At 39.4% G+C, this 72089-nt stretch overlaps 1 protein-coding gene across 1 annotated transcript; it reads left to right on the top strand.

Moving 5' to 3' along the window:
* The first annotated feature begins 22158 nt into the window (after nt 1–22158).
* On the top strand, nt 22159–57663 carry hs3st2 (heparan sulfate (glucosamine) 3-O-sulfotransferase 2). Its single transcript, XM_029246925.1, has 2 exons — nt 22159–22745; nt 57045–57663. Exons 1-2 carry the CDS (start codon nt 22159–22161, stop codon nt 57661–57663), a joined length of 1206 nt encoding a protein of 401 aa, XP_029102758.1.
* Nucleotides 57664–72089: the final 14426 nt, after the last annotated feature.

Below are 72089 nucleotides of genomic sequence, written 5' to 3'. Positions count from 1 at the left end.
CCAGAGTTAAGTATTATACCAACAGGATGAAAGGTTAGCCAAACCCCACAAGAAAAATTCTGTGAGATCCACATTTTGGTGTGTTTCTTAGGTGCCTGTCTCATATCATATATCATTTACTTTATTGTGTCACCTGAAAGACAATGAAAAAAGAATTATTATACATCAAAAAATATTGGCATTATTATTATAAATAAATTCTTTATTGATCCCCAGAGGGAAATTCGGTTATCTTACTGAATTTCAGATTTTTTTTTTTTTTACTGTATTTTATTGAATTAGGCCCATTCATTGTGTTAAAAAATGTTAGATGACATGAAAAATAACATATTACAGTTGTATTATAGCAATACCTTCTGTATGCAGTGTTTTATCTTGTTATTGAGAGATACTGAGATAAAATCTTGTTTCACTGATAATTTTATCTGAGAACTATCTTATTTTATCTTTCATTTCTACTGTGTTGTTTGCATCGATGGAAATTCCATATATTGAATATTTACTCATACTGACTACTGCAAGGGATTATTTGATGATTTTTGCAAAATGACTGAATATTTATTAACTTCAAGTGACTATACTAATGTTATAAATACCTGTAAATTGACTTAAAAGTCTTTTTCTATCTAGAATCCCCAGGAGTTGTGGATTCCCACAGGCATTTGGGCCCCGGGGGGTTTAATTCCCTCTTGCATTTCAGTTGGGAGTTTTTGTTTTCCTTTCCTCCATGGCTAATTGGCTTAGTTTAATTAAATAATTTAATGTATAGCTAACCTTATATTTGTTTGTTATGGCTCTTGATCCTTTCTTCAGAGCTCGGTGTCACTGTGAGAAGAGCACTTTATGTAAAGTGAATTGAATTAAACTTAATTTTATATTTCATTAAATAAAAATTTTGATTAATCCAAATTACTCTTTTGCTTCAATTTGAAGAATATTTGAGCAATTTATAGGTTAAGAATTGATGTAATTTTTTAGATTCTTTGAGACATCAAAGAAATAGATATCCCAATTTTCATTTCATCACTACAGCTAAAGCTCAAAACAAATTAGAAGTCCCCAGCTAAAAATATGAAAATGATTAGCTTCAAGTGTGGTCATTTTTTATTTTAAACATCTCATTTAAGGCTAATTGATTAGACGTTCATTTCATCATACACCAGGGGTCACTAGAACTGTCAACTGCAGACTTAGAATTTGAGATAAAGGAGTACATGAGTTGTGGAGAGAAACCAAAGACAAATTAACATAGTCTCTTGGCAATCTGCAATTAGTGTGGGAGATGTCACTTTTTTGTTTTATGTAACTTCCTGAATCTGATTTTATATTACACATACCCACCTGAATGCTAGGTGCTCTTTTGGGATTTCTGCTAGTTTTACTGACCTACGGAAGTCTGTGCCTCCCGTACATAAGTAATGAGTTTCTGTATAAGGCAGTTTGTGCTAATTATCAGCTGCATAATAAAGGTTTCTGACAAAAATGCAAAAAATAACACATTTGTGGTCATCATTTTCAGCCTTAGAGATGCTCTTGCCTTCACTGTCTCTTTGGGGACAGCCAGTAGCATAGTGATTAGAGCAACTGTTGTTAGACCCAAAGGTAGCAGGTGTGAGTCTCACTTCTAGCTGTAGTACCCTTGCGTAAGGTACTTACCCTAAGTTGCCCCAGCAAAGTTACACAGCTGTATAAATGGGCTAATAATAGTAACCTTAATGCTATAAGTTGCTTTGGAGAAAAGTGTCAGATAAATGTCAATGTCTTTCTTCCCTGTTTTCCATGCCAAAAATTGAAAACCTGGCAGGCAAAACTCTATTGTTCTAGATGGAAATATTGCAGCAAATTGCAGTCTAAATATGTCAAAGAGAGAAGTGAAAAAGAGGAACACCCTCCTTAATTATTCCCCCCTTTATTATTATTATTTATTTAATATTGAATATTGAAATAGTTGAGAATGAAAATACAATACAATTATATAATACAATACAAAAATGCATGAATTGTATGTAACTGCATTGTTTTATTCTTTTCTCTTTTTAGCTTATTTGGTGACTGAACTCACTCTGAGAATATTACAAAAAATAGTTATTGAGGTATTTAACGATTTTTACTAATGCTTTAAAGTCTACGTACAAAGACAATGAAACAGTACTTTACATTAGCTGGATGATAGAGTCACATCACATCCCTATTTGAAAAATAAACACTTCAGTGAACTGCATTTGTACAGCTTCCTTCAGACGAATAAAACCAAGAGGTTACCATTCTGAGGGCATTAAATGGTCAAGCAATTTGAAAGAAGTCCTCAGGCAACTAATCATGTTCTTGGAACCAACGGATGAGGCCCAATTCACTTTGTTTTGTGTAGCCGAGGGCAGATGAACAAGTGTCATTATCAAAATTATTTACTGCTTCACTGCCTGAAGAGATGAAGTGATATATAGTCTTAATGATATCCAGTTTTCTTTTTGTTTAAATTCAATTAGAAGAGATGCATTGTTGACTATTTTCCAAGCCCCGAAACCGAATGTTTCTTTAAAAATGGCAAACAATAAATGAAGTGAAAACATCACTGCTGTTATTCCTCTCTTGGTTGTGCACTTATTTTCAGAATAACAAAATAATTTCATAGTATTAACAGCAGTTTTCAGGCCTAAATTACTTTTAAATGCATACTGTTTGGTGGCCACAGTTAGTGACCACAAACATTTTTTTTCTTGTCTTAAAGGGAATGAGCTTTTATTCGGCTGTAATAAGGGACTGAATATTTTAAATCACTTATTCCTGTCATAAATAAATGCAGGTACTCAGGTACTCTTCAAATAATCCACACTCTGCAGCTGGAGCTGATTTTATTTTATTTTATTTTATTTTAGTGTTGCTGGGTAGGCTCCAGTTCCCCGCAACCCCCTATGGGACAAGCGGTTCTGAAAATGTGTGTGTGTGTGTGTGTGTGTGTGTATTTTATTTTATTGGTCATCTAACCAAGTGTGGTCTCAGGCAGGTGTACTCAGGCTGGCAAGTAACAAAATGAAATCTTTAGCTTTTCAACAATATTTATATCAACAGAGCTGGCTATTTCTCAGATTTTATGGGTCATAAATTGCATAACCAGTTAGTTGTGTTAGTATTTCCATATCTAAGGCATCTACTCTGGTGCACAACAAAGTTATGATTCATAAAAAATCCAGCAACTTCAAATCCAGGTAAAAAATATAGAGCTTTTATCCTAAATTCTTTAAGGCATTAACATCAAAAATAAATTTTTGAACCTTTGAAGTGTTCAATGTGAAAATATATTATTTATTAACACCTCTGAGCACTTTGATGCAATTTGTGTTTATAATTTCAAAGTTCTTAAGCAAATCATCTACGTAATTACATGGGAATTAAGAGCATGAAAGAAATAATCAATTCTTCAGACATATTTAGTATTATAGTGAACACAAAGAAGGATGTATTCCTTTCATACATATTTGATTTCCGAAATTAAAATATTTCACGGGGTGTTAACAGAAATTTTTTACATCGTTTGATTAACTCAGCTGCCTCCGAAACACTCTTGAGTGACTATATAACTTTGGTATTTCTGTCCACAATAAATGTTTTGTTCTTGTTATTATTTTTTTTCTATTATTATTATTATTGTTGTTGTTGTTGTTCGTGTTCTTGTTCTGCTTGTTGTTCTTGTTTATTTTATATTTTCAGTACTTAAGCCTGTCTATGGCTTAAGGATTTAAATATCTATGATGGTGGACAAGTTATATTTCTGTGAGATGAGAACTGTGGTGGATGCTGTAGATTTTGTCTCGGGCAGCTTTTATTTGTCACACGGCAATCACAAAGAAAGTTTGTCCAGCTTCTTCAGGTGTCAAAGTGAAAGAAACCACTGCAGCTTCACAGCCTCTTCGTCCAGAATTTTTCCTTTATCTCCTCTATTTTGTGAGCATAACGACAATCCGAAGCTCCTCTGCCGACAATAAAGAGATATTAACTACAGCAGATTACAGCAGATAGTTCGGACTGCTGGAAGAATCATCGGCGCACCCCCCTCCACCCCCTCTCCAAGAACTGTATTCGTCCAGAGTGAGTAAAAGGGCTAGCAAAATCATTCTAGACCCCTCGCATCCAGGCTACTTCCTCTTCGAACTTTTGCCGTCTGGCCGGCGCTACAGGGCACCGAGCACCAGGACAGCCAGGCACAAGAAAAGTTTCTTTCCTCAGGCCAGTTACCTCATGAACAGCTAAATCCCCCCTAGAGAGTAAACCAGTGCAATACACAACGCTATTTATATTTATAACTATATCTATTTATCACATCATATGTCTTACTCACATTCCCTTGCATTTGCATAGAACATACCTGTACATACATATAATGTCTAGTGACTATTTTTGTATGTTGTGTACTTTATATTTTTTATTTTTTATCCTTTATTCACATATTCTATCCTCTCATCTGTCTTGTCACTGTCATTCTGTCTGTGGAAGTTTCTGTCACCAAGACCAATTCCTTGTATGTGTGAACATACTTGGCAATAAAGCTCGTTCTGATTCTGATTAATTCTTGTTAAGTCTTACCCTGAACTTTTTTCCCTAGTGCATCAGAATTAAGAATTTCTGTATAGCATCAAGATTCATTTTTCTGTTTTCCAACTTTCTTCATTATATAAAAAAAAATACATACCCAACCACTTTTGAATGTAAAAAATCCAAAGAATCCCATTTAACTTAAGACATCTTTGGACGTAAAATATTTATTTTCCTCTAGTTTCCTCAACATTTTTTTTGGATAACTCCAATTCACACACTGAGACACCGAAAATGTCAACCACACACACACACACACACACACACACACACACACACACACACACACACACACACACAGACACACACAAAATAAATAACTGGGTCCACTTACTGATGCTATACCTCCAGCAATACAAATTTAGTTATAGGCAATAAATCACAGAGATGAAGGAGAAGTGGGATTCCGGATCCTTCTTTATGATTACATCCATTCCATATAAATAAATATGTGCTTGACCATGTATTGATTCCACGGTTCAGTTTTAAAGGGTGTACAATCACTCAGGCCTGACATTTAGGCGCAGAAAAAGCTTGCATAAAAGGGCACTAGGTCCACCTCCAACCTTTTATCCTCATCTGAAACCTGGTTGTGAGGGATGCCTCAGGCCTTGGAAGAGGTGAAATGCACAAATGTAGCAATTTCAATTTGGCCACTCAGGGTTTTTTTGCTCTCATTACTCTATGTCTTCAGTTCCAAACATCCAGATTTTCAACTGACGATATGGCCCGGAATTTTTGCACATGGGCGTGCCATAATACCTACACATTTTCACGTAAATGGTGTCCTGCATGTAATATGGATTGAAAAAAATAGCAATTTCTAACAAAAAGATATACAGTGGGCCTTTTTTTTCTAAAAAAAAAAACAAATAATATAAAATGTAATTAATGTGGATTGTAATTTAGTACATTTTTCCCATTCAGACATTTAACATCAGTCAGTACCCAAAATCGTCATCTTAGGAAAACAACAGCAACAGGAAGTCGATTTGTTCACTTTAAGCACTAAGTCACATAACAGACATGGCACAATACAGTTGGCCTTTGAGTTGTTCATGGATTAACTTTTTACAAACCTCACATAACACTAAAGTGCATAACAATACTTTGCAGCACAATAAAAAATAAATCTACAAAAAATGTTCATACCTTAGGGGGGTGCAGTGGTGCAGCAGGGTTTGGCCTGTGCCTGATCTCTGGTGGGTCTGGGGTTTGAGTCCCACTTGGGGTGCCTTTTGATGGACTGGCGTCCAGTCCTGGGTGCGTCCCCTCCCCCTCCAGCCCTACACCCTGTGTTGCCGGGCTAGTCTCCGGCTCGCCGTGTCCCTGCTTGAGACACACAATTTGCGTGTGTGTGTGTGTGTGTGTGTGTGTTCATACCTTCAAAAAATGTTTAACTAAGGCATCATTTCAGGAACCAATATAATTATAAAAAGTGGAATTTAGAAAGACATCAATTAATGTCACCAATTCACAAGAAATACATTTGTTAACTGTGGGAGGAAACCAGAGTACCTGGACAGGACACACATGGAAACTCCACACAGACTGAGCTGAACTCATAGAGCAGAAGCTGTGAGGCACAAGCTGTGCCACTGTGCCACCCAGCAACAACAAAATAAAAGGATAAAATAATAGTAAGGTAACAGAGTGAGGTGGAAAGATGATAAAAAAAAATGGAACTAAGAAATATCTTGAGTACAAGCAATTTTTATGTATTTCGTACATTTTGGAAATCACTCTAATATAGCAGGGTGTAAGAATCAGGGACCCCCGGTATAAATAAAAAAACTGCCATTAAGTGCATTCAGAAACTGAGGAGATTTAACAGCAGCTTTTCTATGATTTCTTAACTCTGTTGATTAATATATGTAGGATATAACATGGCCACTACAAAAAGAAGCATCAGGGATACAACGTAACAATTCATCTTTAAATATAAATATGTTATGAATATGTTTTGTAATTCCTCTAAGAACTGCAGAATGTGGTCAAAATACCTCCTAGTCAAAACCTGTCTCTGCGAGGGATCGATTTGCTCTTTCCATCACCAGAAGGCCTTGACGTTTGGACTGTGATTTACCCTGGTAATGAATTGTCAGTTCTTATCACCATTCCTCAAAATACACTGGAAATACTGATGCCTGCAGGTTTGAAACTAAAGCAAATTAGGATCTTCTCCTGCTGCTTGCAGTTTTGTGTTGCCTCTCTGAAGCCGGAAACCTACTGAGTTAACAAAACCAACAGAAAAACATTGCTGACTGTATTTTGCACATCGTCCTCTGTACCACATTAAAAGTAAAACAAAAAGTTTTGCCCTGTTCTGTATGTGAGACAACTTTTTTCATAGAGTTGCATTAGCCCTGCACTGTATATTGGTGTGTTTGTAAAATATTATAAATACTGCATTTGCTGATGCAGCATTGTCTGATAGGATAGGAATGATGGATTACAGTAATCCAGAGCATCCCTGGTAGTAGAAGAACTATGTTGGTTAAAAAGGAAAGTGTCTGTCAGCAACAGAACAATACAGGTCTGCATATCAAAATACAGGATCATGGGTAAGAATCTAAACTTGTATACATTAATGCAACTTAAGCACCTTCACCTTGTTTGGATCCTCCCCTTGCAGTCAGAGCCCTTTTGCAAAAAAAAAAAAAAAAAAGTCCTATGACTTACGCAGAGGATAATGGGAGCCAAACAGGGAGCCAAGTTGGAGCCAAAATAGTAGGCAGCCAAAGCATTTTTACATTTACATTTATTCATTTAGCAGGACCTTTTTTCCAAAGCGATGTACAAATCCGAGAAAAAAAAAATACGAGTGCATTACATCGACAGAAAGGGAGATTTGGGTGCAGACACCTCATTCTAGAGTACAGTCAATTTGTCACATTCCACCATAAGGAGCAGTGTTCATCATGCGAGGAGCTGCATTAAGGTTTATCCTTTATTCAACAAAAAAATATATATTAAACATAATTACTTACACGTTTATCATGCACTTGCGAGATCGGGGGAGAAGAGAGTGCGAAAAGGTAAATTTTGTTAATCATTGCACTAAAGAGGATTCATTTATGTCCTTCACTACTCCCATATAAACCTGCACGGTCATTTTGCATAGATAAATATTTGTAAATAAAAATGTTTCATTTTTTTTTTCCCTAGGAATTCTACCCTGTGCTTTTCATTATAATGCCTTTATGTGCCTTGTTGCATAATGTGTGCTGCTTTTCCTTACAACAGGTCCTTAGGCCTGTTACTGTACATACTATATTGGTATATATTGTCTGTAATATATATACTACAAGTACCAAGTGACACAGCAGCGGACAGTGAACCTGCTAACCCAATTCAAGACTGTTAGTATATATATTATATCAATATACGGTGTATTTAATATACATACAGTATATTCTGCAGGTACCGAGTGACAGAATACGGAACAGTGGACCTGCTGCCCCCAGTTGGGGCTATTAGTTTATAAACCCTCCTGTTTCCAGGATTTACTACTTGGTCCAACAGATTTTCTTAAATTCCTTGATACTGACAGCTCTGAATTCCCATCTTCTCTTCCTACAAAAAAGCTAAACTGTATAATAACAGTTATCCTATTCCTTAGACTTCTGAAGCAATGAGAGTGGAGGTCCATTTTGGATGATCACAATTTTCCCATCTACATCATCTTTCAAGGTCAATTGTTTGTATCTTATTTACTGTGACCTCAGCTGTTCATCTGTTGAAGCTTCATCCAATATTCCTGAAGTAGCATTGCACAGAAGAGTTGCAACCGCAGTGTTTATTATTATTTATTTTTATACAAGTCCCATCTCAGTCCTCACTTCCCTTAGTTATACCAGAGGCTGCTCCTTCGGACAGCTTCAGTTTCAAAGGCTTTTAACAAGGTCCTTGGCTGAAACCCTCATTACCTCCTGAAATCTCAACTCTCTAGCCCTCGGCTGCTTCTTTGACTTCATACTTTGCTATCTACCTTTTTGAAGGAATTGATCATTGCAAACTCTACATCTCATACTGAAAATACCACCACAGTCATGAAGCGGCTTTTCTGTTTTTCATCATAAACCTTAAGTCAACGTAATCAACCATCAGCATCATAAACCATTCCATTTCTGAGCTCCAAATATACATGTCTCCAAATACACTTGTATGAAAAGATTCTTTTCACTACTTTTTGCCAGAATTCAAGAGCTGGATTTCAAATGCAATCCTGCTACGAGTCCTTTCTAGAAACTCATCTTCCTGTGAATCACTTCTCATCACTGCTCCACTGTGCACAAACCCTATCCTCTCATCAGTCTGATTTCACACCTTACAATTGTACTGGACAGCCTGGAATAATTTTCACAATTTTCAACAGTTTCATGTATGTTTTTTCAGTTTTCTTATAGGCACCTTGTCACAATATATCACTTACCACCCATCATACCAGTATACCAGTATCCAATATCGAGACAGCAGTGGCTGTCAGTGTTCAGCATGTAAAAAATATTTGTTAGTATACAATATCATATGACTGGATATTCTTCTACAAAGTGCAAACAGAAAAACGTTACCCCACGTTCTCTAATTCACAACTCCTGCTATTGATCAAAGGTCATTTCTCTTATCCATCATACTTCAGAAAATCAATAATCATAGAAATTCTCATGTCTTGTCCTTCATATCACAAACTAACAAACACTCAGCATCAGTTATGAAAGACTGAAGAAATATCTTCACTTCAAAACTTCACACGCAACATCATGAGCCAAACCTCTGCTACCTGGATACAGTCCAGGAGATCATCAACCCTGGCCAGGGCACTTGGGTGAGATTGTCTCATGTTCAAAGACTCGAAAAACCCCCTGACACCCCTCACATTGATGATGTGTTTAGGTGCATCTCAGGATGGGCAAAATAAAAAAATGGGGATACACAACTATCAGTACCCAGTACCAGTGTCAAAAACACTTTAAATCACTTCAAAACCTGGATTTTCCCTTGAATTCTACAAGCAGTCCCTGACTTCCAATGGTACAACTCATGATTTTTCCACTTTACGATGGTGCTCTAGCAATACGCATTCAGTACAAACCATACTTTGAATTTTGAATTTAGATTTTTTTCCAGGCAAGCAATATGTGGTACGATACTCTCTCATGATGCTGGGCAGCGGCAGCGATCCGCATCTCCCAGCCTGTCACGTGGTTGCTAATGTGTACAACCGATACTCTACAGTGTTCTGTGTTGCCAGCGTTTCTTTTGATACCCCTCCGTCTCTACGTTGTGTTTTGGGCATCCATAATATCTACGAAACACCCAGCTGTGTGTCCTGCTACTTGCAAGAAGAAGAAGAGGAAGGCAATTACTCTTGAGGAGAAACTCAAGATAACTACCCAGCATGAAGGCGGCAAGCCTGTATAGCCATCGCACATGAACTTGGACTTTCGCAATCAACAACCTTGACCATCTTACAGGATAAGAAGCAATGATGTTCAGTAGGTTAGGCGTACTAAATGCATTTTCGACTTATGATATTTTCGACTTACGGTGAGTTTATCAGACCGTAACCCCATCATAAGTCGGAGACTGCCTGTGCTCAGGTTGCTGTTTTGAAATTATAGCCATTGCTACTGTGGGTACTCAGGTTACTCTCAATAGCAAAATAAAGCAGCTGAACAAGTAGAACTCCAACTCATACGGTTGTGTTCCAAATGTTTTTCCATTTGCAATATTCAAACTTTACTTACTTCTATTAACCCCTTTTCCTTGCGGGGTTGTAGAGCCCATCCTGGCATCACTTGCCAATAGGCAAGAAGCAGAACTCCCGGGACTGTTCATTGCAAAATACCTCACCATTAATACACCATGGAGAATTTAGAGCCACCAATTCATCTGTACTGCATGTCTTTGGAAAGTTAGAGGAAACCAGAGAACCTGGAGGAAACCCACACAGACACAGCAAAAACATGTAAACTACACACAGACTGAGCTGAATTCAAACCTACACCAAAGCGTAGGAGCTGCTGCCCCACCATGCCACCTACACTCAATTCAATGTCTACGTAACTGATTACTTCCATATTCACTGTATGGTAAAGCACAGCCTTGGGAGGGGCCTAGAAACTCCCACTCGATAGCAAGTGTGAGCTCTCCAAGCAAAAAAGGAAGAACATCCAGCCACAGCATTATTGTAATAATCCTAAAATTAAATCTATTCCGTATGAAGTCGGGTGATGTAATATTTGTGGCAGATTATAACCTTTGAAAAACCTCAATCCAATGCATTGCTCCTTTAAGAGTTTTCACTGCAGTTCAGTGGAACTATAAATAAAAAACAAGAACTTTCTGACAAATCAATACCTCTGAGGCCACCTGTGATTTAGATTAAAATCTGTGCTAAAAACCTGCTATAATTAAAGTAATGTATTTAATTTTTAAAATTATTTAGCATTTTAAACACAATTCTTTAAAGCGCAATGTTTCGATAAAAATAAATTAAAATAACGGCTCGCTGCAACATCATTTTAAGTAATCATTTCAGATGATTTGCACGAGCTGAGCAATGGAGTGAACATAAGTAATAGCAACAAGTATTATAAATTGAAGTGTTTTCACAATTCCTCAACGCGAATAGGTTAATTGACTTGCAAATGTACGGTTTAAAAGACTGGACGTTTCATGTTAGCAGTCATTTAAAATAACACCATAAAGGAAATTAACCATCAGTAGGGAAAGAAAAATGCAGTGCTTTCTTTAAATGGGCAGTTTTAGAACAATGACCTTAATGATTTTTTGTGTCCTTTGTGTCTTTAACTACAGCAAAGACATTTCCTATTCTAGAGCTAATACTTTCACAGTAATTTTGCATTAAGAACACATTAAACTACATATATACTATGTCTACCCAGCTACAATTTTAATAGAAGGGTTTTTTTTTTAAGATTCAAATCAATAATCACAGTCGGTATACCAACATGTCTAGAGTGTTCCTTTGTGTGGCTTTTGTTAAAATATTAAAATGTCAGGCATCTATGGAAATAACATGCAGTATAATGTTGAATTATATAAAAATGGTAGTACTGTAATGTGTACAGTAATACCTTCAGTACAATGTTGTTTCATTGTTTCCTCAGTTAAGGGTAAATCATGATGTCCCTTAAGCTGACATTGATCCAGTTGTGAACGGCTGGTGCTGTTCACTCAGGTTAATGTGCGTTGGCTGCACAAGAAATCCCGTGGAGAGTATTGTCGTAAAATATGGGAAAGCTGGAATAATTTTATGGCCAATAACCGTGTACTTTCTCAGGGGAACAATGTGGATGCATAACGTTTATGCGATTCTCAAAAGCCGAGAACGCTAATTCATGTGGTCTTGGAAAAGTTTGTAATAAACACCAGGCTGCAGAATCAAATGCGGTGACTGTAAAATAAGGTCTTACTACTAATTCCTTCATGCTGTGCTCCGGTGACATTGGCTTTAAATGACAGACAAAATGTTTTGCTGAGAATTTATTTGGTAACGGCACGGTATTTTCGGGGAAAGCTCATACCGGCCCTCCTCTACAAAAGCGTGCAGTTCAGGCACAATGGAGAAACTGTAAAGTACTTCCTGTGTATTGCACCACTGAGAGGTCGAAAACACCTAATTGAACGGTGACATTTCTGAGTCGTTTCCTTTTTTTGTGAACAACTGTAGAAATCAATGCAGGATAATACTTTTGAGCTAAACACATCAGCGTAAATGTCAGCAAAATTGGGTTGATTCAAGGGCTGCTACAGAGAAGAATGGATTGCTGCTGAAGGCACTTCCATTAGCACTTTGATTGCATAAAAGGGTTGTGTGAACAATGAAATGAACAGGAACGCTAAAGGTTTTAAAAATCATTACTGTTGCTGTGTCTGCTACAGCATTTGCCAGTGTTGTTATTGGATTTGTATGATCATAAGTCCACGCCCAATGATTAGAGCATATCTAGTCATTCAGCTATATCACCGCCAAATGTCGACCTACAGTCCCATCAGACATGTGGTGTGTGATAGTCAATCTTTGGTCAGTCTCTTCCGGGGCCTTCCTAGTCTGTCTGGTGTCACCAGGTGTTGATCAGGTGACTGTACAGCACACATCTTCATTTCTGTTCCTAGAACATATCACCTAAGGTCCAATGACACAACTGCAAAGTCAATCACAAACCTTTTATGTAAGCTATACTAATACCATGGACACTTGTACTCTTTACTCGAACACGGTGTTTGTTATTGCCGATCCATGACTCACATAGAAGTCCAGTATCAGCCCACTGCTTAGCTTCAGGTCACGCAAAGAGTTTTTCCTGTTACGGAAGCAGTTTTTTTAAGAGTCTTCTCTAAATTTGCAAATGGCCATTTAGTTGATGTGTGATATAAGAACGGAAAAGCTTTTGAGAAGGTCTGGAGATGCAACCCAAGAACTGCTGGATTTCACCTTTGCGGTTCAGAGTGATGTGCAGATCCAGCTGTTATTCCATCGTACTTTGATAGCATGACACAAGAACGAAGGATTGAGGTTCCTAGGGGTAGCATTAAAATTGGGGTTAGGATTAGGGTTAGGGTTAGAACTGGGGTTAGGGTTAGAAAAGACCCCAGTAAAAGTAAGAAATTTTCCACAGTGAGCACGGAGAAACGAGCAATGCTTATGTTTTAAGGTGTCGTAGCTACGGTACCTTCACGAAAACACTCAAACGTCATCAGAGTCCAGTCATGTGAACTGTGTGTGTGAGTGACAGAGAGAGTGTGTTTCACTGGTGTATGGAAGAGTGACCCAGTGTAAGTAGTGTATCTAGCAGTGTAAGTCACCTTGGTGAATAAGGTGTGTGGGTTGATAACACTACATAGAGTTCATTGGAAGGCGCTTTGGAAAAAAGTGTCTGCAAAACAAATAAATGGAAATATAAACGGGGGGGTTTGACCAGGTCCTGCTCTGTGGTGGGTCTGCGGTTCAAGTCCCCCTTGGGGTGTCTTGTGACAGACTGGTGTCAAATCCTGGTTGTGTCCCCTCCCTCTCCAGCCCTAAACTCTCTGTGTTGCCAGGTTAGGCTCCAGCTCACCACAACCCTGCTTGGGATAAGCAGTTTAAAACTGTGTGTAAGTAAATGTAAACCGAAAACAAGACACTGGCTTCCATTGTTGTCAAAGCATCAAGCCCAGAGCAAATAAATCTCCAGTTGCATTTTCCCACATTCTTTCTTCCATAATCATGAAAAGTGCAATTAATTACATAATAAACATTTGCAGAGATTAGCATGATGGTGAAAAACAACTGTTTTATCCCTTATTGCATAGCAATTTTAATAAAGGACATTAAATAACTGGAAGCATAAATTAATTTAACAGTATTTCTGGTTCTGCATTTATCTAATGTTTTTTTTTCCAAAGTGACTTACAGTGTTAATGTAACTAAAATTATTTACCTGTTTACAGAGCTGGGTAATTTTACTGGAGCAGTGTAGGGTAAGTACCGTGCTCAAGGATACTATAGCTATTGATGACATTCAAACCTGCAACCTTTTTGGGTCCAAAGGCAATCGTTCCAACCATTACATTACCAGCTGTCCATTTAGCTGGTAATAGCTGGTAATGTTGATGTTTCACATTTTGGTAGTTGTTAATTTTAACATTGTTTTTAAGAATATATTTGTGCCTTATCTTGTATTTTGAGTGATGCGGTACATTGTTACTCAAAAAATGTTGCTTAAATTTCCTTCCCAGATGGAAAAGGTATATCTGCTCTAGGCATTTAAACATGCATATTAATTCTTTACTTCCGTACCATGATTATTGTGCCCTGAATAAGAAATGGGAAATAGGAAAAAAAAAAAACCACACAAAATGCAATGTAATCTTAAATTTAACAGCTTCCATTATTTGGGTTCCTTATCACTATTGTTTCAGAAGAATCATGATGCTGTAGAGAAGGTGAATATCTTCTGTTTCCCTTGCCTACAGGTTGGGTCATTGTCCTACCAGACTCTAGGGCACACTTAAAAATGCAAATTATTGCTGGGAAGCTTATGTTGTGTAGTAGTTCAATAGCACTGCAGCAAAGGACAGCATTTTGAATGCCCACTAACACCACGATATTGACATTATCGTGACACTATAGACCTAACATGTAGGAAACTAAAAGGTTAATTAAGTCAGTGTTTATCCAGTCACTTTTTCCTCAGCTTCCTTACATGAGAATCATTTCGCTCTTGACTTAGTGACTAAATGATCTATGGTCTCTAATTCCCTTTTCACAGATAACATTTGCAAACTCAGAGTACAATCACAATGAAAGCAATTTGTAAGACTCAGTGGTGCCATTTAAATACAAAGTAAACGCATCAAAAGTCACTGCTCTCTGCAACTATTGTAATACATAATAAACTGATGCGACTAATTGAGCTATATTTTAATGTAATGCGTTGCATAATTCAAATGCAAAATCACAGTTTAAAAAAATCTGTAATAGCAGCATTTTATTTTCCTCTTTATGCATGGATAATCTCGGTTATAAAAGAAATTCGCCATTACAGCGTTCATTACTGAGTATACAAATTCAGTCAATTTACTGATGTAAAAATCCCTAGCGAGATTCACATTAATAATGAAAGAAAAATTTGGAGGTGAAAAAGAAAAGGCAATAAATAAATAAGTAAATAAATAAATAAATAAATAGGCAGTCTTGGTTAAATTTGCCAATTCACACATCAGCTTTAGACTTTTTAATTAGTAGCCAGAATTTCACAAAGCTAGTCATGTGTCACATATGCTTGTGTTTTAAGCATATAAATTTAATTCTGTAACAAGATAAGGTTGTAATGATACTGCAAATACATGGGAGTTTTATTTTCGGTGGATTTGATGTTCTTTATTGTTGACCGTTTCCCTGGAATGTTTTGTTTTATTGCGGTTGTTTCATTTAGATCGTTGTTGTAAACAAGATCAGAAAAGCACATCTTATTTATTTATTTCCGCACCCCCCCGAAGGTGCCCTCAAGAAGAATCACTGACATAGAATATTAACAAGACGGAAGGAAGGCAGACTCAGAATGGTTCAGTGGCATTCCAGACGCACGAGGTAATTGTGCCCTAAGAGCACGGTGTGAAGTGGAACACAGAGCGATAAGTCAAAGGAAGTGTACATGAGCATGCGGCATGTTAGCGAAAGAAAATTAAATTGCAGAACTTTTTTGCTGTTAGCATCCCCTTTCAGCGATGCAACTTGGATTTGTTTAGCGATTTCGAGTCCGTAAACCCATAAACTCTTTCAGGCACAGAAAAACAGTCGTCAAAATATCTGTGCTCATATTTGATGTGAATGATCTCGTTCCGAGGGCGGCCGGTGGCGTTGTGGCTGGAGCGGCTGCCTTTGGCTCCAAAGGTTGCTGATTCGATCCCCGCTTCTAGCTGCGGTGCCCTTGAGCAAGGTGCTGGTCCTGCAATTGCTCCAGTGCCTTTGCCCAGCTGTGTGCCTGGGAACCTCGTTGTGGCCGTGCGATGGACCGGCATCCGGTCCAACGTGTGCTATCCTTGCACCCAATGTCTCCAGGATAGGCTCCGGCCCACCGCGACCCCACTTGGCACAAGCGATTGTTGAAATTGGTTGGCTAATTTTGCTCTGCAGGCTTAGTTCCTGTTATGTATTACTTTTTATATTTCATTCCTGGGAGTATAATGCGAAACTCTGAGTATCGTTTTAAATTAAAAACCGATGTAAATATTGAAAACTTCACTCGTTTCAATTTTTTTTTGCATAGCAGTCACATTTAGCTGGTGTCCCCAAAACAACTTACAATGTGAAACTTGGTCATTTTTAGTGGTGTAATTCAGAGTAAGTACCTTTTCAAGGGTATCACAGCTGTCAGTGGGATTCGGACCGGCGACCTTCAGATCCATGCACCAGTATTAACATTAATAATACTAAGAACATGAATTGGATTAATTTTCGTGTAGTTATTATAATACAGTAAAATTCAAGACTTTTTCTTAAGAGGAGTCCAGATGTCATTTGTTGGCCAGCCTGCTTATTCCAGAACTATCCTTTATTCTGTCCCAGGCATCAAATTTTTCCACATGTAATAATACTAGACCAAAACTAACTTCTCTTGTTATTTCTTCCTAGGAGTACTAGACAGTGCTGGGCATACTGACAACTGACTGTCAGAGGATCGAGCAGCGAGCCTTGAAATTGTCCACAGAGCCCTCACACCCAGCCCACTCCTTTGTTATACCTCTTCCCTCTGGGAGAAGGTTCCAGATTATTTAATGTAGAATTGCTCAGCTCTGAAATAAACACCTATTCCAATTTTTTACACCAAAACACAGACGCTGGGAAATGTATGCACAGTTGCACATTATGTTATTATGAAGCAGCACACACGCCATTACTTGCCAAGTGCGGGGCAACAGAGCGCAGTGGAACTCGGGGGTTTATTATTTTGCACTCGTTCAGCTGACTTTTTTCCTAAAGTGACAACATGAGGATTCCCTACAAAGCTCCTTACAGTGATTTACTAATTTAGACAGACAGGTTAATAGTTCAGATACCATGCTGAAGGGTACTAAACAGGGATGGGATCTGAACGTGGGGATTTCAGCTGCAGCATGGTGCCTTTAACCACTGTGCCAATTAGTGTTAAGGTGGGGGGGTTGGGGTTAGGGTTACCCTGAATTGACCTAAAATCTTTTTTTTCCCATTTTGTGCTGCTGTTAAATATCTTGTGCATCTTTATGTGCAAATTGTGTTTGTTTGGATCTGAAACAATGCAAATTTGTATCTGCTCTTCCTGGCATGACGATAAAGTGTTGAGCTGAACTGAAGTGATATTCCTTTTTCATGATTTAAATCTCACTCTAAATTTTTCCATTTTATTTTTTGATCACTCTTCCACTGACAGTTACCGCATTTCACATTTTAATCCTAAAAGGCCATTGGAATTATGTCCCCAAAATGTTTCCATGCTAATGCCCTCTTTAAGTTGCGAGTAAAAAAAAAGCCCTCAGTTATTAGAGAAAAAATAAGAGTTACTGAGGGGATGGTGCAGTGGCGCAGTGGATTGGATGGGGTCCTCCTCTTTAGTGGGTCTGGGGTTCAAGTCCTGCTTGGGGTGCCTTGCTATGGGCTAGCATCCCGTCCTGGGTGTGTCCCCTCCCCCTCTGACCGTACGCCCTGCATTGCCGGGTAGGCTCCGGTTCCCTGCGACCCCGTATGGGACAAGCAGCTTGGAAAGTGTGTGTGTGTAATAGTTACTGAAAAGAGTCTAATCTTTGTTGAGGTATAAGTGCAAAGGCACATAGGGACAATTAATAATAACCACATATAAAATATTAATATAAGGAAAATTGTGCAATTCTGACATTTTTGCCATTTCTGCAGCTCATTATACTTTTAAAACACTGTAAAATTTCACAGTTTACTGCTAATTTACTCAGTGACCCCCTCTGCTGGAACAGTTTTATCTGCAATTTTTTTTCTTTTTTTTTTTTGGATCAGCTGTCGGGTTTAGCCACCTATGATAAAGATTTAGTAGGGATTTTCACAGCCGTGCATGTGGTAAGCCAAGCGACTTTCTTGCTATGCAACAAAAATGACAAGAGGGGCGATGTGGACCATGAGCTCATAGTGCACAAACCTTGACCTCAACCAAGGTGGATTTTCACAGCATCAGGTACTGGAACGGCGCAGCGCGGAGCGTGTTTACGCTGCTTAGGAACGCAGGAGAAAGGACCACACCTTGATCTGATCTCCTTGATGCTCTGTATGCATCCACCATGTGAGGTGGGGCCATGTGTGGGGGTGGTGGTCTTACAACCTGTTTGAAATATCACCACTGCTGTGTGGTCTAAGTACCGCTTACCATTTTCCTGATTATTCACATTTCACTCCTGTGTATGGGTTTTTCTGTACTATTTCATGATGAGTGTTTTGCATTAAAATTTCATATGAAGTTATGTGTTCAAAAAAAAAGTGCTTTGCTTAAAAAAATATCTTTAACAGTTTACAGTTAAAGAATATTATGGAATAATTAAGCAATGATCAATGCTTGAAACCCCTTCAAGTTCATCAAGAGAAAACTAGCATCACATCTTTGAAATGAAAACACCACAGTTACGACCTGTCGCGCTGTTTTTCGAGCATCGCAGTCTTGTTCTAGATTTTTTTCAGCGTTTAAGCTGAATGCACTACAGGCTTTGCTTGAACGGAGTCTCGTGTTTGAAAAAAGAAGAAAGTCTTACATCTCTGCCCATGTGGGCCAGGGATCAGACTTTGGGTATCACGGTGTGTGAACTCCGGGTAAGTGCGGTAAATCCACAGAACTGAAAGCGCAGTGATGCCAGCATTAGTAGCTTCCTCATCTTCATTGCAGTGGTGCTGTAAAGGAAGTGAAGAACAATGACCCCATTCCTTTGTCAAGGCTTGCAAGCGGGACCAGGGGGGTAACAACTCATCAGCTACTGGGAGACCAGAAAAAATAATGTTAGCAGTAGCACTCAAATGAATTAAACACAAATGTTGTTGGGCTATGGGGTGCAGTGGCGCAGTGGGTTGGACTGGATCCTGCTCTCCGGTGGGTTTGGGATGCCCTGTGGTGGACTGGCATCCTGTCCTGGGTGTTTCCCCTCCCCGCTCCAGCCTTACGCCCTGTGTTGCCAGGTTAGGCTCTGGCTCCCTGCGACCCCTGCATGGGACAAGCGGTTCAGGCAATGTATGTGTGTTATTGTGCCAGTCTGAATATGGGAGGAGGGGCAAGTTGCCTTCTTTACAGATGAACTTTCTTAATAAACTGTATAAAACTGTATACTCTATAGACTATAGTGCATGACCATAGTCTATATGTAAGGCTATTAGCCTTATTATAGGCTATGGACCATGGCAAGTCTACTACATCTATAAAGACGTTATGTTAGTTGTGATATAGATTTACATTTAAATACTGAGCAGATGCTTTTCTCTAAAGCAACTTCCAATGAACTCTATGTAGTGTTATCAGCCCACACATCTTATTCACAAAGGTGACTTACACTGCAAAATACATTACTTACACTGGGTCACTCATCCATACATCAGTGGAACACACTCTCTGTCATTCACACACTATGGGTGAACCTAAACAGCATGTCTTTGGAGTGTGGGAGGAAACCAGAGCACCCAAAGGAAACCCATGCAGACACAGAGAAGACATGCAAACTCCACAGAGACTGAGCAGGGACTGAACCCACATCCTCTCACACCACCACACTCACCACTGTGAGACAGCAGAGCAACTTGCTGTGCCACCATGCCACCCATATCTAAAGTGGTGTGTTGGCACAGGGGGCTTGACTGGGTCCTGCTTTCTGGGGTTCAAACCCAGCTTGGGGTGCCTTGTGACAGACTGGCATCCTGCCCTGGATGTGTCCCCTCACCTTCCAGCCCTACACCCTGTGTTGCTGAGTTAGGCTCTGGTTCACCATCACCCTACTTGGGATATGTGTGTGTGTGTGTGTGTGCATATATATATATATATATATACATACATACATACATTTTCAGAACCACTTGTCCCATACAGGGTCACAGGGAACCAGGGCCTAACCAAGCAACTCAGGGCGTAAGGCCGGAGGGGGAGGGGACACATCCAGGACGGGATGCCAGTCCATCTCAAGGCACCCCAAGCGGGACTCAAACCCCAGACCCACCAGAGAGCAGGACCATGGTCCAACCCACTGCGCCACTGCGCCACTGCACCCCCTACCTTCAGAATAGTTAGAATAAAATAAACATGTCTTGGTTGAAAATCTGCTGTTCTGAAAATTTGACACTGTATGATGTGTCATCTGTCAATGGCCACAGTCTTTTTCCATTTGAAAAAAAATACACATAATATCTGATGTAAATTACTTCTGAATCATTGGAAAAAACTCCTGGAACGGGCCCCTGCTCTCTTGAAAGGTTCATATTAATACAGCCCAAATAAGTCTATATGGAATATAAACCGAGCTGCATCTCGTCCCTCAGCTTTAATGAAGTTTATAATAGGTGGTATTTGCGAGGTACAAACACTGCGGTAATTTCCCAAATGTTAAATAACCTCGGTAACGAGCATTACACATAATACATCCGAATAGAATTTTAATGACTTGTTAAAATGTTCCGCCTTGCCCAGTTGATTTTGATGACTTTATGGTGCTTCTTTAGGCAGGCAACACTTTTTTTCTCTCTTTAAGGCTGTAAAAGGGGGAAAATTTTTGTAGTACAGTGAGAGAGACTTCGTGGGAAATAACCGCGCTTCTCCGCTTTCCTGCGCGGTCGCTAGAGGGCGCTGTAAGAAGCACGAGGAGACGCGCCTCCTTCACCTGCGTCTCCGCATCCTCTCGGGGCTCCTTTGGTGAAAATGCACCGCGACCCAGAGCCTCGGCGAGCTGGTGCTTCTCTAAAGAACGTAAAGTATGGAAATCGACCTGAAAATCCCTCGATGACGCTGTAAGACCACCCAGCGGCCACCCCTGAAGTCCGGTGCCCCCCACAGTCGTGTGCCGGTCTCCTATGTATTAACAAATTCATAAATCATCTGTGCGCTAACAGTGTGATATTTGAGGGCTATGTATCTAAGTATATCAGAAAATTTAATGAAAGGAAAAACTCTTAAAGCCATACATTGTCAAATAAGATTCTGTTTCATTACACTGTATGAATGCAAATAAATGTAAATGTGGACGTCCCCTAAATATATTATAATAAAAGTTGTTAACACTCCATGGGTGTTGGTATTTTTCATTAATTAATGCATGGGGGGGGTGGTGCAAACGGAAAATCAGCTGGACACTCTTTGAAAGTATGATGAAGGTCCGTTTTGTGTGTGATTTCGACATCCTCTTTTTTTTTTTATAAAAGATCCCATCCTAGAGGATGAGAACTGACGTCATCCGACGCCTTTAAATATGTATCCTCGGCTGCGGCGGCACACTTGGAAGTTTGAGAGAGAAGGAAGAAGAAGGAGATTAAGCTGCACCATTTGATAAGAGCACAGTCGTTGTTTCAAAAGTGCACCGGGAAGTTGTAACGGGACAGCGGGAACAAAGATGTGATGCTGGGATTACAGGGCGTTTTTTCTCACCGTTACTCATCCTCGTTACTCTCGTCACCAACGGACATGGGTTGCGTTCGCGTGTCGGAGGCGGCGCGCGCGCCCGGCTCTTTGACCCCCCGGAGCTGAGGAGGCGGACGGGGGAGGCAGGGGGGGGTCCGCCGGCGCTCGGAGAGCGACATGCCTTCTTGGCGGCATCGCGTCCGCGGCACATCATCATCGGGCACATCTGGGCTGCTGGGCGCACCGCGCGCCGGGGCACGCGCTCCGCTGCTCGAGAGCGCGATGACGCGGGACCGCTGAGGCTCCTGACTTCTCGGCTCGCCACCAACATCTGGATCTGCCGGGCGCGCGCAAGCCCGCGCGGATCCATCGCGATGCTGCGCTGCGCCGCAGATGTTCCGGCAGCACTCGGAAGACCGGGCACCGGCATCCACCACGAGGAGAAACATGCAACTATGCGCTAATCCATGGAGACATGGCATATAGGTTCCTTACCAGCAGAGTCGTGCCATCCTCGAACCGGCTGAGCAGGAGATCCCTCTTCATCGCGACACTTTGCCTCTCCTTCACCTACTTGTGCTACAGCCTCCTCTTCTGCTCGGACGCGATCATGCAGAGCGAGGGCGACGAGCCGCACCGCTGCCTCCTCCTGCACAGCGCCGCGGCCACCAAGAAGCTCCTGCAGAAGTCCAGCAGCTACTACTGCACGCCGCCCGGGGAGCCGCGGGGGGTCCGGGAGCTGAGCCCGAGCGCGGGCGCGGGCGCGCGACGCCCCGGCGGCGGCGGCGGCAGCGGCGGCGGCGGGAGCGCGGCGGCGCGCAACCAGAGCAGGAGCTCGGCGAGCAGCGGCGCTCCGGACCGCAGGTCCAACAGCAGCGCCGCCGGTGCCGGGGCAGCCAAGTTCGGCAACAAAAAGTTGCCCAACGCGATTATAGTTGGCGTCAAGAAGGGGGGCACGCGGGCCGTGCTGGAGTTCATTCGGATCCACCCGGACGTGCGCGCGGTGGGCACGGAGCCGCACTTCTTCGACAGGAACTACGACAGGGGATTCGACTGGTACAGGTAGGTAGGAGAGCCGCCCGTCGCTCGTAGCCTCATCCTTCCGAAGCACTGGTAAGCAGCGGTGGGAGATGCTCGTCTTCTTGTTTCCCCAGCTCGAGGTTGTGGGTTCGAGTCCCCTTCTGGCTCTGGTACCCATGATTGGGGTATTTCCCTTAACTTAATATACAGCGAGAATACCCTCCTCTAATGGGTAAATCACTGTTTACTTTGTTAGATGTTAATCACTCTTAATTATCTCACCGAAAGTAATCTTGTGCCAACTTGTGTTTATTTATTCTTTCGTTATGTTATATGTATGAATGATGGGTTTTGAACTGACAAAGCACTGGCGCAGGATGTGTTTTCAGAGCGTTTTCTGGTCTCCTCACTGTAAAATTTATATATTTTATAGTTTTGAGAGGTGGATTCTTTTCCATGTCCTCACGATGATGATGATGATGATATACTGTACAATTCAGCTGAAATGTTTAGTGATACCTTATGAATATGATATTTTTTTTTCCTCAAAAGTTTACCAAATTAATGTTCTTCATTTTGATGTCAGTTTGTGTTTTTACACGTCCCTATTTAGGGAGCTATTTTAATTACATTTTTGCTATAGCATCATTAAAACACCCTTCTCAGAGTTCTTTATGTGGCTGGGTAATCGATTAAGTAATGCTACTCCGCCGGCAAACACACACACTTACACACACATATTACAGGTAGAGGTATATTTCCCATTAATAATATTCATAAACTAAATAGATACAATTTCTAATGCTAAATAGATAGATACTAAATAGATACAATTTCTAAACTAAATAGGTGCAATTTCTAATGCTTTCAGAATTTACAGTGTTGGTGTTTTGCAGCTGTTCTGCTGTACTGTTGTTCTAGAACCTTCATGCTTAGATATTTATCTTCAGCATTTACCATTTTGCAGCAAATGGGTTTTGTATATATTTAAATTAAACAGTAAGAGTACTGCAGTACTTTGTGTTTATTACACACATCTTGAGATGTACCTGGATGTATCATCAGTGATGTAACTTAGGTTCCTGCGGTATTCTGGGGCTTTCTGTATCAGACATTCACCTTAACCCAGGTGACCCAACCAAAGTTGCTCAGACCCAAGCCTGTGTCCAGGTAGTGCACCCTTGAACCCAAGGCTCATCCGATCCACAGGCATCTCGATGCCTTTTTCACAGCCTCAATAACCACTTTCATAGCTTCCCCCCCCTTTGATTCCCAGTATACTGTAGGCCCTATACAGCAACCTTCTTTCTTAGCCCCTACAGCCTACTTCAGTGGGCACACACACTGCCCTCCAGACTTTTGAGCTGCACTTCCACTGGCTCCTCATATTTCATTTTCCTCTCATCAGCCTCCTCCCTGCATTCTTCCCGTGAGGCTATAAGCTCCAGCAAGGCAACCTGTTTAGAAGCTTCAGACAGCAGCACACTGTCTAGTTTTAGTAATGTATCTGAGATAGATAGGACATCGCAGTTGTGTTCCTATATCGACCATCATCAGGGATCATCGTGCCATCATGAAAAGCCCAGAATTGGTTGTGTAGTGGTCCTAGTCTTTCAGCATGAAGATCAGCTCCAATGTCCCTCTAGAGCATGATGGAGAGCCAGCTTCTCCTCAGATGAACAGATAGCTGGAGTTGGAAAAGCATGTGACAGACAGCCTGGATCAAGAGCTTGATACACTGAGGCTCTGTTCTCCCAAGATCTTTCCAACAGACCTTGCTCTCCAGGGCCCATCCACTCCTAGTCCATACTCCCTACTTTTGCATCGCTTCCATCCTAGTCATCCATCCTTCCTCAATCATTGAGCTCACCTCTTTCTGAATCAGCTGGTGTCTCTCGTTCCCCTTGGCTTTGTTGTAATGTCATGATGGAACAATGCCCAAAGCTGCTCTTCCAGAATGCACTGTGCCCATAACCATGTTCTGCTGAATTTGGGACTCCAGCTCCCCCACCCCAGCTAGATCGCTGTACATCCTATATGTTCCTACTGCAATTCCTGCTCCAGGGACCCGAGGGTCACTTGAATACCTGTATAGCACCACTTCTCTTGAGCACGCTACACTGAACTCCTACTCTAAGCTCCTGAAGGGTGACTTTAGCTGGGTGCTCTGCTCATACAAGGTGATTCTGCTCTAGATGTAGCCCAAGTCACCATCAGCTTATCCTTCTCTCCAGGGACTCTACTGTTGGCAAAGACACTATTATCAGCTGTCAAAACTGTTAAGGTACAAAGAACCACAGATTCAAAATGCTGCAGTGTAACACACACATCCCATACGGGGTCACGGAGCCTGCCCAGCAACACAGGGCGTAAGGCCAGAGGGGGGACACCCAGGACGGGCCGCCAGTCCGTCACAAGGCACCCCAAGCGGGACTCAAACCCTAGACCCACCGGAGAGCAGGAGCAGGTTCAACCCACTGCGCCACTGCGCCACCGCACCCCCTAGCACAAAAAACAATTAAAATAAAATTGTCATCTAGGTGGTAATGAAATATTAATAGTAATGTATGTAGTGTTCTGTTTTCTATTAGATCAAAGATGATAAGTTTAGTATGGCTTTTTATACTTGAAATTGGAGAGATAGGAAGGATGCCCCTGCCATCATTTGGTCAACCAATTAATTAATTAATTTATTTATTTATTTGGTAGTTGTTCTAAAAATTAAGTAGCATTTAATTTAATTTAGTTCAATTTAATAGCATTTAAAGGACTATTTTGGAGGTGCATAATTTTCTTTCATTTGTACAATGGGGACTATAGTTACTTCATTCCCAGTGTTTATTTGCTGAATTTTAGCAACAGTTGGGTTTTAATTCGGGTCAGTAGTCTACCGGAGCAAGAAGAGAGATTTAAAAAAAATGATGGCAGAAACGCTTCAAGAAGATTAATTTATCTTGGCATTGCATAAACAAGGATTATATTAATTTGTGCAACCACGTAATAACCTTTTTACTGAAAGTTTTGCAGCTCAAATTTATACTGTGAGCCAGGACTTTATGCTACTAAAGAATTGTAATAGTCTGTAAGATCTTTTATTGGTTCCAAGATATTAGGGTTGGAAACCACTTCCAAGTCCCCCCCTCCCCCACACACATACCCTTTCCTAAATTTCAGTGGGAGTCATCCAGCAAAGTAAAACAGATATATATATATATATATTTTTTATTTGTTGCCTGGTTAATGCTTTTATTTAAAATAACTGCCAGTATCTGACCTTTATGTACTGTTGTGTGTATTCCTGGAGCAATTCACAGTTAAGTACATTAGTCAAAGTTAATAAAGTGTAATGGGGACCTCCGCTAGTCATCTTCAACATACAAGTCCCAGTTGTTGCTGTAACTGCTGTTGCAGATGTAACATACGTACTTGAACCTGCAGCGTTGCAGTTTTGTTCCGACGGGAAGAAGCTGAGGATGCCTGGATTGCATATTGCTTATGATCTGGTTGCGATCTGTGATCCAAACCACACTTCAGCTTTTGAGCCCTTCTCACAGGGCAGAAACTTCTGCTGAACATACAGTAAAGCTAAAAGAGTACGTGACCTGCAGGGATGACAGGTGTTCACAGTGATCTCCTTGATCCAAATTCAGCTGGAAAAGAGTTGTAGACACATTACCAGTAATCATGCTTGCGACCTCTTCTGATCCATAATATTTCCCTCTGACCACTAAAATAATGTATAACAAAGCATAACCAGGCAAAGAAAATGTAAAAAATTTCATTCTTACCACTGAAATGAGCAAGGTGTGAAAGCAGCCTTAGAATAAGCATCTGTGTCTTTTATCACTGTACACACCAGAAGGTGTTGTATAACCACGTACCCTTACCAGAAACACAAGTGAAAGATAAATTATACTGTTATGGATAGTCTTCTCCACATTACAACACGATGTGTTTGCTCTCTTGTCCTGTCAAATCCATCACCTAGTCGTTGTCAAGAAACCAACTTCATTATCTCTTACATGGTTTTTTTTAAAAGACACTTACAGACGACATGTTCTGGCGATATTGAAGCATGGTCTTCAATAAGGAGAAGGGTGTCCAAGGCTGTAAAAAATCCACAGACTAGTGATGCTTAATTGTCTATAGTGTGTGAATAGCATCAAATCAATGTGTGTGTTGCCCCAAAAAAAGTGTGCTTGTGCGTGTGTGGTGTGTGTATTTTACATTTACATTTATTCATTTAGCAGACGCTTTTCTCCAAAGCGATGTACATCTCATAGAAAATACAATTTGTTCATTACATTAGGAGAAAGAAACATAGTTGAAGATGTGTGATTCTTAAGTAAACCTAGTCTGTTTCTCTCCGCTTTATGCACTGATGTTCATCGCAAGAGTAGGTGCACAAAACTTAGGATAGACGGATCCTGATCACTGCCCTACATTTTTTTTTCTAAGGTTACACAAACATTTACATACAGTATAGGAGTAGTGGCTGTGTAAAGGCTTATCTGGGGATGATCATGAAGTTACGGTGCATGAACATTTACACCATACATGAGCTTGAGAGGTCATGGGCAAAGTGAGTCCAGAAAAGGTGAGTTTTCAGACCCTTCTTGAATATAGACACAGTTTCAGCAGTTCTGAGTGAGAGGGGAAGGTCATTCCACCACAATGGAGCCAGAGCTGAGAACCTCTCTGCATTACCTTTCGTGCATGGGGCCACCAAGCAATCAGAAGTAGACAAGCAAAGCAGTCTGGTTGGGGTGTAGCGGTCGATCAAGTCTTGTAAATAGCTAGGAGCATTTGTAGGAAATAACCAGGGTCTTGAATTTGATCTGGGCAGGCAGAGGAAGGTGTGGTGTGGTGTGGTGCAGCAGGTTTGGCTAGGTCCTGCTCTCTGGTGGGTCTGGGGTTCAAGTCTTGCTTGGGGTGCTTTGCATCAAACTGGTGTGTCCCCTCCAGCCTTGTGTCTTGTGTTGATGGGTTAGGCTCCGGCTTGCCGCAACCTTGCTTGGTACAAGTGGTTTCAGACTGTGTGTGAGAGTCTGAGCTCTGCAACCTTGTTGGTACAGATGTAATATGCTGTGGTGAAACTCTTGACCATGGCCTTTTTCATCTTGTTGGTCCACAAGCCTGACATTGGAAGTGTCTGTGTTGTGCCATTTTTTGCTCTTTTTTTCCCATGTTGTCTTCACTGTGCTACAGGAAAGGCTTAAAGTCTTGCAACCTTCTCCAAACTTTTATCTCCTAAGAACTCAACATCTACATCAACAGTTGAGTTCTGTGGTCTTCATTACATAATTGTCTGTAAATACCGGAGGCATCAACGAATAAATGTAAACGTGTCTACTATAGACAGGATGTTCACAAAACACAGTAAGTGTACACAAACACTGTACACATCCATGCTCCAGTGTTTCTCTGCACATGTTAAATTAAACTTTAGTGTTGTGCTTTGCACGAAACAGCCGAAGAACATTAAAATTAAGTTTATCTGTGGGAAAATTAATGCGGTTAGTAAAATATTTCCATCCAACTTTATTAACCAACTTTATCAATTTTATTTGAAAGTCAGTGATAACAATGGCCAAACCTTTGCACTAACGAAGGCATGCAAAGTAAGACATGGCTACACACACCTGATATAACTGTTTGGTAGCTCTAGAGCAGATATTTAAATTGACATTTACATTTATTTATTTATCAGATGCTTTTGTCCAAAGCGACTTCCAATGAGCGCTATGTAGTGTTATGAGCCCACACACCTTATTCACCGTGGTGACTTACACTGCTAGATACACTACTTACACTGCTAGATACACTACTTACAATGGGTCACTCGTCCATACATCAGTGGAACACACTCTCTCTGTCATATATATATACTTATACACATATATATATATATACGTAAAAATATACTTTACAAACTGCAGAGCTGTTCCAATGATTTGTCTTCTGCCCGCCAAGTAATATGTCCATGAAATGGGAAAAGTATAGAAGTAAGCAAATGACTGCTGCAAAGTACTTTGCTGTTGAGAAGGTAATGGTTCATTTTCTCCATGGCCGTGTGAGGCTATCATCAAATTAGCTGTGTGAGATTGGCACCGTGGACAGGACACGGAATCGTGTTAACATCCAGCCACTCGCTGTTTGTTTCGCTTTCAGTGAGAAAACATAGTGATAATGGCCATTCCTCACTTTGGGGGGTGGGGGAGTGAAAACAGGTATTATTATGGAAACCGTCACATCTTGTTCTATTTTCACAGCTTCTGACAAAGGCAGAAAAGAAGGAAAAGTTCATCTCAGCGACGCTGGTTTTGCTCAAGTAGGAAGCATCGTAGATACATGTCTTAGTCTTCGAGCACTTACTGCAATAGAAGGTATCCTTGCAGTTTTCTCTAGCTGGCTCAAGGAAATCAGAGCTCATAAATAGTGTCTTCAGAACGGCTGACAAAGACATACTGGGTCAGTCTTTATTTAACTTTATTTACAGTATATTCTGAAGTGGTTACAGTTAAAAACTTGGACTTTTTACTGTATGAACAATGGATAGTCTTCACTTAAATTTTGTTGTTTAAAGCAACTATATACAAAAACTGTCAAAACTGAGCCTTTGTGAAATCCTGTTGGTTAAATACAGACTAGTGTTGCATTTTGACTTAGAGTCCCATTATTCCTATCCTTCCATCCATCCATCGTCAACAGCCGCTTGTCCCCAGCGGGGTCACGCCGAGCCGGAGCCTACCTGGCAGCGCAGGGCCGAGGAGGGAGGGGACACGCCGTGCCAGTCCATCACTCGGCATCCCAAGATGGGTTCGAACCCCAGACCCGCCATACAGCAGGCACTGGCCAAACCTCCCACATCACCATGCCCCCCCCGCCATTATTCATGTCAGCCAAACAAATGATTTACTGCATTTTTTGTATACATACATATCAGCAAGAGTAATTAGGAATTTGTCGTGATCTTTTTTACTGCAATAATCCATAATGCAAGAAAATCATCTGAGCACTTCACACCAAAACTGTACCTATATATTTCTGAATGTAACTGTAATACAAGTAATATAAGTTGCAAACTAAATCACCATAAACATTATGGAGAATAAACATTCAATCATAAATATTAATTGTGTTATGTTTAATACATATGTAGTAAACACCCATTATATCCCTATTGTTACATGAAAGAAAGTTCCAGGATCTTTTTGGAAGGTGACATCTGTCAGACAGGATGTGTTATATCATCCCAATAAGCAAAAACCCTTAAAGTGTATCATTCTCGACAAGAAGGTTTCATATTATTCAGACTGTTGCAGGTAATCTGGGAGTCAGTTGTATTTCAGTGCCTATCTTTCCTCATGCTTGAAGCCTTTCCAATCTGCTCTTAAGTATTATACAGAGCGTGAACTGAATAAAAAGTCCATGAGCCATATTGTTTGGACATATTGATGTCTGTTTTCTGGGGATATGTGTTATCAACCAACATATGCAATATTTTTACAACTTTTTTCACACACAGTAATTTGCCTTATTAATTCTAACCGGTGTACTGACCTTTTCATAAACTGATAGGTCACCAGTGCAGTAGATAAGCATGAGTGACAGTTGTCAGCTTGTACGTATTGTGGCTAACCTTTGCAAGCAAAACATGCTTCATTCTCCCCTCACTCCCCAGACAGAGCCAGTAGAACTGTGTGTCATTTTTTTTTTTCTTTTTCCAATATCTAGCCACGAGATGTCCAAGCTTCTGTTGGAAAGTTGTGTTATAGTCAAAGTCAAAAATCCATAAACCCTTTTTTTTCTCTAAAGGTCTTAATAAATAAATAGAATAGTATGTTTCCTTTGATGCTCTATATACTTCCGTAACGCGCTTTTGCAAAACCATCCACTTAACCATTCACGGCAGTGAAAGCCTAAAATCGTTTAAGTGCTCGGGCTTTCAGTACTCATTGATTGATAAGCAATGCGATCTCAGCTGGAACGGGAGAAAAGCAAGGCCAGCTCTCATTAAAGTTCGTTTCCTGGTAACAGTGAGCTGGGTGGCTTCTTTATACTAGAACAGTACGATTTTTACCATACGAATGCCGCAAAAATGTAGGCTTTGATTCATTATATTGTAACGACCCGCGTTATTGGTATTTCGGAGGGAAACCCATCCAATGTAAATAGTTGCATTGTGGGGAATAATGTGAGATGTGGGTGTGCAACCACTGGGGGAATTTCGGGGGGAAATGATGGGGTGACTGTGTCTACGGCTGTGTTGGGAGAGAGTCTGGGGGTGTTAAGCAGCCTGGGAATGTTGGCTTGAGGTGTAGGTCCTGAAGGAAATGGGGTCCTCAAATGGAAAGAATTATTTCTTTGGTGCTGGTGTTTTAATAAATTGTTTGTAACAAATGCTGTCTCCACATCTTTCTTTACCCCCTCCAAACCCATGGTGTTGCATGCCATATTATATATACAGAATGTATATTCATTCTATATAGTGGCTTTAGACAATACTGTATATGTGCAAGAGTCCTTGTCTCATCTGCTGCTCAAGAAACAGTTTAAATTAGAATGGGCAGTTCTGCATTTGTTTAAACTTTCTTGCCAGATGTGAGAAACATTCCTCCAACTGATCACTAAGAGCTAATTTTGGATTACAAAGACGGTAACTAAAAATGAAAATAAAAGAATGACGATTTGATGCTGAAACTCTTTTTCCTAGGTCCTAGTGCGTGGGTAGGAAGAACATTTGCTGTTTTGTGATCCATGCAATGTGAATACGGAATGTCTTGGATGGAATTAAAGTGGCTTTGCAATGAAAATTTCATTGGGAAAAGATGATTCTGTATAGGGTTTTGTTTTTTCTTCGCTAATATGTACCTGACATTCTGGCAACGTGTAATAACTCTCCTGCTTGTAAGAAATAACCAATTACTATGTGCAACAATGCAAAGCAGAACAACATTTGGCAGTTACTGTATTTCTTTAGGAAAATTAAAACAATTAAGGATAAATAAATGAATTCTTACAAAAAAATCATGTGTTGTCACATTTGAAAACTGAGTGTTACAACTTGGCACTCTGCTGTACCGGTAGGAATTTGAGCTGTGACACAGTGCCAAACATCACTAAGTGCCTTTTTCTATTTTCCCGGTCTAACTGCACACAAAATCCCAAAATTCACGGCATATGTCCCTTGACACCTCTATCGTGCTCCTTCTTTATGGGACGTACCTAAAGGTATCTATTTATTCAGTCATGTATTTAGTTACATTGTCTTTGTTGCCACAAACATTATATGTTTCCAAGAAAAATCATCAGTTTGATGCTTTATACATCTTTTGCTTTTATCATTAACGACAGTGTTTCGTTAATTCATTAATTACTTCTTCTGTCATGTCAAATGCATATTTTTAATTAACCATCTGTAAAATTTACATATAGTCGCCTTTTGCTTATGAAAATTCCTAGAGTATGGCGTTGTTTTGTTTTTGTGTTACAACAGGAGTCGTTCATATATTTTTATTCACTTTCGTAGCCCTCTGTTTAACAAGAGTACAAATTACCTTGTCACCACAGTGCAAACAGGGACCAGTGCCCCCATGTTAAAACAGTTGTGTTTTTATTACGGGAAATCCTTTTGCTTTTCTTTCACCTTGCTGCAGCCCCCTTAGGACTCACAGATGGACCCCCAGGGGGCTGTGGACCCTACTTTGAAAAGCACAGCATCACGGTACACCAGATGAGTGATGTGGGAATGAGACGTGGCTGAACCGTTTAATAAAGGGCACATCATACCTGCAGAACAATTGCAGTGGATCCCCTCACCTACAGCTGCAGCTGAAGTTTTGAAGCCCCAAAGTCTAATAACAGGGACCGAAAATTAAAAAATAAATATGTACTTAGATAACTGGCTGCATTGAGGGGAAAATCATTTTCACATTTTTATTTTTTAAACAGCATCTTAATGTAATATGCATTTCATGAGTTATTCTGATGAAAGTATGATTAAAAATTAATTTCTGTGCATTATGTTTTATGAATTTTTAGTTAGGCTCTTGACATTGTGATAATATTCAGCTGGACCTTTTTTATTTTTTTGCAATGAAAGAGACGTAAGATGCAATGGGCTCTGGCATGAAAACAGAAATGGGTGTCGAAGTTTCATCATTCTGTTAGCATAATGCCCTACAAGTACCCCCCTCCGGTGAATAAGTTTCATGAGATGCAACCGCTGCATGCAGGCATTGTGCTCCTGAAGTGGGCTGATTGTGGATATTCTGCTGTCAGAGCACACGTTTGCTGAGAAAATGTCACACACTGACAGAGGTGTCCCAGGGGTGTTCTTTAGACACCGAGTTTGACAGTGGTATAAGCGCACAAGAGCAACTGGTCTGACATTCACGCTCATTCATTCGAAATGCAATAAATTAATCAGCTCTATTTCTATGAAATATTTCCGCTGACTTCTTTGATGATTCCTTTTCAAAGAGCATTTTTAGTTGAATTGTATGGTATTTATTTATTCAGTTATTTATTTAGTTACGTTGCTTTGCACACAACCGGTTACATCATTCCAGGGCGTTATTGCCAGACCATTTCTAAGCACAGTTTTAAATTTGTCCCAGTAGTTCATCATTTCTGTGTAATTACTAGAAGAAATTTAAGCTGCTAATTTTTGAACACTTCTCTTTAAAATTGCATATACTACCATACTTTTAAAAAAAAATTCAGTGATAACTGTTGCAATAAAAAATAAACAAAACGTAGCCATCTTTACTGACCAGAACAGTCACACTTTACCAAACCCACAACTAATCAGTTTCTAAGCCATCTATTTTTGGTACTTAGTGCTAACCGCTTTGCTTATATTGTCTTGTCAAACTGTCATATTTCATGACAACAGACCAAAAATATTTTTGCTTGTGAGTAGCATGTTTTAAAATAAATGTATGCTCTTTGTAAGCTAGACCAAACTAAGACCTTTACCACAAATTCGTTATTAAATGAGAAGCAGTCTTTCTCATCCAACGTAATAAGTGTGTAATAATCAATTCCACATTTTGCTTTAGAGGGAATCATGTGTGTGGTACAAACACGGAAGTAGAGTAGAGGCAAAAATTAGTGAAGCCCAAGTTGCATTGCTTAAACCAAGTAGGTAAGTAAAATCAAGTGTATAAACCATAATAATTTATTCATTATAAGTTTATTTTAAGATTTAAATTCTTTTATGTTTATTCTATTATTTTATGCAAGAATAATGACCATCCCTATAAGGTTCACATACTTACAGGAGCACCGTACATTCCCTTTTTATCATTTCAATATTCTGTACGATGCCAAGTAATGGACTGGCATGAGAAATGCACTCAGCATAAGTATATTTTTACAAGAGAGCAGTGTAATGAACTCAGAAAATGTATATAATGCATGTGGTAAGGCTCGAATGTGCACTTCTGTCTCTAGACCCCAATCAAAATGTCACTAGTACAGCAAAACGGAGTTAACACGGCTTGGTTTCATACACGAGTGATTCTCTCTTCAGAAATAAAGAGTCTGCAGGTAGGAATGTTTTCTATAAACGCAGACGCTTAATGAGTCAAGGAAGTTGCTGAAAAGCAGGAACAAATGCTGCTTAAAATGCAAAGTGCTGTAACTTATAAATGGCTGTGTACTATTTTGATGTTTCTGTTAGAAAGGAAAACACCAGAATGGTGATTTGAAATGTAAACCACTCATACATTGCAAAGCTTTATAGTCTGTTAGGAAACTTTTATACCCTGTTTACAAAGCTTTAGAGTCTGTTAACCAAAGAAATGTCATACAACATACAAGTACAACAAAATACAGATAAAGAAGAGATCCATAAATGTAGGTTATATCCATATCCAACAATTCGCTGTGGGTAATAATGAGAGTTGGAAACTGACTTGGGTAGAAAATGAGTGTTTTGTGAGGTCAAGACCATTTTTAAAAAAAATGGAGGGAAAAAAACTGTGCTAGTTTCACAACAGTAAAATGCTTCAATACTACTTGAAATTGCAATCTTTAAGGTTAGCTATGAGGAATTTCAGCTTGCGGTTAAAGCAGGTGAATAATCCTCGATGGATATGTTTGTGATGAACTCAGCAAGTCTCAAAGGCCCTACCCTCTCTATATTTGCAGCGAATCATTGGCGTTATTGATATGCTCACAGGAGGAAGTTGTAAGGCGTGTTAGCTCTCCACTGCAGATGCTTGAAAAGGTCGAAATGACTGCAAGCGCATCAGCAGCACGTCTCGTCTGGAATAGGAATGAACCCAGAGGCAGCCTGGAATATGATAGACTCTGTCCACGGAACAGTTGTTCTAACACCTCTTCTGTCCTAGACCACCTACAATGTTCCCATGTTTGTCTTACAATCCCTCGAATATGTGACAATCTCCACCATCTTAAATATGTGACACTTTTTCACAATTGCTTTTTTATCACCTTGCAGAAAGAAAAAAAATATCATAATGTTCTCGTTTCATGATCATAAACCTTATGTGATATCGGCATGATATTTTGTGCATGTCGCAGTCAGATATTCTAGTTTCACGAGACAGTGAATTTGGCATTGCTGGCGGTAATTTCAAGTGAATTAGTTTTGAGTGTAGTGAGGGTAGAAAATTTCTTGTAGCTGTGTATGTGATTCGGCCAACAAGGATGGCCGGTATTGCATGAAATGAGCTGGATTTTTTTATGTGCACATTTTATTTTTTCAAATATAGATGTGCAGTCAACGTCTGCAACAAATCCTTTGATCAACTTCACCCATCGCGCACTTTGTAGCATTTCCATTTTCAGTACTCTGGTTAAATTATGTTAACAATATCCTTCCATATTCAATACTATGATCCAGAAACATTCATGTTACCACTCCCATTAAGAGACAGTTTCCATGGGGTTTAGCAGAATGTGAATATTCCTGTTGAAACGTGAACTATAGCAGTGGAACGTCAGCAATAGACCAACTTCACATACATCACATGTACACCGACGGCAGCACATTACAGTACATTTACTAACGCTTCACTCGCCCGTCTTCTGTCACCGTGAGGTGTAAACTTAGAAATCACACATTGCTTGGTGTGTGTAGGCTGTTTCCTCAAATTTTTCAGTTGTGAAACTAGAGACTATTGCCTTTTTTAATTTACGTTTACTTTATGTTTTAGCATAGGCTACAGACAAATTTTTTCCATCAAATATTTCTATTAGCGACAGCAAAATTAAAAAAATGTGTCGAAATTCTCACATCTAACTCAAATGTGCCGTTGGGGTTTCTTAGAAGCACCAGTAATTATGTTCTTTTATGTTTAAGGCTAGTTTTCAGTCAAAGATACACTTGTGCAGTGCTTTTGTGAAATTATTCAAGTGTGACTTGTTTATATCCAGGTCAATAATATGAACAGACTCGTTTTTATGGCACCATCAGTTTTCTCCACAAAATTATAAAAAAAAAGAAAAAATTTGGAGGATAAATTGGCAACCAAACATATACATTTTTAAACACGTCTTTCCAGATACAGCTTTTTAATTAAGTTATGTTGCTCTTGCCAGTGATTCTTCGTTTTCATTTGGCCATGCTAATGACCCAACTGACAAGCCCTCAAATGATGCGGCTGCTTAAATAATTCCTTGTTAAGTTTTCCTTTACATTTGTCACGACCACATTCAAAAGGCATGCTTGGTTAAAGTTTGGACACGATCCCAGAATATACAAGAGGGAAATATTAAGTTACTTTTTGTATTTTCCTATGGAAATGCTAAAGAAAGGCATTCTCACATTAGGGAGAAAAGGCTACATGTGGCTTCAGACAATTTCAATGTACTTGAAGTTGTTCAAGATATTAAATCATTAAAGCTATCTAATATTTTCTGGCCTCAGAGTGTGGCAACTCCTCCAGCAGCTGTAACTTCCATCGCATTAGTATTACTCGCACTACCAGGGATTATTTCAGGACATTCTGTAATGCTTTGTAAGCGGCTGGGGAATTGAGGAATGAAAGAATTCTCTAGATATCTGAGTGTGAGAAGACCTCACATTTTCGGGGATGTTAAAAACACACAAACACTGCTGCGCGCAGCCAGTGACAGTCGTGTGCTGATTCATTTCACACCCGGAAATGATCCAAAACACACCCCTTGTCTCGATGTTCATCTCTTCTGATCATTCAAGAACATAACTGCTTCCATTAAAACATATGAACACATTAAAATCAGGTAACCCTCTATGTAAAGTAGCTTTATATACACACCCTTTATTTCCAACACATACACTTCGCACCCACCCACATGCTTTTCCAAGCTTCACACACGTACCCTAAGTCTCTTACATCGACATGAACTTGCAGATTCACTCACGCATTCTGCCTGCATACATGCACGTGCACTGATGTATGCGCAATAATTGCTTTGTTTCCTCGATATGCTGTTGGCCTGCGCTAAGTGATAGATTGCATGTTAAAAAATGTTATTGCTGTGATCGTGTCAGGATTGGAACACTTCTACTAAGTGGAAAATAGTCAGGGGTTTAGGGTGCAGATGCTCATTTGGTTCAACAAGACTTGAATGTCAGAACAGTCAATGGTGCGTTTGTGTTTGAATCCTACTGGGTTCAGCATTTTCTCCTTATTAAGTGCTGTAAAGTCAGTGTTGACTCTTGGTGACCGTATTGCAGCACGCTGTACTCAGATGGGGTGAAGAAGGATGTACGGATAACGTTCATTATAAAGATTTACCGGAACACCGGCACACGAAGGAATAATGCTCTTGGTCCGAGGCCCCTTTTTTCCCAACGACCTGCATCTCAAGCCGGCCTTCCCAGCCTGCTTAGCACCCCTCAATCTTACTTCTTTCCTCCTGACCAACACAGTCACCCCTTATATTCCCTGTAAATCCGCACAACGGTTGAACATGTCATTCACATCTTACCCACAATCCAACTATTTACAATAAAACAATTTTCCCGCTCAAACTCCCAGTAATGCAGGTCATTACAATGTATATAGAATGCTTTCACAATACTCTGTCCTCCATCCTTCCCTTGTGCCCTTAGGACTGAAAGGGATGCACTTATTCTCATATAGACTGAGTCCATCTCTCTGGTTGCTGGTTATCTTCTTCTCTTTTCTTATCCCTTTTTAAGCATTACTGTTGGTTTAGTGGTTATACCCCTGATTGAATTAATAAAGAATAGTGACCTCATTGTGTTTATAATTTTGTTGCTCTCTCTTCAGCAGTTATGGTTTATTAACTGAGTTTATGAGTTTCTTAGTTTAATAATAGTAACAGTATTCAGTTTTTCAGAACAAAGTTGAATAACTGCAGTATATCTAATTTCAATTTCACTATCTCTTTAATACATTAGTGTAGTTTGGCTGTAGGATGTGTATGTGTAGACATGATTCAGTTTTTATGTGAGAATGTCATAAAAGACCTACATTTGCTTTGCACCACTTAATTTCAGTTAAAATTAGGCCTTACATAACAGCCTTATATCACTTCATAGACATTATATTAAAGATATGATATCACAGCGTAATTGCATTTATTTGCTCAGTATTGACTACCCACATATTAGCCATTGAAAATGTGTTTAACATAATATATTAAATATTTGTTATGTTAAACATAATGTGGCAAAGTATAATGTTGAAGTTTTGTGGTTTTGCTGCTGAAAATGTGCTTCCTTTCCTACTGCGGTGAATGGTTCAGCAACACCACAAAAAAACTATTTGCATAATCACACACACACACACACACACACTGGCTGAAACTGCTTATTCCGAGCAGGGTCGCAGCGAGCTGGAGCCTAACCCGGCAACACAGGGCATAAGGCTGGAGGGGGAGGGGACACCAGGCCATTGCAAGGCACCCCAAGTGGGACTCAAACCCCAGACTCACCAGAGAGCAGGACCCGGTCAAACCCATTGCGCCACCACACCCCCCTATTTGCATAATCTCAACTGGAATTGAAGTATTTTACATATTATGCAATAACTCACACACACACCATCTGAAACCACTTATCCCATGAGGGGTCACGGGGGAGTCGGAGCCGAATCCAGCAGCACAGGGGATAAGGCCAGAGGGGGAGGGGACACACCTAGAACGGGATGTCAGTCCATCACAAGGCACCCCAAGCAGAACTCAAACCCCAGACCCACCGGAGAGCAGGACCCAGTCAAACCCACTGTGCCACCACACCACCGCACACCCCTCTTATGCAATAACTGACATTGTTAATAGAGATGAGACTTGAAAATAAGTGTTGAAGACAAAGTAATAAGACAGCCATAAGTCCTTCCCCCGACAAAGTTGAACTACAGCTCAAGAAGGTAGTTTTCCTTTTTCACCTTCATGTTTTTTGTAGGGTATTTTTAACGGTTTGTTTTACCAGAACAAATTATATCGTTATGAATGGCTCCCATGTTGTAAAAAAAAACCAATACATTCATAACATATTTGTTTAGTCTTTCTTGCCATCCCATTCTCATCTATTGGGAAATGAGTTTGCAAATCTAAAGTTAAGCAGTGATTATCGTGAGAAGCTCATTGTTTATTGTGGCTCATATTTAATCACAAGATATTACTTCCATTCACAGTGGATTCTTTAAACATAAAATAATTTCCTGTTTAAGCCATATTTTCAATAACCCTTCAGTTTATCACTACTTTGTTGGAAGGACAAGACAATCAGAAAAACAAAAAACTATTTGCTCCCATTCCAACAATGCAAATTATGTTTTACTCAAAGGCGAAACTGGATATTTTGTCTTTCATGTGATATCCTGTTTATACACTTTTGAGAAATATACAGTATTGTCATCAGATGTAAGAAAAATCGAAACATGTAATTGAACATCAGCAATTGCCTTTACGCAAACCAAAACCTTCCCATATATATATTTGTGCTTGTGTATATATGTATATGTTTTTTACATAAATTTAGGATTTTTTTTATTTACTAACATAATTAATAAGTGAATGACAATAATATAGCTAATACTGAGTTAGTGATTGATTAGTTTCTGACTAAATAAGGTCTCAATTAACAGAATTGAAAGCAATTCACCTCCATAACAGAGTGCGTCGGGTATCACAGAACACCGATGGCACATGTCAAAGGAGCAATTGGAAGAAGGCTCAACCCACAACGAGCTACATGGGGAAACATTTACCTGAGGGCTTAAAAATGCAGTTCATCCTTCTGGGTTGTTGGAGCAGAACGCTGTTGTTACGATAACGGCTGGGCTGCAAACACAGGTTTCGAGCCAGGGGAGATAAAGCACGGCTCAGAGAGACCTGTAGCCCAGCACTTGGTGTATGTTAGACTTCAAAAGCAAGGACGTGTTCCTTTTTTACCACTGAAAGCCAGTCCTGGTTACGGGATGCCTGAAGGCTGATTAATAATTCACACCTTAGCGAGAGATGTGTAAGAAATTGTTAACCATTCCGAGGTCTTTCCGTCACATTCAGGTATTTTATTAAGAATGCATAAATTAAAGATCCAATTTCCTTGTTCCTTTCAATTACCACAGTCTTTTTGGGGAGATAAAAGTGTCTCTGAATTACATCTCACTCAAGAGGTCTTTAAATATGGTTGGAAATGTTTTCTAATTAGACAAACCAAAAGATTACCCGGAACTGTTGTCCTTTTAAAGTGACCTTTTGGGGATCTCTCATTTCAGCATTTTCAGTGGAGTTGTATGAAACAGTGAGGATATACCTCATTTACCCATTTGCGGGCAGCACGGTGGCACAGCAAGTGGCGATGCTGTCTTACAGCACCTGGGTGATGGAGTTTGCATGTTCTCTGCTTGGGTTTCCTCCCACAGTCCAAAGGCATGCTGTTCAGGTTCACCCGTAGTGTGATGTATGGATGAGTGACCCAGTGTAAGTAGTGTATCTAGCAGTGTAAGTCACCACGGTGAATAAGATGTGGGCTGATAACACTACACAGAGTTCATTGGAAGTCGCTTTGGAGAAAAGCGTCTGATAAATAAATAAATGTAACATTGTGCATTTCTGCTGTATTGCCAGTTGTTCTATGTATCAGTGGTTCAAAAGGACTTTCCAGCAATTATTGACTTCTGGTATAAACTGAGGTATAATTCCTGGAGTTAATAAGAGGCAACTCAGAAGGAAAAACTTGACCTATAGTCCATATAAAATCTGGTATCTAAAATCCTTCGACTCAGAGGACCCAGTTTCAGCATTTGCTCCCACTGATGAACCCTCAAGAAAGGTACTTTGCTTAAATTGCTCCAGTAAATACCCACCCAAGCTGAATGATGGTAACAGTATTGAATTTTGTAACTAGCCTGAAGTTCAGATCTAACATTTTGTATAATGGAACATTATTGTATAATATCATATTTTGGTATAATGGTTAGTATGCCATCTTGGACTCAAGGGACTCAGGTTCAGATCCCTATTTCTGCTGTAGTACCCTTAATCAAGGTGCCACCAAAAAACTGCTCCAGTTATAAATTATGCAACAGTATAAACAAGAGTAATAGCTGTCTCTTACAGAAAAAAAGTGACAGCTAAATAAACGTAAAAGTACTACATACTGTTTCTGAGAAATGTTCATAAATCAAAACAGAGACTGGGGCATTAACATTACGTAAAAAGGAGAAGTTCTGGTATTGTTTTGGGGACATGGGTCAATAATCCAGGAGATTTGTAAGACAGCCAAATGATAAAAAGAACAAGAAAAGTCTCAGAACGAATAGAAACAGTTCACTTGATCAGTCAGGTAGAGGCTTGGAAAACCTTCAGGTCAGTTAAACAACAGTAAGATGGCACGTAGCAAATGGAGAAAAATTTACATTATATTTACATTTATTCATTTATGATCTCTTAAGTTCATGTAAGGTGTAAATGTTCATGCACTATAACTTTAAGATGATGCCCGGATAAACCTTTACACAGCTACTCCTGTAATGTAACGTAAATGATTATATATATATATATATACATATATTTTTTTTTTAAGTTATTACTAGGAAGGTTATCAGGAATCGTGGATATTCTGATAAAGTTTTATGCAGCTACTTGTGTGATGAACATTGGTTCATATGGTGGAAAGAAACTAACTGCACTTAATCACGCATCTGCAACCCCGTCTCTCTTTGCGCATTACATTAGCACATTTTTTAATTTTCTGTGAGATGTGCGTCGCTTTGGAGGAAAGCGTCTGCTAAATGAATAAACGTAAATGTAAATTTAGCAGACGCTTTTCTCCAAAGCGACGTACATCTCAAAACAACTGAATTTTCTGGCATCAAACAATTAGAATTTAAATTTAAAAAAAAAAAAAAAAAACAAAAAAAAACAAAATATAACTAAAACAGCATTATATTTTCACTTTCGGACATACCTTTACCTTAACCTTTGCTGACCTTAGCTGTGATATAAGAAGGCATAAAACCAATTACCACAAGCATGGTGTGAAAGCACAAAACTGTTTATGACCTTTATTCTGTCTGCTTCCTGTGGGTTCTGAGCTCTTGTTAAAGCCATCTGTGTTTATTCGCTTACTATGACTGTCTTACCTTGAAACCAACACTAAACATGTCGAAGGCATTTCAGGCTCAGTACTCCAACTTAACAATGAATATCATTAGTTTGTCTCCCTTCGATCCTGGGAGCGGAAGGGTATAATGATCATCCAGGGTGTCTCAGACACACTACTGGAACATTCCGTTATATAGGGTCATTTCGCTCTAGGATTTGTAAACCCAAATTACTGGAGGAACTGAGCTTGATTTGTGTATTAATCACAACGCAGCAGGGCGGTGTAACTCAAAGAATAACACAATTCTGGTTAATCTTGTATGGAAATGCAGTGAAGGTCAAGTGGAAGTTTCCAGGCAGCTACGCTGGGTCTCAAAGAAATCTGTTTGTTGTTCTTGGGGCAGATACACACTGTTAAAAGGGAGTCTCAGCTCTGCAAATCCTCAGTTTTTTCTTGGAAAATGCTTGAAATAATAACAATTAGATGGTTTGGTGATGAGAGGGGTGCGGTGGCGCAGTGGGTTGGGCCACAGTCCTGCTCTCCAGTGGGTCTGGGGTTTGAGTCCCGCTTGGGGTGCCTTGCGATGGACTGGTGTCCTGTCCTGGGTGTGTCCCCTCCCCCTCTAGCCTTACGCCCTGAATTGCTGGGTTAGGCTCCAGTTCCCCGTGACCCCGTGTGGGACAAGTGGTTCTGAAAATCTGTGTGTGTGTGGTTTGGTGATGTAAACATTACATTTATTTACTTAGGGGAAGCTTTTCTCCAAAGCAACTTCCAGTGAACTCAATGTAGCGTTACCTAGCTGTATAAATGGGTAAATAATTGTAAATCGATTCACACTGTAAGTCGCTTTGGAGAAAAGCGTCAGCTAAATGAATAAATGTGTTATTAGCCCACGCACCTTATTCACCGTGGTGACTTACACTGCTAGATACACTACTTACAATGGGTCACTCATCCATACATCAGTGGAACACACACACTCTCTCTGTCACTCACACACTATGGGTGAAGACTGGGCGGAAGAAACCAGAGCACCTGGAGAAGATGCAGACTCCACACAGATTGAGCAGGGATCAACCCCATGTCCTCTGTGAGACAGCACCACTACTCGCTATGCCACCACTTCCAATAAAGTACTTCTTTATTTCTGTTTTCAAGGGAATGTGCTGCAAAATACTCATATAAAAAAATACCAAAAATATATGCAGTTCAACTTTCATGACATCGTGTCTTATAACCATGAAGGACGTGGAGTGCACTAATCACCGTTTAAATGTCTTTGTTCAGATATTTACCTTGAATTTCCCCAGTAAAACACCTACCGTTATAATTGGGTCAAATACAACAAGTAGCTTTGGGCAAAGCAGCAGCAAAGAAAAAATAATACATTGTTTGGATTAAAACTTGAAAACTTTACAAACACATGTGCACATACATGCAAACACTGAACCACAGCACCGCCTGCGGCAGTGCTAAATACAATATTAACATAACTTTGTAGTTGCGCCACTGTTGGGGTTACATTGAATATTCAGACCCATGCAGCCTGAATATTTCACCAAAAAACAGACTCAATTTGATTTTGCTATGTTCTCATAAACTCCTGATATGAAACTGAGAAACAACCAGCGTTTCATAACTTTTCCCTGAGCCTACGGTATATATGTATATACGATATTGTTTTCTTGTCAGGTCTGATGCATATGCACATTTGTTTAGCAAGGCAGCAGCTTTGCAATATAAAGTTTTTTTTTTTTTTTTGTGAAACTGAATAAATTGACATTATTTTGATAAATTCTGTACTCCCCAGTTCTTCGCAAAACCTTGATTACATATTTCAATGCTTCTTGGCATAATTTATCCTGGCTTCAGATATTTAGAGTGTCACCAATAAGCTGCAAAGCTACAACACTAATGAATCCTATAAATCTTCCTTCAACAAGGAGGAGAATGGTCACATGAAAGGGTTTCGTAATATAAATATTCATCAGTCTTTCCATAGTTTGATTTATGCCACGTTTAATAATCAAAGGCTATGTTAAGTGGTTTTAGCCTAGTATATCAGTTGTTTCCTGTTCTAAGTATGACTTTCATATACTGGAAAGCGTCTCGTGCTTTCGCACGTATTTGTCAGAGAAGCGGTCGCTCATTTTGCAGTTTTGACATATACTGGGTGGAACTGCCAAGTACCCGTCTTTCACGGAGCTTCATAAGTTTCATTTGACATATTATCTGACATAAATAAATTCAGAATCAAAATGAGAAATGTGTCATTGTGGTCTTCCGCATTTGTGGAGATCGCTGTCATGCCAGTAGCTAAAGCTTTTATTTGATGGGCTACTCAATAAACCGTTACCTGAAAGATGGAACAAAGCCCTTAGGAATAAAACACAGGACAATCATGCTAAGAGAGAAAATGTTGCGTTTTCACAACACAGATACCTTCTCCGATGGTTTCAGTGGCTCCAGTTCATTTTCAAATGCTATTCGTCTTTCCTGCCCTATCTACACAAAAGGCGTATATTGCATTTGACAGTTAAATTAGACTGTTTTTAAGGAACAGGCCTTCCATGAGCATCCAGGATTCGCTTTGCTGCTGTTCTGGAAAGAGTGAGCAGATACTTGTTAAATACTCTAGAGGGAAGTGCAGAAATGTGGAAAGGAAGATGTGCTGTAGTCTGTTTTAACAGATATCATTTAAAATGAAGTAGATAGTTAAAATTTTACTAGATGGTTATGCAATATGACCTTGCCATAGAATTGTGCATCATTTTCAGGTGTGCAAAGCTGTAATTTACTCAAGAGCATAAGAAACATTTATCCTAAAATTTGACATTAAAGGTTGCAATATCCTGAATTCTGAGTTTTCCATTATGTGGGCAGAACATTCAGCATTTCAATTTTCAGTTTTTAGTGCAGCAAGCTTTATTGGCATGACAAATTCAATACACGTTTACTGCCAAAGGACGGGTACAACAATTCTGTACTTGTACGTAATTCTGCGATATTTAGAAAAAAATACATCAGTAAATAATTAACTGAATGAATGAATGAATGAATGAATTTACAAAACAGCAATAGAGTACATAGTCAATAAATTCAGTATATGTGTGTGGAAGGAAGGCTGCGACAATGTGATCTCAGAAAATGACTAAATATAACCACTAGGACAAGTGGATGGTTATCTTACAGAATTTTAATTAATGGGGAGATCTTTTTATATTTCAAAGCTCATGGGGAATTATATGACATAGTATTCACTTTCTGGAAAGAATTAATTTGCCACAGCGCCACAAAGACGGCAGCAAGAGCCTGGGGTCAGTGCTGTGTGTGGCAGGCGCTCCTCAGCAGCTGAGAGATGCTATGAAACGGAGCAGCAAATCCCACAGCTGGAGAAAGGTCCCCAGTCTCACTGTCGGCACATCTCTCTGTCTCCCTCCAAATTAAAGCAGCTCCACTGTGCTCTTGGTTGTTTTTGTCTCGCTATACGTAACGTGTGTTCAGAATATAACGAAAGTGATCGTCATAAAAAAATGACTATGCATTTGCAGCGTTGGGAAAAAAAATAATAAAACAATAATGAAATGTGACTTTACTGCTTAAAAAGACAATCTTGAGATTTTGACTTTGTTCAGCATTGTAAAAATAATAATAATCCATATTTTTTCAGCTCATTCTTCACTTACAATAGAAAGCAACCTACGCTGATTTCCCTATTTACACGAGGGTAATTTTTATTGCAGCTATGTGGGGTAAGCCCTTCAATCAGTGGTAGGGCTGGAGGTGGGATTCAAACCTGGGCTCTTTGAATGCAGAGGCACTGGCCTTAATCATTACATTACCTACTGCCTCAACAGTGAGTTAACAACATGACATTATCTGAATTATGAATAGCAAAATGGTTGGGTTTTTTTTTTTTTCTAAAAATTAATGCCATGCTTAGAAGAGCAACCTGCACTAATACTATGCACACACTAGAACTTTGAAGTTCTTCCAAAATTGCAAGGTGTTGGAATGACACCCTCCCCAACATTATGAAGTGGTGCAGCGAATGAGGAGAAGGGTGGCAAAGTCACGAGGAAGTTTACTTAGTGATTCATCGCTACGACGCAGGCTTTTTTGTTGTCTCAGCAAGCCGCAGCTTCTTGCAGGGAGGCAGGGTTGGGGGGGTTAATTGGAAATTTCCAGTTTCATTTTTCTAATCTATTATAATGGATTGTTTCATTTTTCATAATTGATTGGAGCAGGTGACATCATTTGTCAGTTACATGGATTTAATGGACATTGTAATGAAAACGTAACAAGCATGAAGATGTCCCATTAATGTACCAGTAGCTTTACCAATCTTGGTTAACAGCAAACAGTTATAAAGCTGTTCCCATCTGATTGATTGTGAAAACTTGCTGAGTGAAGAGGGTACTTTGCTCTGGCTGTAATTTAGAATAATTTGACATACTTTATCTATCTGCAAATAGCATTCGCCTTTATATCTTAACCTCCCCACAAATTACCGCATATCTGTCATTTGTACGAGTTGTCAGAGGGCACTAAAAGCAGGCGTACGTGTGAGAGGATAAACATTTGCTATTTGCCTTTGCAAGGTGCAGATAGTTGTACCAAAGGAACACCTGTGCATATGTTATAGGTGCAGAGATATTGAGGTAGCGTGCCTGGGAAAGGGCCTGTTAGTGTAATATTGCTGAATTCGTTTCTGGGACTCCCGTACTGGATAACAATTCTGCAAGTTAAAATATACATCACTATTTGCAAAAGCAGTTGATTTTGGCTTAGCCCTGAATGCCATAGGATGCATTTCGCTTCCTTTTACCTTGCTTTCAAAATGCGGCTTGAACAGGAATCCGAAAGAAACTGATTAAGACGGACCATGGAGTAGGCTACATATTCTCTACGTATTGTTGGCTCCTTACTTGTGCTCTTATATTTGCTGCTTGCCGTGTCCTTTCCGCAGACGTACAATATCTTCATCAGCACCATCTGTTCCCATATGGTCAGCTATGCCAAGGTCAGATTACAGCGGAGACAAATAACCTCCGCTGGCACTTTTTTTTAGCTTTAGCTGTAAACCCACTAATCACTTTGCATTGTTCTAGATACTATATATGGCTTCCCACAGTAAAGGTAGTGACGTTATCATTTCATTTTATGTAAGGCTGACTTTAAAATGTCCCACTGGTGCGAACAGTTTACTAATTCATCGCTTAGGCAACATCAATTCTTTGAAATGTAAAGTTTTACTCATTTATATAAATAAATACTGGGAAACTGAAGTGCAATACTTTGTGTGCAGTGGTACCTGTATAGGGCAGCATTCAGACTGTGAATGTATGTCCTTAACCACTAGAACCCCTGCCGTTATAGATTTGGTTTTCATTTCATTTCTCTTTCATTTGGTTTTCTAATGACTTCCACTGTAGTGTTTCAATAAAGGAAAGACAGAACAAAGTCATGCGACGGATAATATGAGACGCTCATTACCGAAACAAGCCCCTGGTTACTCAGTGTTAGACAATGTAATTATGAACTTAAAACACCTCTCGTGATTTAAACTGGCACCCAAGTGATTTTGAGACAAGAAATGCTTTTACCAGCTGGAAACGAAAGCCTCATAACATTACACTTCTACGGAATGCGTGTCATTATTTTACAGTATGGGTACAAATTGAGTATGACAGGTGATAAAAAAGGAGATCTTTTGGCAGAAAGGCATCCACTAAAAAATCATTTCAACAGAACTGAGAGCTGAGCAGCTACATTTTGTTGATTGTTGTTTGTACCCAAAATAGAAGTTCGACATTTTGTTATATTTAGCCACCAGTTTTCTAATCTCAGATATAGTCTTGTTTACTTAATTAAAGATTTTTAAGTATAGGGAAGTTTAAGAGTGTTGTGGAACCAGCTATGAAACACCAGCTGAACTATGTAAAAAGTCATATATGCAGATATGTCCCCTCTTCTATACCTGGAAAGAACAATTCCGAAAAAGTAGGGCTGGATATTATTATTATATATTTATTCATTTACTTTTCTACAAAGTGACTTACAATGTTATTCAGCTTACAATGATTACCCATTTATAGAGCTGGGTAATTTTTTCTGTGCAGCAATGTAGGGTAAGTACCTATCTTAAGGGTAATGCGCTAGTAAGTGGGATTTGAGCCTGAAGGCAGCGGCTCTAACCGCTATGCTACCTGTTCCCCGTATACATTTTTAAATTACATTTACATTTATTCACTTAGCAGACGCTTTTCTTCAAAAGGACTTCCAATGGACTCTATGTAGTATTATCAGCCCACAGACCTTATTCACCAAGGTGACTTACACTGCTAGATACTCTACTTACAATGGGACACTCATCCATATATCATAAATCGTCCATATATATGTGTGTGTATATAATTATATATATAAATATGTGTACAGGTGGTCCCCGATTTACAACGGGGTTACGGTTTCCGAAACCCATCATAAGTCGAAAATATCATAAGTCGAAAATGCATTTAATACACCTAATACATACCTCTGCATGACAGAATTGGAGATGCGGATCGCTGTCGCTGCCCAGAAATGAATGTCCATTGCCAGCTCACCATCGTAAAGTAAAAAAAAATCGCAAGTCAAACCATCATAAATCGGGGACCACCTCTATATATGTTTATAACGTGTGTGTGTGTGTGTGTGTGTGTGTATGGGTGTGTGGGGATGTTTAGTCAGCCCAACATCCCTTGCCCTCCTGTGGCCTAGCTAGCTAACAGAAGATGCTAAGACACACCGTGCTGCACTGTTTATGTATAAAATGCCATCTCGCGACCCCCCTCCCCGATCTTAATTTAGAATGTCGTGGGTTTGTCGGCAGATTGGAGAACCACTGCGGTACATAATGGGGCCACCTGACCTGGCAAAACACTCTGCAAAAAGCGCAAATGCTTTGCGTTACCCCAGACAACCGTGAGCACTGTGAAAAGAGCAGTAAAAAAATAAATAAATAAATAAAGTTCCACAAAGGAGACTGACAAAACTTCAAATGAGGTGTAGTCTTTAGCGAGGTGTGAACTGTTAAAAAGTGAGAGGGAAGGGGGGTAGGGAAGGAAGGGCATTAGACAGGCAAGGGGGGGACAGAGTGAGAAACCAGGGGACACTAATGAGCTCCTTCCCTCTCATGCCTGTGCGCCTGTTTCCACCGAGTCCTGCTGGTGGCTCCCAGCATGCACCAAAATCCATCAGGTTGTCAGTTTCATTGGGACTTGCTGAAGTGTAAATTAATCCAGCCAGTGGATGCTCAGGTCTTCTGTTCTCCCTCATTGTTAAGGGGGAATGGGATTCTCATAGAGGGAGCATTTGTGGACGCATGCCGGAAATGTGGCATTTCATAATGAGCCCTTTCTTTTAATGTTTTAATTTCCCTTCCAGTGCTGCTTTGCCAATGTCGTGCCTACATTCAGTCAGTGGACAACAGGGTGTCGCAGTTCAGAAGCGGTGCTGCAGCGGTAATGGCTATGTTACTGTAGTAATGGTTTAAGGGTCAGTTATGTTGTCTCATGTGATAAATCACTTAATGTGGCAGTTCCTCCAAATGTAAAGTCCATTAGGTGGTGTTTCAGTTAATTTGTAGCTGTTTAGTCTAAGTGGAAATGTCTGTGTTATCAATGGCATGCATTAACAAATCACATCGGCCTCAAACAAAATCAAAACAAAGATGTCAACATATGAAATGTTTCATATTTGAATTGTGCATCTTTAAACTTCTTATTAAAGGTCAGACTCTTTATCCTAAGATGTATCCCATGCTATGGGTAAAAATAACAATTACATAGATAGATAGATAGATAGATAGATAGATTTGTGTTTTACGGTTCAAACTGTGAAAAGAAATACGGCTTGAAGAAGTAATAATGAAATAATTAAACGTGTGTATTTCTGTAGATGGTTTGTAGTGTGATATTTAGAATTATTGAATAATAAATCAGCCTTAGAGATCTTGGCATATTGTCATATAGCAGTCCCATACATGTGGATTAGAGCATTTACTGTTTGACATTTTCTTTCCATTCCAGACAGGAAGTTATGTCATGCATGTACATTAGAACATGATTATGTCCAAAAGAGAAAGGTTTAAGTCCAGTAGTTCAGAGTAATAGGCTCTCTGACCACATATGGTGTCAGAGGATCTTAACAAATTTTAAGTTAACTGTTGTGAACATATCCTGCTATGGACTGGCATCCCATCCAGGGTGAACCCCCCTCTGCTTTGCATCCAATGATTCTAGGATAGGCTCTGGATCATTGCGACCCTCTTGAAGACAAGTGGATATTGAAACTGGACGGGCAGTTGGATGGATGGATGCATGGATGGATGGATGGATGGATGATGTAAGCAGAGAAGATTGTCGTTCAGGCATCTTTGTAAGCTTATGCACTCTTCAGATACTTCTTAAGACAGTGCCATCAAAATCCATGGGATACAAAAGAATTCCAGTTGCCTTGAAACTCAGAAAAGGGAGTCAGCTCAGCATCCCATGATTATACTGTAAAAAGTTGTCTTCAGAAAAACAATAATTTGTAAATTGTGGTACTTCACAAATCAATGATATTGTGCAGAAGTCTGATGTTTAAAATGCTTAAGATGTAAATGGATAATGCTTAAAATAAACACATAACATTTTTTCTAATCCATAACTACATATGTCTCATTCTTTGGGAAGTACTCTGGGGACAATCAAACCTGGTTTTGTTTACACCCAACATCTGGCATATTGTCATGGTAACCACAGCAATTATCACAGCAACTACTTTTAAAGGGAATAACCTCCTCACCGTGGTATAATGGAAACCATTACCACACCCCAAAAAAATTAATTTACAGAGCACCAACCTTTTTTAGCACTGTGCAGTTTCTGCCAGCTCATGAAACTAGCAAATTTGACCTTGACACCACTGCTAATAAATAAGTTTTACTGTCATCCCACTGGAGCCCATCCTGACTGAACTGTAAGGCTAAATGGAACAGAATTTTATTGAGTAAAATTTTGAAGAGGGTGTAATTTCTGAATGAGTCATAAAAGTTTTTAAAACAATGCTATCAGCTTTATCAGCTAACAGGTGGTATAGCGGTACGAGCTGCTGCCTTGAACTTGAACGACTCAGGTTTAACTCTTATCTCCTGCTGTACTACCCTTGAGTGAGGTACTTACCCCAAGATGCTCCGGTAAAAATTGCCCAGCTGTAAAAATGAGTGAATTATTGTAAGAAGCTTAATATTACAATTTGCTTTGGAGAAAAGCATAATATAAATGAAAATACATAAAATTATTCAGAGCAGCCCATGCAGGTGCTCTTAATAATAATAAAATTCAGACCATTTAATAAGGTACAGTACTGAAAATCTTTCTTAGCATCTGCTATAAAAAAAACAGGCTTGTCTACATTTTTTTTCTTCACTTCAGCATGACAAAATTTAAATGGAAAGATAAGCCCTCATTAGGAACTGTGGTGTGACATGGTGTCAAGCTGTGTAGGAAACACACTTACATTCTGCAATGTATTGGCAGGTCTTACACCATGGAAATCAAAACTTTCTCCTAGATAACAGTGTGTCTTATACAGAAGAGAAAAAGAATAATTCCATACAAAATATTTGCAGAACATATTATTATTTCCTAAAAATATACAAATAGTTTAATAATCACATTTCAGGAGCAATGGAACAGCAGTAGGAGAATTGTGTTCCCCTAACCGTTTGAAAACATTAGGTAAAGGATATGATTCATATAGATTTTTGTCATATGTTAGTACAGTTGCATGTTACAGTAGAGCTTTTTTGATAAATGGGGAAACATCAACCAAAACAATCTTCCATGTACCAAGAAACCAAGGCATCCTCTAAAACTATCTGTATCTTTACATCAGGGTTGGCTTCTGATTATCATATCAACTGCAAAGTCAATAATCTCTACGTGTGCGACTTTCTTTAATATTTACGGAAAACATTTACTTTTTTACTTCTATCTTGTCACCTCTCCATAAAAGTATTAGTCTCATAGTTGGGAAAAAATGCTATAGGAATCCTTCAATTTACTACGCTAATTTGTTCCTGAAAAGTTACAGATATCGAAATTTTGGGGGAAAAAAAAGCTAATTTCCCACTATTTTAAATGCAAAAAAATAATATTTTGTTCCCAGCTATTCCAAAAACCCCAAAACAATTTTGCCAAAAATCACTATAACACTAAAACACCTAGATACATAACTATCAAGCCATAATTTCAGTACAATATAACACACTCACTTTGTCAATTATTCATTTAGCAGATGCTTTTCTCCAAAGCAACGTACATCTTAGAAAACAATTCAGAAGTGCACCAGTTACCATAAATTTTCTTATACAGACTTTTTGTTCCATCACTCAAAAACTGAGTGCCAAAAGCCATCAGCTGTTATACCGAAATTTCAGATAAAGACAGTTTTTAAATTAAGGGAGAAATTTCTAATCACCATTTCACTTGACACCCAGTCTTTGGACTATGGGAGGAAACCCATGGGAACACGGGGGAAACATGTAAATTCAATAAGGGTAAGAACTAGACTGGAACATGTGGAAAACATTGTAAAATTCCTGTGGTGAGTCTGGGTCTGCTTAATTAACCCTGTAGAGTCCTCATCTTTATTGACACCTATGGCAGAACACTCCATCCATGAATCCAAAGTCTCTTATTGTGTACCTCTTTTGTATTTGGGTTAGAACGTTACCTTTTATTAATGTTTGTTTTATGATATAAGGAGTTTACAACTGACCTAAGCAGAGACAAGCTACACTCTTTTTTACATTTATTTATTTATCAGATGCTTTTGTCCAAAGCGACTTCCAATGAGCGCTATGTAGTGTTATGAGCCCACACACCTTATTCACCAAGGTGACTTACATTGCTAGATACACTACTTACAATGGATCACTCATGCATACATCAGTGGAACACACTCCTTCTGTCACTCACACATACTTTTTATACTTTACTGGACCATTTGTTGCTGTTTTACATTTGTTCATTTAGCTGATGCTTTTCTCCAAATCAACTCACAGTGTTAAGATTATAATTATTTATCCATTTACACAGCTGGGTAATTTTACTGGAGCAATTCAGAGTAAGTACCTTGTTCAAGTGCAATACAGCCAGAGGTGGGATCAAACCTGCGACCTTCGGATACAAAGGCAATAGCGCAACCACTCCAGCACTGGCTGTTTTGATTAGTGAATAAGCTCTGATTGTGCAGTGGACATGTAGTCTTTTTGGCATAAATAACTTAGTCTAGGGGGACCCCAAAGCATATAGTGACTTCCTGCGACTGGCGACATTTTGTGTTGCGCTTTGGCTGAGCCGATAAAGTATTTTGTCTAACTGGCTGCAGGAGTTTTTGTTTTCCCTCAAAAGCTAAGTTCAGACCCAGAGCACAGGAGCTTTGAGGCACCAGCATGCTGTTGCACGGTATATAATACAATATATAAGTATAATTTAAAATGATTGTGCAGAATTTCAGTAACCGAAAAGGCAGACACAAGTTAAGCACAATAGCTTTCTGGGAGCAGAACTTCCTTTTTTTATCCAGCATATGAAGAAAAAACTTAATTGGATTTCAAAAGTATTTTAAACCACAAATTTGCTGAATCCGTGTTAGTACATCTTTTCAGGAAAGAATGTTCAGGATGTTGCATTGTTTCAAGGAATGCTGCTGAGTCATACTACTTACTTCAAAATTATGAATCACTTAAAGGAAATTAATATTTGGAAGAAGTACATATTATGTTGAATAATATCTAGTTCCGTCCCAAGTAACTGCATTTTGATACAGAATTAAGTTAATCAATTTTACTGGCATTCGTTTTCTTAGTTTAATCCTTGCTCCAGTTTCTTTCAGAAAGGGAAAAGTAGATCAAGAACACACAAGTAAATAAGGCAGAATAGAAAATGATGGGCTTAGAAGAGTGAAATATTATCTTTCATGTTCTATAAATATGGGCCACTCCTCTATTGTTTTTGCTGGTGATGGCTACCCTGAAAAGAGAACTTGTGATGGCCTATTTCATGACCTAGATTCCCCAACTCCATTCCCTCTTTTGAACCTCCAACCTACAGATAGCAGTGATTTATGACTTGAAACATAATATGGACATCACACCTTCTAAGTCTAACTTAGCTGTGTGACATCAGAGCCATTTGAGTGATACCTCTGCACCCGAGGTGACATTACACAGCAGCATGTCATAAGGAAGTTTTGTTTGTTCTTTGCACAGAAGAGTTAAAGGGCTTGAATACTCCTCAATAAAACTGACAGTGCTCCTTTTTTCAGACCCAGCATCACCTTCATACTCCGTTGTTCAATTTACATCGCAAGCATTGTGACACTTAAAAAACTCATCATCCAGGGCAGTGTGTCGGTGTACTGCGGAGCAAATTTATCTCATTTACCTCATTTTTTAAGGCTGCTTAAAAGTCTTGAAGATGTCGAGCAACAAAATATTGGCAAACAGCGCAATTAGAAGAATCAGAAAAAAAATAAAAAAATATTGATGAAAAATGCATGGAAATAGCCATAAAAAATAAATGTGAGGTCAACCGAGAGAGTAGATGTAGCTCACTTGAAAGCTCATTGGGTGTGAGGTATGTTCAGAATTGTTACTGAAAAATGAATGTTTACATATTTTTTCCACAAAAATTGCCCCATGTACAGTTGGAACTATTTAAGTAAGATGTGACTGTGATAAACTTTGGAAAATGTATTCATTGTTTTTCGTGATATAATCTCACCCCAATGCAGTGTTTCTGAATGTTGTATGTTTCAGACAAAGTAAGTGTGGTAAATCCCTTTCAGGGCTGCATGAAAGTATGTTCAGATGTGTCCCTTTCTCTCATTATCTCTTCATGTTCGAAATTATACAAATAAACGTGTATTAGGTTTTAAGGAAAAATCTGAGAATGTGTCGTTGAGAAAACAAAAGAAATGGTTTGCATTTCAGTAATTTTGAGAGCATACACATTTTCTTTGCATCTGTATTAAGGGATAAATATGCAATAAAGCATATTAAAAGCTTTGGAAAATTTTTGCTGTTGCTTATGCCTATTTGAAAATTTTTTATATATAAAAATTCTAGTAAACATTTTCTTAAAAACCAATAATTTCACAAAGAATACATTCGTGAACTTTAGGAGTCAGTGCTTGGGCATTTCTTTGGTCACAAATTAAACAAAACAGAAATTAAGAAATGAATGCAAGGATGAAGAAGGAGGCAAACTATATAGTTTAGTGTGTGAGCTACAGAGAGAGTGTGTTCCACTGATGTATGGATGGGTGACCCAGTGTAAGTAGTGTATCTAGCAGTGTAAGTCACCACGGTGAATAAGGTGTGTGGGCTGATAACACTACAGAGAGTCCATTGGAAGTCACTTTGGAGAAAAGAATCTGCTAAATAAATGTAAATGTAGTCAAAATAATATACTGGTTGAAGCTCTTGCAATTTTTATTCCTTCAAGAAAGACAATTATGTATTTTTATGAAACGTGTTTCCCATATTTGAACCAGAACTGGTCATCTGTCATATACACACACAGTCTGAACCGCTTGTCCCATATGGGGTCGCGGGGAGCAGGAGCCTAACCCAGCAACGCAGGGCAGAAGGGGACACAGCCAGGACAGGACACCAGTCCATCACAGGGCACCCCAAGCGGGACTTGAACCCCAGACCCACCAGAGAGCAGCACCCAGCCCAACCCACTGCGCCACCGCACTCCCCGTAGGTCATATGTTGTTTTTTATTATAACTGTACAGGTGGTCCCCAATTTATGTTGATTCGACTTGTAAGTTTCCGACTTTGCAGTGCTGAGCTGGCGATAGACGTTCAGCAGAAACCGTACTTTGAACTTGGATTTTTTTCCCGGACAAGCGATATGCATTGCGATACTTTCTCGCAATGCTGGACAGCGGCAGCGATCCGCATCTCCCAGTCTGTCACGCAGAGGTTTATATTCGGTGTATTAAATGCATTTTTGACCTACGATATTTTTGACTTATGATGGGTTTCGCGCAACGTAACCCCATCGTAAATCAGGGACCACCTGCAGATATCCGAACTTCTCAAAATCAGATGCTGGTCCACAGAAATGAGATGATGCCTGCATCATTCTAGCACAATGAAGAAAGTCAGGGCATATTTATTTTATAGCTATGAGCCAAGAGAAAAGGGATAATAGAGCAAGATAATAGTGGTAAAAGGCAAGTGGGACTAAGGACTGTTGAAACTCAGTTGATCTGTTTTTATAATTGAGCAGTTTGTCTGTGTCTTCATCTAACAATGGATTAGCAGAGTTGCAAAGCTACCAGAAAATGGCCCATTGTGTGTAATGAGAGCAGGTTATGGTTTCCCAAAAGAACAACAATGGCACACTGCTTTGCGCTCTCGCTGATAAATGCATTTTGTCTTACTTTTTAATAAGGGGAAACTGCAAACCGGTAAAACATAAGTTTGTTACTTAAACGGCTACGAACTGGCAGCCCTGCAGATGAGATCTTAAATATTTGGAAATTCAGTGCAGCAGTGTACGTATTACAAACAGTAAATGTGTTACTATCGATGTCAGTTTGTGCATTCCTCTGCAGAGGGGATTATTAAAAATTAATCTGCCATTGACATAGATTATCAGTTTTAAAATAACTGTCTTACAATCGCACACTGGGGATCTTGGCGTCGACTATTGATCATAACCTCACGTTCTGTCTCCCATTTTCTGTGTAGAGGCCTCATGCCCCGCACCCTGGATAGCCAAATCACAATGGAGAAGACACCCAGCTACTTTGTGACAAGGGAGGCACCTAGAAGGATCTCCAGCATGTCCCGGAACACCAAGCTGATCGTAGTGGTGCGAAACCCTGTCACCAGGGCCATCTCGGACTATACCCAGACCCTGTCCAAAAAGCCAGACATCCCCACCTTCGAGGTGCTGGCCTTCAAAAACAAAAGCCTGGGTCTGGTGGACACCTCCTGGAACGCCATCCGCATCGGAATGTACATCCTTCATCTGGAGAACTGGCTGCAGTACTTTCCCCTCTCGCAGATCCACTTTGTCAGTGGGGAGATGCTCATTACAGACCCGGCAGGAGAGCTGGCCAGGGTGCAGGATTTCCTGGGGCTCAAACGTATTGTCACAGATAAGCACTTTTACTTCAACAAAACGAAAGGCTTCCCCTGTCTGAAGAAGCCCGAAAGCAGCAGCTTGCCCCGCTGCCTCGGGAAGTCCAAAGGAAGAACTCATGTGCAAATTGACCAGGAAGTCATCGAGAAACTTCGAGAATTTTACAGGCCATACAACATCAAATTCTACGAAATGGTGGGACATGATTTCAGGTGGGACTAGTAGACGATGGGGAAGCTAGTGAATAAACTGGAAAGAGCTAACGCTGAGGTCTTCCATGAATATAAGCTGTGTCGATACAGTCATTCCTTCATATGCATGAGTATCAGTTTATTGATGGCCGTCTGAATTCATTACAATGCAGTTGTGTATTGTAAGCTAATGTATCTGGGGTCAACATTTATAAAGCAGTAAATATATTCTTCAGAATAAAAAAGCTTGAAGAATTAATTGAAGTTGTTTTTTTTCCAACCAAGAAATGCAGAGTGAATATATGCACACACACACAGTTATGGCCTGTGGCTTTATGGCTTTATTTAGCGCTTAAAAAGATTAACAACTTGTACTCAAAGCAAAAGGTGATATTTATTCAACTCTTTTATGTAAAATTCGTTTATCTTCACTGATTTATTCAGACGAAATAGACTTGGACTGTCATGAAGAGCTTTCACAAGACTAAGTACATTATAACATTCATTATTTTCTGAGCTCGGTCCTTCATCAGACACCTGCCACTTGCACAAATATACAACCTGTGTAAAATATATCTATAATGGTGATATTGTTTCTATGACAAAGTTTTGTTAAATGAATTACCTTTATTTTCGAAGCGATTTAAAACACTTGTGAATGCTGATATATACATACATTCAAGTTAATTGCATAATAAAAGTAATTCACCTAAATAAAGCACAGAACTACATTATGACATGATAAATACAGTAGATATGAAATCTTAAATTGCTTCCAGTTGCCTAGAAAAAAAAAATTGAGCTCAGGCTTAACCATTGCCCTGCCATTCTGAGTTACCTTATTTATTATATTAGAAATTATTGCATGTGAATCACCTAACCCATATTGATTTTTTTCATAATAACTACACATTTTTATCTTCACATTTTTCATTTTTGAGCAGCTAAGTTCATATTGGTTTCTCCTGAAGGGTCGCCCAGCAAATTATTTTTGCAGGAGCACATTGCTGTTAAAATTGGTATATAAGGGTGGTAGTTCAATAAAACAGCATAGATTCACTGAATTTTGTTAAGCATGCGTGTATTAAAGAAATATTAATGATCTCTATCGCAGAAAAAATAATAGTTAATGATAACTGCATAACAACATTAACCTTGAATAACTTATGTCGAAACATGCTACATGGGATGTGTTGTTTGGTTAAATAAATTCACAGAGAAGCTCAATAACAGTCAATTTAAAAATTATAAAATGTTCATTTTAAAACCTTAGCTTGCCACTGTTTCTGACATTTTCAAGAGATTTTTTCCCCCCACATATCCAGTAACTGTACATGGGACAATATTTTGATCAATAACATCTTGAAGATTTCAAAAAATCTAACCAATTAGCAACATTTTTTTTAAAGGGGATTGAATTTCAGTGAATAGTGTTGATGGCTGAGTGCAGCAATTAATTGTTGACATCTGTACAGGTTGTTTTACAACATCTTATTTTTTTGGGAATTTTTTGTGCTTTTACACCTGCCCCACATGATGAGACCTCAGAAAACATGTGGTATCATTTGAAAAGAAACACATTTTAGGGCCATGTTTAAACAAGGTTTTTGATAAGATAAAAGTGAATGAATGGATGGACGGATGGACGTGAAACTTTTAATTTTCAGGAAGGGATTACAAAAAATAATCTCTCACTGGTTGTGTAGAAGAAAATTCTCATTTGGGTTTTTGTGATAAAGTTTATATTATGTGTTTCATTAACATATAAATAGGCCATTACCAGACCCATTTGATGAATGTCTAAACATGAGTGAAATATCCAACAGATGTTTAAAAAAAAAAAAAACTTTCTGGGGATGTTTCCTTGTTTGGTCCAACTCATGCGATGCAGGACTCACCATTTGTATTCATGCTGAGTGGAGAAATGGAACCCACAGTGGGGGATGTCAAAAGAGACACCATCAAATATACTGTTATCATCTGACAGATGGAATGCATAAAAAAGATTTGCGAATAAATCGATGTTCACAGCATTACAGTTTTTAAGTCTCACGTTTTATCTGGATGGCTGACAGACATTTAAAAATCGAATGGCGTTTAAAAATACTGTGATTAATGTCATATTACAGTTGCTCTCCTTGACATTATCAGCAGGCAGTGGAATGAAATGCTTTGCATGTTTATGAATGAGGACTATCACAATAGATTATCTCGCTGCCAGAGCAACAGTTCACAGTATTGAAAACACTGGACTTTCACCGACAATCACAGCTGCTGATTACAGCTAATGTCAAAAAACACTGTGCATTAAGTGTTGGATTTTGTTAACCTCAGAGAAGCTTGTCTGATTGAGGATGTCATCAGGGCCTCCACCGCAGGTCAAGTCTGATCTATGCAAACTGTGACACGGAGAAGAACATGAGAAAATAATAGGTAGGGATGCGAACTGGTTCCAAATAAGGATCCAAATAAGGAAAAAAAAATCTTTTATGATAGCATTTCATAGATGATAGTTTAATATTTACACTCAGAGACTCATTAAAGACATTATTAATATTTTTATGTACTATTTATTCAGGAATTGTTGATCTTCTAATAAAAAACTCCATAAAAGTCTCAAATTCTGAGTGCGTTAGAGAGAGATGTCCTTCACTGAATGTGGTTAAAAATTGTGATTGTGCTCTTGAGTTCTATGCTTGCTGAGTTATTGGCTTTCTCTTGTTATTATTGTCTTTTTGTTGGCTTTCTTCTGGACCATGGGAAAGAGAAATTAAGAGAGCCACAATCCCTCTCACCACTACTCGCCACATGGTCGCTCTCTGAAGATTGTACTTCTGGCATGGTCCAGTGACATACAACGTTGAGTTTAGTATGCATTGAACTACTTCACCATTTAAAATGATCTATTTACTGAACTGGATCATTTCTACTGGATCATTCAGGGAAAGAACTTTGCTCAGCAGCAAAGCGGTCTGAGCAGAGCATTGAGGTGTAGGTTTGACTCCAGCTCAGGGAATGCAAAGCGTACATTCTTCCCATGTTCACCGTCCAAAGATCTGAGTGAAGGAATGCAATGGTAAACCACAGTCATACCCACCCTTACCATGCAAACGATCATTATGAGTGGAATTGGAGTGAACAGCCCTTACCCTACCTTGTTCTTGTTCATAGGTACAACAGATGGGCTTCAAACATGGGCTTTCTGACTGTAAGATGAAGTCTCCAACCACTACGCTTCTTGCCGCTTCAATTTAAACATGGCTATTTTGAGTAAAAACCAATATTTAACAATGATATTACAGTTAACACAAGGTATGCATTGCTTTTGTGGTTACAAGCAATAAGTGCATCTAGCACAGCAGGACCACACAAAGGCTAGTTTTAGAGCTTATTGATTATGTTACTTTTGTATTTAGAACTGCTCATGTCAGTGTATTAGTTTCCTTTTTGCTACATTAGGAGTCACAGGATTCACAGAATAAAACTGGAGCAATTCCAGCAGGGGGTAAAGTGTTAAGATGACTTTCCTCAAGGGATCAATGGCTTCCTGGAGAGAACCACTGATTATTCTACTGCATTCTAAGGGCTAGAGACATGCTGTTCAGTCAGTCATCCTTGGTTCTTAGCAACCAGGTGAGCTGCAGGTTGCCCTTTGGCAGGTAGGTATATGAATCAAAGACACATAGCCTTGCGCAAACTAGCTGGATGTCATTCATTGATGTGTTGAAGGGGTATGCAAATGAATAGACAAAAGAAACATCTTTAAAGAAATAACCACGCCATAACGTGGTGCTGGTAAGAGTAAATTTGCACCAAATTGTCAAAGTAAATAAGGTTTCAAACTGTTTCCCAGCCACACGTTTAACCCATGGATGTCAGGTGGAAGGCAAATTGTTATTTGAAGATAAGATTTTTCTTTTCTTTAGAATAATAAGGCTCTATTTCTCACCCCTGGGGGGTGCAGTTGTGCAGCGGGTTTGGCCTGTGCCTGCCCTCTGGTGGGTCTGGGGTTCGAGTCCTGCTTGGGGTGCCCTGTGACGGACTGGCGTCCTGTCCTGGTTGTGCCCCTTCCGCCTTGTGTTGCCAGGTTAGGCTCTGGTTTGCTGCGACCCCACTTGGGACAAGTGTTTTTGGATGATGTGTGTATTTATCACCCATAGCTAAGGTCTGGTACTGTCAAATTTGCAATATTTCAAAACATAAACATGTATAAACATACAGACATATATAAATGAAAGATTTTACATGCTCAGCCTGAGACCAGCTAGCCTTCTTGTTGTGTTAAAACTTGCAAAGTGTGGATGTACCTCTAACCTGCATAAGCCTTGAAGCACTACAGACAAAAATGGAATGTGAAATGAAACGTTTAATTATTCACATTATCACCATTTCCACATCCAGTATAACATATGCTACAGTAACGATTGCAGAGCGAGTCCTCAGACAATGAATAATTACAGGAAGATATCTAACTGTTCATTCTTTGTGAAATACGTGTATCAGCAAACACACAAGTGTCCACATCAGACCTAGGGCAATTCCATTTTCCTTCTCTTCGTAATTAATCTGTATCGCCAAACAGACTGGTGTCAAGATATTTTCTTCAGAAATTTCATACTCCTATATGTTCTTAAATGTTTTTGCAATAAACGAATTACATCATTCTGTAATTGGCAACTATTTACATTTATTTATTTAGCAGATGCTTTTCTCCAAAGCAATTTCCAATGAACTCTGTGAAGTGTTATCAGCCCACACACCTTATTCACCAAGGTGACTTACACTGCTAGATACATTACTTACAATGTGTCACTCATCCAAAACATATTTTAATCCAAAAACTAAAGATGAAACTGAATGTGTAGAATACTATTAACCTGGTAGAGAGTGAGCACTTTTTTCGAACTCCCAGTGGACCTTCCTCCATTGCCCAAGCTCAATATTCATTTCAGCCTGGACATCTGGCATCTATTCCTGAAATTTTTGCTGACTTTGCTGAAATCGAAGAAATGCACTTGGTAAATAATTGCCGAGAAGCTGTTACAGTATAACAACTCTTGCCTTTTAAAGATATTGTAATCCAGAAACAACTTCAGATTACTAAGTACTTCCTGAGGAAACATAATTGTATACATTTATTTATTTAGCAGACACTTTTCTCCAAAGCGACTTCTAATAGACTCTCTGTAGTGCTTTCAGCCCACACACCTTATTCACGAAGGTGATTTACACTGCTAGATACACTACTTACAATTGGTCACTCATGTTGAGGTATTTACAACGATTAGCTTTTTTGAGCAAGTGAATTGACTATGTGTTGAGTATGGTATGGTATGGTATTTTGATATGTGGAGACAAAAGTTTTTGTGAGCTTCCCATTGCCAGTTGGCTCATGCATATTTGATGCATATTTGTTGAGATACACAACTGTATTTTTTCATCATAATAAATACCCCAGTTATTATTGTAATAGTTTCAGAGCTTGTTTGCGTGTTCTCCTCATATCAGTGTGGTTTTGCTCACATAGTCCAAAGATGTTTTTCAAGGTAATTGGTTTTTAGTATGTGCATGCATGAGAGATTGTTTGTGCAATTACCCTGAAATGGACTGGCATCCCATCCAGTGTGTATCATATCTTAGACACTGTTTCCAGAGATTGATTCTGGACCACCACAACCTTGAACAGGAAAAACATTTACAAGAGATGGATGGATGGATGGATGGATGGATGGATGGATGGATGGATTCAAACTCATTCAGAAAACATCTTGTCGTGAACACACCAACAGAGGGCAAAGCACCTGGAGACACACTGAACATTCCCTGCGAATGTGAACAGTTGTGAAGAAGGAAGTCTACAGTGCATCATGACTTTTCTGGTTCTCATATTTAGTCAATTTCTTTGGTTCCTGCTCAGTTTTCCTTATCACAGAAGTTTTCATATTTTTGTCCTTCAACTATCTGTGTTTCTAGCTCCTTCCGTGGTTCTTTGGTTCCTGCTTGCTACTTCCTTACCTTATCCAAACTGAACTAAACTGTTTTGTTTCATTCCTCAAAGCACTTATTTTTTTTCATTTAGCTGACACTTTTCTCCACAGCAAGTTAAAACTTTGTATTAGGCATGTAGAAGAAGCTACTTGAAAATTATTTGTCCATTTGCACGTTGTGTAATTATTATTCCAGCAGGTTAGGGAAATTATCTTCCTCGGGGGTACCACAGCATTAGCCGGACTCAAACCCATGTCCTTCAGCTGGAAAGTTTTAGCTTTGCCCACTACACTCCATACCGCCACAGACACCTTCCACTAACCAACTGTAACAGAAATCCTGGAAACACCAAAAGGGTGGTAAAGATGGATCTGAAGGCAATCCTTGCTCCTTTTTTATACATCCCAAAGTATATCACTTGCACATTGGGTTCAGACATTATTAAGCATAACAATATCATCACTATATCATCTATAAAATCATCTACAATCTGCAAAGTATTGCACTTTCCTTTTGGGGAACAATGAAAAATTGCATAAAGGACAGCGCCAGTAAGAACTAAACTGCACTGCAATATTATGTTTTAATCAATACACAAAGAAAAGACCATTGTGTCAAAATGATTTCTTTGCATAGAAAGAGTCCTACAAATCTATTAACTTGTTTCCCTGAAAGATCAGAAAGATGATGTATAATGAGCCTGCAGATTTTGCCACTTATGATGCAGCCTAAGCAGATCACCTTTGTGCTTTCTTTTCGGCAAACTTTTATTTTTGCTGACAGCACGCGAGATCAAGGAATTGTCGGAAGCACGCAACCCAGAAAAAATGTGATATATATCTACATAAACAGCCTGTAAAAAAAGATATATATTTATATACTCTCACTGACAACTTTTTGATCTAAAAACAATGTTTTATATTAATGCACTGTTATTGGCCACTTTATGGATTGTCCATTTACACACAGAGTTCATTCCTCCGTTGCTGTAAAGTACGTAAACATGCGAACAAGGTGGAAGATCCTTGACTGATCATCGACAAGATGCTTGATGTTAGTCTCTTTGAATGTGTGATAATCATCACTTCCAGATGTACTAAGACAGACACCTCGGAAACAGCCAGCTTCCTGGCGAGACATGAAAAAGGACAATTGCAAAACATGTGGAGGCTTACAAGCAGCACACAAGTAAGCAAAGAATAGCTAAGTACACCAATGGTGTACAGAAGGGCATCTCAGAATGCACAATTAGTAAAACCTTGAAGTACAGTACTGTGCAAAAGATTTTAGGCACTTGGGGGAGAAAACTGTAAAGTGAGAATACTTCCAAAAATAATGCTCTTAATTAATAAATTTCCTACAAAGCTCAGTAATCATCCATTGTCAACAATCGCTTGGTGCGGTGGGCTTGGCTGGGTCCCGCTCTCTGGCAGGTCTGGGGTTCGAGTCCTGCTTGGGGTGCCTTGCGACGGACTGGTATCCCGTCCTGGGTGTGTCCCCTCCCCCTTCAGCTTTGCGCCCTGTGTTGCTGGGTTAGGCTCTGGTTCGCCACGACCCCTGCCGTAATACTGTAACTTTTTGCAAAAGGAAAGCTTGGAAATCGAAAATATGCTCTTTCCCATTAACACTAATGCAGAAGACATTAAATTGTAAAAAAAAAAAAACTGTAAAAAAACTGTCTAAAACAAATATTTTGGTGAAACATCTATCCTCCTAAGACTTTTGCACAGTACTGTAGATGGGCTACAGCAAAAGAGGATCATACTACATTCCTCTCCTGTCAGCTCAGAACAAGAAGACGGGGCTCCCGTAGGCACTCAGCCACCAAAACTGGACAACTGAAGAGTGGAAAAACATCGTCTGGTCTGACATGTAAGAATGATGCAATAATCAAACATTTTTAAAGGGAGAGAAAAGAACTCTGGAGAGTGTCTGCCTGTCTCTGAACTAAATATCTAAATGTGTGAGAATTGTGTCAGCTACAGTGCTATACATGAACATGGTGGTTAAGAAAAATCAAAAACATCACTACACATCCAAAGCTGCTACAAATTAAATGCATCAACAGGACTGATACATGACTACTGTTTAGATGAAGTAAAGTAAAATATAGAAATAAAATAAATAAATAAATAAATTACTACTATTATTATTATTATCTATCCATCCCATTTTCAATAACCAGTTGTCCTGAACAAGGTCACAGGAATCCAGACACTGCCCAGGAATCAATGGGTGGTACTGGGGAGGGGGTACACCCTGGGTGGGTATAATAATAATAATAATAATAATAATAATAATAATAACAACATCAAAGCTTATGATACTTTAAACCAGCATTTTTAGCATTGCTCTTGAAAAAACAAATAAATAAGGTTTTCATGTGCTCTGGCTACTTTGTGATCAGTTGCTTTCCATCCAGGGTTTACCTTGTCAAGCCTAACAACCTATGCTCGATCCTGCCTTCGAGATAGTTATCAGTTCTCTGTGATTTTTCATATAAGTCATACAAAGGATTTCCATATGTAAGCACTCGAACAGGTTCTCATTAGCTGGTATGACACCACTTGCAAGATCCAGTGTGTATTGTTTCTTCATCATTTTGTGTGTCGTGTGGGTACACGCATGTGTGTGCTTCCTCATCGTAATATTTTTTTAATAAACTATTGCCACATACAAAGTGTCCCTACATTTCAATTTGATAATAGTAGCTACGTTATCTGAACCAGTACGTATTATCTTCAGCAAAACTGATGAAAACATCCTTAATCTGAGTATTCAGATGAAGTTCTCATAATCCAACTGCACAGACTGTCTGTGTCTCAATCTGCATCATGAACTACTGTGCTCCAGCACATCTTTGCTTTTTGCCATCATGACTGTGTTTAATATGCCACAGAATGAATATATTAACCAGCTCATTGCACATCCTCAGCTAATGTATTTGACTTAGTAAGATTTGTATCATGCTGTTTATTCGAGAAATAGCCCACTTAGTGCAAATAAGTTTTTTCTTTGCTTTGTCTCCAAAGTTAGAGTTTATTTGTGCCTATGTAGGCTGCAGATTCATTCCAGAATGTATAATAAAATATTTGAAATTATTTGTGTGAGGCTGCAGATCCTTAAAATCTCAAATCTCCCTAATATCAAAAAAAAAAACCATTGACAAGCAACCTAATCCAAATATACTGTAGCAAGTGGCCAAGTTACAAAAATGTGGGTGGAAATGTGGAGAACAAATCATTGTGCAAAAAAGAAGAATTAATCTAAGAAGTAGAAGAAGTAAAATTACTGAAATGTCAGTGCTTGTATTTAGAGTATGCTTTCGTGAAGCAGGAAATTTAGGAGCAAAAAGCCCAATTTCCATCAATTAACTTTTTTTTTTTTTTTAACTATGACATTGTTTAAAAGATACTATTAATATGGGTGTTAAAAACTTTTAATTGACTTCCTCAGGCACTCACAATGTGCAAGTACTTTTGATTATGTTCTGTTCATTTCAATGACCTGTCTGAATATTTGATATTCCAGAAACCTATCACCAATGACCTGGTCCCTTTGAAAATATCAATCTAAATAATAGATTCAGGCCCCAGCCTGGGAAGTTTTGCTCATGGCGCCATTCAAACATTAAAGCACAGCTCTTCTGGTGGTTCTTAAACACCTCTTTCTCAGGAATTCTTTGCTCTTGCTAGATATTTCAAGCCTAGGGTAGCATTTGGCCAATTAAATTCCTTTTCTCAAATGCAGATCGTTGCATATTCAACAGCTTTACAAGGAACATATCACCCTTCATAATATACAACACGACTGCATCCAATAGCAGGTGCAAGATGTGCTCTCTGTAGTCCAGGCTACCATTTGTCATTATGTTGTGCAAGCAGTCTTCAGTTGCCCAGTGTCTTCCGCACACATTTTCATACGAAAGTACTGGCCACCTGGACACGGCTTTAAAGGAAAATATTACCTATATTACTTCTGAAACGATGCAGTTTTGGTTAAAATTGGTGAGTTTTTGCCACAAAAAAAAATATCTCTCTGGATTGATCTGTTCTTGGTAATTCAACCTAAGGTGTTTTCACTTTCTTACAAACACCATCTAGACCAACTGTCAAAGAAAGCAAATGTAAGGAACAACTTACTGAGAAGACTAGCTGGCCTCTCATGGGAGGCAAACTTCAGAGTGCTACAAATAACCTCAATAGCACTCATATACTCTGCAGCAGAATACTGTGCACCAGTATGGGCTAGAAGTGGCCACATTAAGAAAGTAGACTGCTCTTTGAACACCACAATGAGAATCGTATCTGACTGTATCCGCTCCACAACAACAAATTACGTACCTATTGTAAGTGGTATACCTCCTCCTGATATCAGAAGAAATGCACAATACATATCACTAGCAAAACACTCCCTGAACGATAAAGGCTCATTGCTTTACAGCCACCTAACCACTCTTACCGTGGCCAACAAAAGCAACTCCGCCTGAAGTCTCGAAAACCATTTCATCAATAGGTGATATAGCTACTTGACAACAGCGATAACATATCACAGAAAGCCTGGGAAGAAGCTGAGTGGCAAAAGCAATGGACAAAGACTGGTGACTCATAGCTACACAAATTTATCCCAGTGCGATCCTCTGAACGACCTGGAAGCCAGCTACACTGACATTGCTGGGAGCCCTTAAACCGATTACGCACCGGGCACGGCCGATTCAGGGCACACATGTACAAAATGGGACTAGCAGACACAACCCTGGATGCCCAAGTGGAGAGCAGCAACAAACTGCAAAACATTTGCTGGATCACTGCCCCGAGTACACACCAATACCAGTGGATCTAACGAACATCGACATTACAGATGTTAAACTTTGGCTACATGAAGCCAGTTTTACAGCTTAAAGCTTGCCCTGTGTCATTTAAAATCAGTTTTTTGATCATATGATAAATACACGCACACACACACCATCTGAACCAACTGTCCCATAGGGGGTCACGGCGAGCCGGAGCCTAACCCGGCAACAGAGGGCGTAAGGCTGGAGGGGGAGGGGACACACCCAGGACGGGACGCCAGACCATCGCAAAGCACCCCAAGCAGGACTCGAACCCCAGACCCACCGGAGAGCAGGACCCGGTCCAACCCATTGCGCCGCCCATATGATAAATAACTAAAACAAAATCTATCTTCACGTAAACTAGCATAGGTTACATAAATGTCAAAAATTTGGATATAAAAAAACATTGTTAAATATTACCGAGATTTTTTTTAAGCATTAGACAAAGATTTATGTGTCATGAGCACTCAAAGTCTGGGTTCTGCTGGTAGTGTAGTGGTTATAGCTGTTACATTTGGATCTGACGATTGCAGGTTTAAATCTCACGTAATGTTGTCGTGCCCTTGAGCAGGGTACTTACCTTAAAATGCTCCAATAAAAATACAATAAAAAGTACCCAACAGTAAAATGAGTAAATAACTATATGTAGCTTAACACTGCATTGGAAAAAAGCATCAGCTAAGTGATGGAATAGTTACGTTAACACGTGTAATTTCATGGCAAAGTACACACACACACACACACACACACACATTTTCAGAGCCGCTTGTCCCATACGGGGTCACGGGGAAACCGGAGCCTACCCGGCAACACAGGGCGTAAGGCCGGAGGGGGAGGGGACACACCCAGGACGGGACGCCAGTCCGTCGCAAGGTACCCCAAGCGGGACTCGAACCCCAGACCCACCGGACAGCAGGACTGTGGTCCAACCCACTGCGCCACCGCACCCCCTCATCGGCAAAGTACATCTTCTTGATAATTATATTTATAAGTTATTGCTTTAAATAAATTTCTAGTACATTTGTAGAAGATTTATATTTAAAATATGAAAATTATTTTAGATCTTTCTGACTCTTAGGTTTAAATTTATAAATTGTCTTGCGAAGCCTGAAATAAAAATCCTTTGACTGAAAATGGATGGAGGTCATTAATCCCTTGCCAGACCTCTTCAGGAAACTAAAGGGTTATTTAATGTTCCTGCTAGTTTTGTGTATATACCGCAGGGAAGCAGGGTGTTATGCCATGCCCTATTTTTTCATTCATTTACATTTATTTAGTTGGAACTCCTCTCCAACTTACAATGATTTACCCATTAATACAGCTAGGTCATTTTCAGCACAAGTACCTTTCAAGAGTACAGAAGCAGGAATGGGATTTGAACCTGGGGCCCTTGAGTGCTTGTTGCTAGATCTGACCACTAGACTACCAGCTGTTCCCTAAAGTGAAAGAGCATGAAAATAAACATATACAATCATAATATAATTATATTCGTATTTTTCCTGAATGAAAAATTTTGTAAAACGTTTAATTATTTGATCAAATAGCAACCAATGAATTAGCAATAAATACAGCTATACCCCACTATAAGTCCTTAATCCGTACTTGAAAATGCGGTGGGTAACAAAAAGGGGGTTGCAGGAGCCCACGTCCCATTAATCTTTGTAGGGAAATTTATCGTTGGTTCCCAGCCCATCCCAAAAACCCAACTAATTTTAACAAATGTCTCAAAAAATGACATAAAAGCCCTCAAATAATAATAAATTAAACAAATTATCATAATAAAGTACAACACTATGCTGTAGGATATTTATTGAAGTTTCTCAGAAATATGGTGACAACTTGCCCAGATTGTGCTGTCGGCGACATTACAGAAAGAACACCAGAACAATGCGGGAGTCATTAATCCCCATAACTCCCCACAAGGGTTTCCCAACGACTATTTACATCCCCAGTGGTAGGCATGGCAGAGCTACCGCTCCCATCATCAGCGCTACAATATGTTTTGCAGCATTTTTTATCAGTTTCAGTAAGAAAATATAAGAAAAGGTGATCTTTGGGGCAAATTCTTGTTTTTTCAGAGACGCTTTGACAAAAGGCATTGTAGCGGGAGGGTTTGAGGCAAATAGCAAAGAAAGGCATTAATTTTCAAGAGGCGTTCTAGCAAAACCGAGAGGCCGGATAGCAGAGTATGCCTGTATTGATAATAAATAATGCCGATCCTATTCATTCATCCAAAATACCTAGCATATCACAAATATATACGAAAATACTCCATGTGTCATGCTGACAAACCTTCTTAAATATGGGTTATGATAAAATATTAAAGGCAAATGTCTTTACTGTTGAAGTTGCTGACGACTCTGGATGTCTCGGTGACCGAAAGCATATTAATTTCCGAATGCACAAGGTCACTTCTGACAAGCTGTGCAGACCTTGATCTTCTTAGTTTGCAAGCAGCCAGGAATTTAATTCACTGATAACAAATGCATTTTAATTGCAGCGTCGTTCCCAGGCCCTTTACTCTTACCTATTCTAAACTCCAGCAGCGTACGCTACAAGGTTAAGAGCAGATGATTCCCTTTTCCGTTGTTTGACCACTTCAAAAATTCTCATAACTCATTCACATCACGCAAAGGTCGACTACACCTGACTACGTTAATAGTTTGTGCTTTATTAAATAGGACGTCGCCTGGTTTCCACACAGTAACATGCTCCTCTATGTCCACGAATAACATTATTATTTAAATAACTGTATAATGTCTATGGATGCTTTTTGATCCCTGCACATTTGACAGTTTCTTTCAGCACAGCCTGGTGCTGACCCACAATTCACAATGACAAATATTCTTTGTTTCCTTTTTTAGCTCCAGCTCGAAGGAACACATGCTCTACATTCAATGACAAGCAAACCGAGTCTCATCCTCTGTTTCTTTAATGAAAGATTTTTCTAAATATAGAGCACTAAGATGCTGAGTGTCCATAACCTCTGCAGCACAATCTCACCAAAAACTACCTGAGATACACTAGGCATTATTTATTTTAAAGGAAAACATCCCCCCCATTACGGAAGAATGAAATTTTAAGGCAGTACATATTTGATTTGGGACCTGTATCTCCAGAGTGATTAAACAACATTGTCACATGTAGTAACAAACACGTTGAACACTTAATTTCTCAAATGCTTTCCGAAGCCATTTATTTCCATAATAACTTGGACTCCTATAACAATTCCTGCCATACAAGGCAGTTAAAAAGTGGTGTTCGGCAAACAAGCTTTGTTTTGATACGTGTCTGTGTTTACAGCTCTTTATCTGTTGTTGAATACACTGTGTCCTCTTTTAAATTTACAAACACAACTGGGAGCAGCAGTCTGTCCTTTGCTTGTTCTAAAATCCAACCACAATGTCACAGTTATTAAAAACTCAATAATACAGATCTCCCCTGATTTACTCACTGGCTAGGTTCTGTGGGGGAAAAAATATATATATTAAATTAAATGTTTGTTTGTTTAATTATTCATTTTTGTTTCTTCATCAAGCACTCACGCCCGGTGTTGTGCTTGTGTTTCAGAGCTTATCATGGAAATATTGGGCATAAAGGCATAAGTCAGAGAACATTGTGAAAAGAATGCCAGC

The sequence above is a fragment of the Scleropages formosus genome, chromosome 20 (assembly GCF_900964775.1).
Source record: "Scleropages formosus chromosome 20, fSclFor1.1, whole genome shotgun sequence".
Taxonomy (NCBI): Eukaryota; Metazoa; Chordata; class Actinopteri; order Osteoglossiformes; family Osteoglossidae; genus Scleropages; species Scleropages formosus.
Note: the sequence above shows the minus strand (reverse complement) of the source record. Positions and strands in the feature narration are given on the sequence as shown.

Bases quoted from the DNA above. Each gene is read 5' to 3' on its own strand.
- hs3st2 (XM_029246925.1), top strand. From the start codon at position 22,159: ATGGCATATAGGTTCCTTACCAGCAGAGTCGTGCCATCCTCGAACCGG. The intron at 22,746-57,044 runs GTAGGTAGGAGA...TTTTCTGTGTAG, and splicing joins AGGGGATTCGACTGGTACAG to AGGCCTCATGCCCCGCACCC.